Below are 72,089 nucleotides of genomic sequence, written 5' to 3'. Positions count from 1 at the left end.
GGGACTCCGAACAACATTCGGTAACCACATACAACTTTCCCTATAACCCTAGCATCATCGGACCTTAAGTGTGTAGACCCTACGGGTTCGGGAATCATGCATACATGACCGAGACAACTCTCCGGCCAATAACCAACAGCGGGATCTGGATACCCATGTTGGCTCCCACATGTTGCACGATGATCTCATCGGATGAACCACGATGTCGAGGATTCAAGCAATCCCATATACAATTCCCTTTGTCAATCGGTACGTTACTTGCCCGAGATTCGATCGTCGGTATCTCAATACCTCGTTCAATCTCGTTATCAGCAAGTCACTTTACTCGTTCCGTAATGCATGATCCTGTGACCAACTACTTAGTCACAATGAGCTCATTATGATGATGCATTACCGAGTGGGCCCAGAGATACCTCTTCGTCATACAGAGTGACAAATCCCAGTCTCGATTCGCGCCAACCCAACAGACACTTTCGGAGATACCTGTAGTGCACCTTTATAGCCACCCAGTTACGTTGTGTCGTTTGTTGCACCCAAAGCATTCCTACGGTATCCGGGAGTTGCACAATCTCATGGTCTAAGGAAATGATACTTGACATTAGAAAAGCTTTAGCAAACGAACTACACGATCTTGTGCTACGCTTAAGATTGGGTCTTGTCCATCACATCATTCTCCTAATGATGTGATCCCGTTATCAATGACATCCAATGTCCATGGTCAGGAAACCATGACCATCTATTGATCAACGAGCTAGTCAACTAGAGGCTTACTAGGGACATGTTATGGTCTATGTATTCACACATGTATTACGGTTTCCGGTTAATACAATTATAGCGTGAACAATAGACAATTATCATGAACAAGGAAATACAATAATAACCATTTTATTATTGCCTCTAGGGCATATTTCCAAGAGTCTCCCACTTGCACTAGAGTCAATAATCTAGTTCACATCACTACGTGATTGTAAGGAATCCAACACCCATGGGGTTTGTTCATATCTTGCTTGTGAGAGAGGTTTATTAGTCAATGGGTCTGAACCTTTCAGATCCATGTGTGCTTTGCAAATGTCTATGTCATCTTGTAGATGCAGCTACCACGCGCTATTTTGAGCTATTCCAAATAACTGCTCTACTATACGAATCCGGTTTACTACTCAGAGTCATCTGGATTAGTGTCAAAGTTTGCATCGACGTAACCCTTTACGACGAACTCTTTTACCACCTCCATAATTGAGAAAATTCCTTAGTCCACTAGTTACTAAGGATAAGTTCGACCGCTGTCATGTGATCCATTCTTGGATCACTCTTGTACCCCTTGACTGACTCATGGCAACGCAAACTTCAGGTGCCGTACACAACATAGCATACTGTAGAGCCTACATCTAAAGTATAGGGGACGACCTTTGTCCTTTCTCTCTCTTCTGCCGTGGTCAGGTCTTGAGTCCTACTCAATACTCACACCTTGTAACATAGCCAAGAAATCCTTCTTTGCTGATCTATTTTGAACTCCTTCAAAATCTTGTCACGGTATGTATTCATTTGAAAGTACTATTAAGCGTTTTTGATCTATCCTTATAGATCTTGATGCTCAATGTTCAAGTAGCTTAATCCAGGTTTTCCATTGAAAAACACTTTTCAAATAACCCTGCATGCTTTCCAGAAATTCTACATCATTTCTGATCAACAATATGTTAACAACATATACTCATCAAAAATTCTATAGTGCTCCCACTCACTTCTTTGGAAATACAAGTTTCTCATAAACTTTGTATAAACCCAAAATCTTTGATCTTCTCATCAAAGCATACATTCCAACTCCGAGATGCTTACTCCAGTCCTTAGAAGGATTGCTGGAGCTTTGCATACTTGTTAGCATCTTTCAGGATTGACAAAACCTTCTGGTTGTATCACATACAACCTTTCCTCAAGAAAATCATCGAGGAAACAATGATTTGACATCCTATCTGCAAGATTTCATAAATAATGCAGTAACTACTAACATAATTCCAACAGACTCTTAGCATTGCTACGAGTGAAAAAGTCTCATCGTAGTCAACTCCTTGAACTGGTTGGGAAACATCTTAACGACAGGTCCAGCTTTCTTAATGGTGACACTTACCATCATTGTCCGTCTTCCTTTTCAAATCCATCTGCACCCAACAGCCTTACGACCATCAAGTAGTTCTTTCAAAGTCTATACTTTGTTTTATACATGGATCCTCTCTCGGATTTTATGGCCTCGAGCCATTCATCGGAATCCGGGCCCACCATCGCTTCTCCATAGCTCGTAGGTTCATTGTTGTCTAGCAACATGACTTCCAAGACAGGATTACGTACCTCTCTGAAGTAGTACGCATCCTTGTCGACCTATGAGGTTTGGTAGTGACTTGATCCGAAGTTTCATGATCACTATCATAAGCTTCCACTTCAATTGGTGTAGGTGCCACAGGAACAACTTCCTGTGCCCTGCTACACACTATTTGAAGTGATGGTTCAATAACCTCATCAAGTCTCCACCACCCTCCCACTCAATTCTTTCAAGAGAAACTTTTCCTCGAGAAAGGACCCGTTTTTAGAAATAATCACTTTCGCTTTCGGATCTGAAATAGGAGGTACACCCAACTATTTTTGGGTATTCTATGAAGATGCATTTATCCGCTTCGGGTTCGAGCTTATCAGCCAGAAACTTTTTCACATAAGCATCGCAGCCCCAAACTTTTAAGAAACGACAGCTTATGTTTCTCTAAACCATAGTTCATACGGTGTCGTCTCAACGGAATTGCGTGGTGCCCTATTTAAAGTGAATGCGGTTGTCTCTAATGCCTAACCCATAACGATAGTGGTAACTCGATAAGAGACATCATGGTATGCACCATATCCAATAGGGTGCAGTTATGATGTTCGGACACACCATCACACTATGGTGGTCTAGGCGGTATTAGTTGTGAAACAATTTCCACAATGTCTTAATTGTGTGCCAAACTCGTAACTCAGATATTCATCTCTATGATCATATCATAGACATTTTATCATCTTGTCACGATGATCTTCAACTTCACTCTGAAATTACTTAAACCTTTCGATAATTCAGACTTGTGTTTCATCAAGTAAATATACTCAGCATCTACTCACATCATCTGTGAAGTAAGAACATAACGATATCCACTGCGTGCCTCAGCACTCATTGGACTGCACCCATCAAAATGTATTACTTCCAACAAGTTGCTTTCTTGTTCCATCTTACTGAAAACGAGGCCTTTCAGTCATCTTGCCCATGTGGTATGATTTGCATGTCTCAAGTGATTCAAAATCAAGTGAGTCCAAACGATCCATCTGCATGGAGTTTCTTCATGCATATCTACCAATAGACATGGTTCACATGTCTCAATCTTTTCAAAAATGAGTGAGTCCAAAGATCCATCAACATGGAGCTTCTTCATGCGTTTTATACCAACATGACTCAAATGGCAGTGCCACAAGTATGTGGTACTATCATTACTATCTTATATCTTTTGGCATGAACATGTGTATCACTATGATCGAGATTCAATAAACCATTCATTTTAGGTGCAAGACCATTGAAGGTATTATTCAAATAAACAGAGTAACCATTACTCTCCTTAAATGAATAATTGTATGGCGATCAACATAATCCAATCATGTCTATGCTCAACGCAAACACCAAATAACAATTATTTCGGTTTAACACCAATCCCGATGGTAGAGGGAGCGTGTGATGTTTGATCACATCAACCTTGGAAACACTTCCAACATATCGTCATCTCACCTTTAGCTAGTCTCCGTAGCCTTTTATTTCGAGTTACTAACACTTAGCAACCGAACCGGTATTTATTACCCTGGTGCTACTAGGAGTACTAGTAAAGTACACATTAATATAACATATATCCAAAATACTTCTGTCGATCTTGCCATCCTTCTCATCTACCAAGTATCTAGGGTAGTTCTGCTTCAGTGACCGTTCCCCTCATTATAGAAGCACTTCATCTCGGGTTTGGTTCAACCTTGGGTTTCTTCACTAGAGCATCAACTGATTTGCCATCTCATGAAGTATCCCTTCTTTCCCTTGCCCTTCTTGAAACTAGTGGTTTAACCATCAACAATTGATGCTCCTACTTGATTTCTACTTTCGCGGTGTCAAACATCGCGAGTTGCTCAAGGATCATCATGTCTATCCCTAATATGTTATAGTTCATCACGAAGCTCCAATAGCTTGGTGGCAGTGACTATGGAGAACCATCACTATCTCATCTGGAAGATTAACTCCCACTCGATTCAAGCGATTGTAGAACTCAGACAATCTGAGCACATGCTCAACGATTGAGCTTTTCTCCCTTAGTTTGCTGGCTTAAGGAACTTGTCAGAGGTCTCATACCTCTTGACGTGGGCACTAGTCTGAAATTTCAATTTCATTCTTTGGAACATCTCATATGTTCTGCGATGTTTCAAAAACGTCTTTGGTGCCACAATTCTAAACCGTTAGTATTACGCACTGAACTATCACGTAGTCATCAAAACGTGTATGTCAGATGTTTCCCAACATGTACAGACGATGCTCGAGGTTCAACACACTGAGCAGTGCATTAAGGACATAACCCTTCTGTGTAGCAATGAGGACAATCCTCAGTTCACGGACCCAGTCCGCATAATTGCTACTGTCAACTCTCAACTAAATTTTCTCTAGGAACATATCTAAAACAGTAGAACCAAAGCATGAGCTACGACATAATTTGCAAAGACCTTTTGACTATGTTCATGATAATTAAGTTCATCTAATCAAATTATTCAATGAACTCCCACTTAGATAGACATCCCTCTAGCTAGTCATCTAAGTGATACATGATCCGAGTCAACTAGGCCGTGTCCGATCATCATGTGAGACGGACTAGTCATCATCGGTGAACATCTTCATGTTGATCGTATCCACTATACAACTCATGTTCGACCTTTCGGTCTTCCGTGTTCCGAGGCCATGTCTGTACATGCTAGGCTCGTCAAGTTAACCTAAGTGTATTGGGTGTGTAAATCTGGCTTACACCCATTGTATGCGAACGTTAGAACCTATCACACCCGATCATCACGTGGTGCTTCGGAACAATGGACCTTAGCAACGGTGCACAGTTAGGGGGAACACAATTCTTGATATTTTAATGAGGGATCATCTTATTTATGCTACCGTCGTTCTAAGCAAATAAGATGTAAAAACATGACAAACATCACATGCAAATCATAAAGTGACATGATATGGCCAATATCATCTTGCGCCTTTGATCTCCATCTTCGAGGCGCGGCATGAACACCATCGTCACCGGCATGACACCATGATCTCCATCATCGTGTCTTCATGAAGTTGCCTCGCCAACTATTACTTCTACTACTATGGCTAACGGTTAGCAATAAAGTAAAGTAATTACATGGCATTTTCATTGACATGCAGGTCATAAATAAATTAAGACAACTCCTATGGCTCCTGCCGGTTGTCATACTCATCGACATGCAAGTCGTGATTCCTATTACAAGAACATGATCAATCTCATACATCACATATATCATTCATCACATCCTTTTGGCCATATCACATCACAAAGCAAACCCTGCAAAAACAAGTTAGGCGTCCTCTAATTGTTGTTGCATGTTTTACGTGGCTGCTATGGGTTTCTAGCAAGAACGTTTCTTACCTACGCAAAACCACAACGGTGATATGCCAATTGCTATTTACCCTTCATAAGGACCCTTTTCATCGAATCCGATCCGACTAAAGTGGGAGAGATAGACACCCGCCAGCCACCTTATGCATCAAGTGCATGTCAGTCGGTGGAACCAGTCTCACGTAAGCGTACGTGTAAGGTCGGTCCGGGCCGCTTCATCCCACAATGCCGCTAGATCAAGATAAGACTAGTAACGGTAAGCAAATTGAACAAATCATTGCCCACAACTGCTTTGTGTTCTACTCGTGCATAGAATCTACGCATAGACCTAGCTCATGATGCCACTGTTGGGGAACGTAGCAATAATTCAAAATTTCCTACGTGTCACCATGATCAATCTAGGAGATACTAGCAACGAGAGAGAGGGAGTGCATCTTCATACCCTTGAAGATTGCTAAGCAGAAGCGTTACAAGAACACGGTTGGTGGGGTCGTACACGCAGCGATTCAGATCGCGGTCGATTCCGATCTAAGCGCCAAACAACGACGCCTCCGCGTTCAACACACGTACAGCCCGGTGACGTCTCCCGCGCCTTGATCCAGCAAGGAGAGAGGGAGAGGTTGGGGAAGACTCCATTCAGCAGCAGCACGATGGCATGGTGATGGTGGAGGAGCGTGGCACGCCAGCAGGGCTTCGCCAAGCACTGCAAGAGACGAGGAGGGAGAGGGGTAGGGCTGCGCCAAGAGGGAGAGAGACTCGTGTGTTGGGCAGCCCCAAAACCCGAACTATTTATAGGAGGAGGGTGCGCCCCCTCTAGGGTTCCCACCCATAGGGGGGCGGCAGCCCTAGATGGGATGGAGGGGGCGGCCAAGAGGGGGAGAGGGGGGTGCGCCCTAGGGTGGGCCTTGGGCCCATCTGCGCCTAGGGTTTCCCCCCTTCTCCTCCTAGCTGCGCCTTGGGCCCTGGTGGGAGGCGCACCAGCCCACTCAGGGGCTGGTCCCTTCCCACTCTTGGCCCATGCAAGCCTCCGGGGCTGATGGCCCCTCCCGGTAGACCCCCGGAACCCTCCTGTGGTCCCGGTACATTACCGGTGACGCCCGAAACACTTCCGGTGGTCAAAACCTCACTTCCTATATATTATTCTTTACCTCCGGGCCATTACGGAACTCCTCGTGACGTCCGGGATCTCATCCAGGACTCCGAACAACATTCGGTAACCACGTACAAACTTTCCCTATAACCCTAGCATCATCGGACCTTAAGTGTGTAGACCCTACGGGTTCGGGAATCATGCAGACATGACCGAGACAACTCTCCGGCAAATAACCAATAGCGGGATCTGGATACCCATGTTGGCTCCCACATGTTCCATGATGATCTCATCGGATGAACCACGATGTCGAGGATTCAAGCAATCCCATATACAATTCCCTTTGTCAATCGGTACGTTACTTGCCCGAGATTCGATCATCGGTATCCCAATACCTCATTCAATCTCGTTATCAGCAAGTCACTTTACTCGTTCCGTAATGCATGATCCCGTGACCAACTACTTAGTCACAATGAGCTCATTATGATGATGCATTACCGAGTGGGCCCAGAGATACCTCTTCATCACACGGAGTGACAAATCCCAGTTTCGATTCGTGCCAACCCAACAGACACTTTCGGAGATACCTGTAGCGCACCTTTATAGCCACCTAGTTACGTTGTGACGTTTGGTGCACCCAAAGCATTCCTACGGTATCCGGGAGTTGCACAATCTCATGGTCTAAGGAAATGATACTTGACATTAGAAAAGCTTTAGCAAACGAACTACACGATCTTGTGCTACGCTTAAGATTGGGTCTTGTCCATCACATCATTCTCCTAATGATGTGATCCCGTTATCAATGACATCCAATGTCCATGGTCAGGAAACCATGACCATCTATTGATCAACGAGCTAGTCAACTAGAGGCTTACTAGGGACATGTTGTGGTCTATGTATTCACACATGTATTACGGTTTCCGGTTAATACAATTATAGCATGAACAATAGACAATTATCATGAACAAGGAAATACAATAATAACCATTTTATTTTTGCCTCTAGGGCATATTTCCAACACATGCGCGCCTCCTCCGCGTGGGCGGAGACGATAATGACACGCTAGTTCCTCCTTGTCGGCGTGCTGGAGCACGCGCTCGTCCTCTTCTTCGTACGCTGCGTGCATAGACGCGGCTCCACCAGCTGCTCACGTGCTTGGCAGCGCGGCGGCATCGCGAGGAGGGACTGCAGACGATGTGAGCGGGCGAGCCTTCGGCTTCATGGCACAGGGATGGCGGCGACACGACGGTGATGGGCGAGAAATTGTTGGCCGGAGCAGGCGGGCGCCGGCATGCGCAATGGCGGCGGCGAAATATTGATGAGTGCACGTGTGGGAGCTTACTTTAGTTTTGTATATAAGGTTTGTCAAACTTAAAAGAAAACTGTACTAGTACACATAAACATTAGACTTAGGCAGCGCTTTTATTAGTTAGTACCACAGCCACGATGCGGAATCCTGTGCAAGCGCATGAACCGCGGCTGCGCGGTCGATTGAACGGTGCGTCACCGTGTCGCGCTCGAAGGACATCCACCGAACCTTTTTTTTGTGTGTGAAAACAATCCTCGAATATTACTCAACTTTTTTTCCTGTGAAAGTTCTTGACGCTGCAATATTTCCATATATTTGAATTTAGCTCCAGTTCGTGTTTATTTGGATTTGGATGTTTTAGGTGCGTCCTAGTTTTTTAATACTGATTTTGTGTGTGTGTGTGACTGAGAGAGAACATGTGTATGTGTCCATATGTGTGTTGTGGCAGAAGGGCAATGTGGAGACGGTGTGCGTGTGATACAGACATAGAGAGGTGTGAATGTGCAAATGATCATGCATGAGTGAGACATAGACAGATGCCGATATGTTGTGTATACATGAGAGAACGGTCTTCTAGTTTACTTGTGTGTGAGAGAGAGAGAGAGAGGGAGGGAGAGAGAGAGAGACAGAGAGAGGAGCATCCGTAACACAACAACCATCCCTCTCGATTCGTCCGTCCCTCGCACGGTCGCATGGAACACATGCATCAACGCGCACATTTTGACACCCTCACCCGGCCCCTGCCCACCTCAAGGCCTGCACAATCTCTTCGTGAATACCCATTTCTCTCCTTAGGTTTGTTTTCTCTCAATATCTGACACACACACACACGTAGCACAACACACACACACACTCCCCCGAGCACACAATTCATCCCCATCCAAGGTTATACGGCGACCACTCTCGCTTGTGCTTCTTTGCACCCCAACATGCACAACACCTCAATCTTCAAAGAGGGCATTGAGCAGATCGAAGACAGCGACCACACCGTGCTAGAGAATGCGGGGTCATTTGGAAGCAGGGCGATGTGACGACGGCTGACTGACTCCTCCCCCACCCTCTCTCTCTCTCTTGCACAAAATTACCAATCCCTCTCTCCCCCGCACAAAATTGTCAATCCCTCAACCCACGAGATCCTTCCCCTCTTGTCCATGTTTTTCCAGCTCTCTCATCAAACATGTTGTCTCTTCTCCTTCCATGTATACAGAATCCAGATGCACACGCATCTCATGTATATTACATGTATCCATCTTTCTCACAGACCTAACTTCTTCCTCTCTCTTTCTCTCTCTCTATCTCTCTCTCTCTGTCTTGTTAGGTTTGTCTCCTACTCTCTCATCCACATACATACAATCTTTCCCGCCCTATCTGCTCCATCTTCAAAAGCTCTCTCTGCACGTTTCATTCACACATTGCGATATGTCAAAATGTTGCTTCTATAATGGCTGATGTAGAGTTATGGTTGTTTTTGTTGCATCCTACAAAGTAATAACTATGAAATGCATTTAGATTCTCATTTGACTAGGATTATGTGAGTTTGAGCATGTTGTGAAGTACTATAGACCTTGTATACATCTTGGGATTCGACAATGATTGTAACTATTGAATTGTATAGACCATTACATTCGAAGTCAATAGCCTAATATATTTATTTCACAATTTCAACAAATGATTAGTTCACTACAAACTAACACTACTAGGGAAAAGCCTATACACAGAATCTTACCAACAGCGCGCTTTAAAATCAGGCGCTGCTGCTAAGTAGCAGTAGCGCGGGCCATGGAAACTCGCTGCTGAAACAAGTTTATCAGTAGCGCGTGCACTCCAAGAAGCGCTACTGCTAAAATTCCCACGACGCCGCCGCGAGGCCAATTATAGCAGCAGGGCGTTAAAATAAACAGCGCTACTGCTACGTAACGTAGCAGCAGCGCATTCAGGCAATAATTGCTACTGCTAAATTAACTACTGATAGGTAGTTTAGCAGCAGCGTGTTTACCTATAGCGCGCTACTGCTATTCCATTCCATCTCCCCCCACTCCCTAGCCTCATCCACAGATCACACTCACACACACTCACGGTCTCCTCCTCACCCCCCGCGCCGCCGGTCCTCCCCTGTCGCCCCTCCCCCGATCCGCGCCGCTATCGCCTCATCCTCCTCGCTGGACTCGATACCGGCCTCCTCCTCCGTCCTCCCTCCACTCGCCGCTGGACGCCCCCTCCTCGCTCCGCCTTCCTCCTCGATATGTCCTCCCTCCACTCGCCGCCGGCCGGCCCCTCCTCGCTCCGCCTTCCTCATCCGTCCTACTATCTTCTCCCTCCTCGAGTCGCCCCTCCTTGTCCCTCCTCCCTGATACATTTTGATTTAGTAGGCTTTCATATGTAACATTTTGATTTAGTTGATATGATTCAGTTGATTTAGTAGGCTAGTTGATTTAGTTGATTTAGAACATTTTGATTTAGTTGATTTAGTATGCTAGTGGATTCAGTATGCTAGTTGATTTAGTTGATTTAGTTGATATGATTCAGTTGATTTAGTAGGCTAGTTGATTTAGTTGATTTAGAACATTTTGATTTAGTTTATTTAGTAGGCTAGTTGATTTAGTTGATTTAGTAGGCTAGTTGATTTAGAACATTTTGATTTAGTTGATTTAGTATGCTAGTGGATTTAGTATGCTAGTGGATTTAGTATGCTAGTTGATTTAGTTGATTTAGTATGCTCGATTTAGTTTTTTTGTAATAAGTTATTTTTTGGCAAAATGTAGGTTCCAATTTAGTTAAATTTGCCACTTGTTTCCTGTGAAGTGAATCGTTAATCTTTTGCTCATATTGCTTTAGGAAAATGGCGCCGCCACCAACACCACTATGTCGACTGTGCAAGTCAAGGTGCACCAGCAGCCTTGCAACTGGCAAGCTGTTCGGCATCTACTTCCATCCGAGTTTTCATCATGCGGTGGTAAGAAATTAGATGAAATGTAACAACTATTTTATTTTTAGTGTTGGCATTACTGCATTGTGTCATTTTGCTTTTCTTACACAGATCGTCCCATGCAATGTGAGGTTGAAATTCAACAAGCTGACAGGAGACACTGTGACATTTGAGGCTCCTGGGGGGCCGTACACTATGGAGGTCGAGAAAGGATGCAATATGTCGCAGATTGGAGGAGATGGATGGGCCCGTTTCCTCGCTCATGCGTCTTACTGGTGGTGAGTTGATCAGATTCTCCTTCAGAGCAGAAAGACCCAAGCTGGTTGTCATTTATATCAACCTGGTGGAAGATGATGAAGATGACGAAGATGACGAAGATAATGAGGACCCACTCAATGAAGATGATGAGAACCCACTTCATGAAGCCATCATAGCTCAAAGAATGAGGCTGAGCGAGGAGGAGGTGTGCAACCTATGGGACATAATTCCGCCATGTGATGACTTTGTCGGGGTGCCATTCGTGACCCGCCTGACAAGTACCATGGTCGATCGGCATGAAATGGTATGTTATACGTACTGCATGTAGTAATTTGATGATATATATATGTGCTTTATTGTTATACTTACAAATGCAAATTATCCAATTATATGCTTAGTGAATCCGATGATATGCTTAGTGTAGAGTCCAATGATATGCTTTGTGGAATCTAGTCGATGATATACTTTAGTGTAGAGTCTGATCACATGCTTATTAGTGTAGAATCCAAGGAACTATTAATAGTGTAGATAATCCATATATATACTTATTAGTAGAATTCATGATTAATTAGTACAAATGCATAGTACTGTGTCTTTTGGTAGTGTAGAAATCTAGACTTAATAGAAATATATTTGCAAGAGTATGTGTGAGGCTATTTATTAATTGATATGTTTTTCTTATTCAGAGATTGCCAAAGAACCTATCTGTGAGTTGTGGTATCGAGCCTGATGAAGAAGGCTCAGTTGGACTACGCCTTACCGCAAGGGGCTCCGTCACCACATGTACTTACCGCATGGGCACAGATGGTCGCACACACTTGAACTCGGTTGGGTGGAAGAGATTCCTCGTTGGCAAGAATCTTCGTGCTGGACAGGCCATCCTAATTACTATCAGGAACACCCACCGCCCAGGCTTGAGGATGATGATCGTCGTCGATATCATCTAGAACTACATATGTGTGTGTGGCTATATCATCTAGAACTACATATGATGATCGTCGTCGATATCATGTAGAACTACATATGATGATTGTCGTCAATATCATCTAGAACTAAATATGATGATTGTCGTCGATGTCACCTTGTACTGCTTGAGGATGCATGTTGAGTATATATGAAATTGTTATCTAGTACTCCCTCGGTTCCAAATTACTCGTCATGGTTTGAGTTCAAATTTGAACTAAAACCACGACGAGTAATTTCGAACCGAGGGAGTACTACCTAGTACCTATAATGCTTTATGAAATTGATATCTAGTAGTACCTAGTATCTGGAAATTGCAGTTTATCGAAGCTGGAATGGGAAATGGTGAAAGATATAACAGTAGCGCTGGACCAGGAAATCGCTACAGCTAAATAATAGCAGCGCGTTCCTGAAAAGCGCTGCTGCTATAGTCAATAGTGGTAGCGCGGGTACAGGCAGCGCTACTACTAAGAGTTAGTTGTAGCGCCTTATTGGTAGCGCAGGCACCCGCGCTGCTGATAGGCCTAAAACCCGCGCTGCTGCTAGCCTTTTCCCTAGTAGTGTAAGAAAACAAATGTGTAGTCCCTCGGTTTTTATTTAAGTCCGCGTATTAGCATTGGTCAAAGTCAAGTTTTGTAAACTCTCAGAAAGCTTATAACAAAAAATATTAACATATACAATAACAAATAAATACCATTAGATTCATTATTGAATGTACTTTCACATCATACATATTTGTTATGGTAAATGTTTATATTTTTCTATAAACTTGGTCAAACTTTAGGAAGTTTGACTTCGGTCAAACCTAATATGCAGAGTTTACTACTACTACTCGCTAGTTGCTTAGCCGAATCACTCAACACGCCACGGGGAGTCCAGTGTCACAAAATTTTGAGGTCGGCGGGAAAATCTCCCACGACCCTGATTCGAGAAGTGGGAAGTTACCATCATAGCCTTCGAAACAGGCCTACGGTTGACGCTTGGTAGGGGGCTGTTTTCGTAACTTTAGGTTCACCCTACCCAGCCAACCCCACCCCGGCACCCAGAGTAGTACACCTGAATACTCCCCATTTTCTATCCCCACCGCAAAATAGACTTCTCCACGGCACCGTAGCCTTCGTGCTCCTCCCCTTTACATCGGTGCACTCGTCCACCGCAGTGCATCTGCCTCATCGACGACCTCGTACACCGCACTGGAGCCGGTCCACCGTCGTCGTCGTACACGGAGCCTCTTCCCCGGCATCATCTTCCACGGTCTTGAATCTGCTTCCCGGAAGCCGACGCCAAGCGCAGAAGTACCACCGTCGTGGACAATGAACTAACTCCCATTGCCGACCATGACTCACAGAGGCCGCCGCGACCATTGTTCTCCTCCTTGATTGGTAGTGTGTGTATTGAATCACTTAGCAGTACATGTGCAGTTCCAATTTTGTTCATACCTACCCTTCAAAATTCCTGGGTGCTATTGTTCCCGTAAAAGTAATTGGTTATAGCCTCCATTGTCCAACAGAATATCAGCTTGTAATTGTGCGTCGCTCCTGTATCGCACTGCGCTTGGGTAGGTTTTTCATCTGCAACCAGTAGTGTGGCAAATGATGGAAAGGTTTTTAGAACTAGCAAGATGCCCATGCGATGCACGCACCAAGATGCATTTGTATGAGTAGTTTATCTTGTGGGAGAAAAGGATGAACGAGGGAAGGCCTTATTTGCAAATCTAGAGAGGGGTATGGGTATCTTTTTGCAAAATTCCCATTTGTTTCCTTCCTATCTGATAGATATAAATCGGACGGCCTATATTGCAAGAAAAAAGTATAGAGAAAAAAAGTAGACAGTAAAGGAAGTAGAGATAAATATTAAATATTAAATAAATATAACAGTAGAGAAGAGAGTAGAGATAGCAGAGACGTCGGGAAAGGATCGCGCGCGCGGGAAAAAGCGGTCGGGCGTGCGCTAGTTTTGGCGCGTGGCGTCTGGCGCGCTTTATAAAATCCAACGCCCTCCCACCGCTCTGTGCCTTGCCACCGCTCTCTCCCCGCTCTGTGCCTCGCCACCGCTCTCTTCCCGCTCTTTTTCGCCTCGCCGCCGCTGCGCCACCATGCCGCCGCGTCACTGGGAAACTTGGGGATACCGCGGCGTCCGCGCGCACCCCTCCGGCAGCTTCTCCGCCGTGATCCGGTTCCGCGGGATGCGCCTCGGCCTCGGCAATTTCGACACCACCAACGAGGCCGCCCGCGCGTACGACGCAGCAGTGTGGCGCCTCCGGTGGCCTCATAGAACATTGAACTTCCCCAACGTGCCGACGTGGGAGCGGGCGCAGGAGCTCGCGCCTCTGCCGCGGCTTAGCATCGATGAGGATCATCGCGACAACCGGAGGCGGGAGTACCGTATCGGCATCGCCGAGATGGACATGGAAGCCATGGTGCTGTGGCGCCAACACTTCCTGCAGGACATCATCAACGAGCGCGAGTTCTACGTGCAAAGGAGGGCGGAGAGGGATAAGAGGAGGGCGGAGCGAGCCGCCTATCGCGAGGACAAGCGTAGGCAAAAAGCGGACGCTCAATTCAACATGAGGCTAGGAGCAGTGTCGCCCTGGGAATCCGACGACGATCGGTATCTTCACGCCTACAGTCAGACGTCGGAGGAGGACATCACCGAGGAGGAGTCGGGTGACGAGGAGTAGTTGAATTATCTTTTTTATCTATCTATGTTGAGAACTATCCTCTACTCTCTAGTATCTACTTCTCGATCTCAGCACTGTAAACACTTTTTTAAAGCGCCGCGCGTTGCGATTCTGTTGGAGATGCTCTAACATGGCAGACGAGTGCTTTAATGTTGCCCACAAGATGCGACGGGTATTACTAGTAGTATATTTTTCTTGCCATGTTGAGATTTTAAAACCACGAGTGCGAACATGCAGAGGAGCAAGGAAGACCAAACATGGGATATTCGGGACATCTTCAAGGAGTGTGGCAAGTTAAAGAGGAGCTGCACCGAACCTGTAAAACGAGCTTTGGTAAGTAACACCCTTTCAATTACTTTCGTGTAGCCTCGTGTTCTTCGATGTGTATATGTTGTAGTTTCTGTTTCTCTTAAGCGTGGTGTTCTTCGATGTGTAATAAGAAGAGTCTTAATTGTCTTAATGCTTTCATTTTTAGCTTGATGTAGGAAGTGGGTGTTCTCACCTTGTAGTCTGTTTTTATATTTTTTTCCTTTTGAATTCACTTCTCCAACTTCTGTTTATCTGGCTTCTACTAAATGGATCTAGGTTGCTCTGAGTATTGATCTAAAAAAGAAGTAACTTCATGTCAGGATGCAGTTCTTGCGAGGAGGGAAGTATGGTCAACCTCGAGATCATGTTTCCAAAATGAGGCTGGATTACACACAAGGTGCCAGTTCCCTAATGATGTTGGATTAGACACAAGGTGCAAATTCCCAGATGATGCTGGATTACACACAAGCCAGGTGGAGTCGTCAGTTGTTCGTGTCCTCGTGGCATTAGTAAAGGCTGAAAGAAAGCGTGCAGCAGCCCTTGAGAATGTAGCTGAGTTCCTGAAGAAGCAAAAAAAGCAATCAGATGCTCTCTTCACCCAAGCCAAAGAAGAGATGGAAGAAGCCAGAAATAAGCTAGCAGAGGCAGAGCAGGCTAGGCGTCTCCTGCTATCTAAAACTGTTGTCAATACAAAATTTCCTTCATAATAGCTAGGTTCAAATGTTTATCTAGTCAGCATGCCTGTTGTGATGTCCGTGCATCTACTGATGTGGCACAAAATGTTTTTTTCGGGTCATGTAATAACAGCAATTAATTTCCAAACAATAACAGACGAAGCATTGGACATGGTATAGTTCACGCGCAAGCCCGACATTCCAAGTTCAACTTTCACATCAAACTCATGTTCACAGATATCTGCACATTCATACATAATGTCCACAACCATGATTCACTTCAAAGACAAAAAAATGTGAGGAGAGTTATAAATAAAGAAAATCCTCTACTAGTTCTTGCTACCAGTGCGAGCACAACAAGTCAAGACCATGCGTAAATTAATTATATTTTAGTCATTTTTTGTGTTCTAAAATGCCTGCCGGCTCGCGGAAGGACGTGTTGCCGGCACACATGCGGATTCAATGAAGGCAGGCGGGGCAGTCTTAAGCTGGTTGCACGCGGCGAGGAGGCGTGCTCAGCCGGGCCTGCAGCGAGTGCGGCCCTCTTGGCCGGCGCGCCGGTTCAATGCCTGCGCTATGAGAGGTCGCGTCCGTGTTAGAGCAATCACTCCCTCCAGTCCTTTTTTGTTTGGGTATAACAAAATCTTGTTTTCCATTCACATTTTACAAGTAAAATTCATGGACAAACTTTGACCCAAAGTACGATGGGGACTAGTAAACCAGAATGGAGGTAGTAGTTTTTTTTAATCAAAGAAGGGTTTCCCCTTCCGATTTTCATTACTGAAAACCAGCATCTAAATCTAAACAATAGTATTTGCCCTAGAACTACCAGGTTCAACATCTCGCAACATAAACCCATACAACCTCCATCGCAAAAAAAACCATACAACCATACGCCAAGGAGGTACGTAGTACTATGAATTCCCATTTTCGCTCCATACCAATCATTCTAAAAACTACTTACTACTTATAACGCGCCATTGAAAATCGGAACTCTTAACCCTGCTTAAAAAACGATATTTTAAACATGGCTACTCGATCTGTGGCAACTGGCGAGCCACCGCGCTCCAAGTCGTTCACCTGTGGTCCCGACCATCAACTCCTATGGATCAAATTATCACGCGAGCTGACTATTCCTACAAAGGTGCTCCACCACGTACCCGGTACCCGCGAATGCAGCAATCGTGCACCTAGGGTTTTAGGGTTTATTTGTTAACGTCGCCTTTATGTAACACTCATGTGTGCGAGACAGTGAGAGGCCGACTGCGTGCGTGCGCCTCTTCTCTTCGTACATGTACTCCACCATTTGTCTGGTGTCCAAAAAATTATAATAACTACTAGCAATGTGCCAATGCATTGCCACACGATCAAAGTATATTAATACATATTCACCGATTTGATAGAAAAAAGTCTAGTTTTGAAATACATATATCACTAAAAATATGTTATGTTTCACTCAAAATATATTCCTTTGGCGGTTTTGATGAGATAAGGGAGGAATGTTGTTGGTTTCAAGGTTCGAGAAGTGGTATATGTCTAATTTCTACTCTTACTAGCAAGATGCCCGTGCGTTGCACGGAACATCAAGATCTTGTGGGAGAAAAGGATGAACGAGGGAAGGCCTTATCTGCAAATGTGGTGAAGAGTGCGGGTAAATTGCCATATTTTCCTTCCTACCTGTCATATATAAATCGGATGACCTACATTGCAGGATGGCAGGTCCACCATCATCACCAACTCTATTTTTTATCCCTAATCTTATAAAAAGCATTGTCGGTGATGATCGTGTGCCTACCATCCTGCAATATAGGCCGTCTGATCTATATCTGACGGATAGGAAGGAAACTATGGCAATTTTGCAAAAAGATACCCACACCCCTCTCCACATTTGCAAATAAGGCCTTCCCTCGTTCATCCTTTTCCCCCACAAGATAAACTACTCATACAAATGCATCTTGATGTTCCGTGCAACGCATGGGCATCTTGCTAGTTGTTGCAAAAAGCCCATGTGTGTGTGAGAGAGAGAGGGAGAGTGGAGGAGGACGGAGTGCATGTGTGACAAAGACACAAGGAGTGTGTGTGCGATAGGTATCAGCTTAAAATGAGGCGATAGTGTGTGTGTGCACGATCGAGAGGGCATGTCTCAAGAAGGGAAGAAAAATCTACATAGATACAAGGAGCGGGAGAGAGACATGTATGCGATGGTGGAAGCACGAGTGTGCGGGTGTATAAACCTATCTAGAGGCTAGCTAGTCGATAAATGTTTGTGAGAGAAATACGAGTTGGGGTGCAAAAGCGAGAGTTTTGTGTGTGTGAGAGAGACGGTAGTCGGGAAGGGGAGTGGAAGCAGGAGTTGTGTGTGTGTCTGTGAGAGAGAGAGAGGAGACGGTAGTCGGGGTTGTCTGATCGGTAAACAAATGAATAATGTCAGTCTGGGATGGAGACGAAAAGGAGACCGCAACAAATGTTGTGTCTACAGGAGAGAGAGAGAGTAATTTTAGTGGTATGAGTCATATGTAGAGACATATAGGGTGTGTGAGAGAATCCCATAGAGAGAAAGACAAAGTGAAAGACGAGTGGAGACTGTGTGTGTGGTGATGAAAAAGAAATCTTAGGTACCGAGTGATACCAGGGAACAGTAGAGACGTGAGAGATAATGAAAACCGTGTAATGTATAATGATAGGGAGAGTGTGACACTTCTCAAGGGAGACGTCGAGAGACCATGTTTGCGAGGATAGGAGAAAACATGAAGTGAGCGTGCGGGTGAGATGGAGAAAAGAGAGTGATAGCTACCTGAAGGAGCATGCATGCGAGAGAGATGGGCGTGAAAGGAGTGAACAAAAAAGGGATTCAAATATTTGAATTCGAGATGATGATACATGTAATCCATACTCGAACCAAAATTGATCTATCAAACATGCATACTCATATGAATTCACGCACATCTATGTTATTTAATATGTAGATTTTACTGATCCATACATTTTAGTAGAACATAATTTGGTTAAATTTTTTTGAATTCAACCTTAAGATTTCGAGATCGTTGTATTTGTAAATCATATTATACATATAAAGGAGCAGAATTCTTTGTTGTGCTTTTGAAAGTATATATATATAATGATGTATATAGAATGTAATTCCAATTGAAAATGGATCCCGCCCGGAAAAAAAAGAATACAAACGGGATTCGAATTGAGTTGGCACGGTAAACGTGCACTCTGCAAAATTGGAACGAAGCGGGGAAAGTCGCAGTAACCGCCCGAAACCAAAATCTGCGAGATGGAAATCACTACTGCCTATCCCTGCCAAGCAAAGCCTATCTGCTGGATTTCTATAGGTTTCGATAGGGGTAGGTTTGTAATTTCACCCAAACGTGACGTAACCGCCTCTCACCCGGATTCATACACGGTGGGCGCCAAAACACAGTGTGTCCTCGGCCGAAATCGACTCCCTCCCCGATTCATATTCATACACGGTGGGCGCCAAAAACAAACTCTTGTCGGCAAATATTCGGTGTATGCGAGATTACCGTCCTATCCCCAACCGACTAATATTGCTGTGATGTAGTAGAAATTTGAAACAGGGGCTAAGTTTGTAAATTTCCTCGCATTTGACACAAGCGCGCCCTGAATACATGGTTCCCCCCTTCCTCTCTACCTCCCTTTTCCCCATTCATACTCCGTGGGCGCCAAAACACCCTCTCCACCCCACCCTCCTCCATCCGCCGCCGTCCGCCACCCCATCCACCGCCGTCCTCCTCCACCATGCCGGAGCTGATACCCCGACGCCGCCATCCATTACAAGAGATCAACCTCTCTCATCCATGGCTTCGGGCCGGGATCCTTGCATCCCGTCCTCTCGCTTCATCCCCGCCGTCATCCACCTTGTCGGCGCCGCTCCTACGACCGTCTCGTCCACCGCGCCCCGCCGCCACCGTCTACCCTCCTAGATCTGCTTCCACACCGCCGACAACCATCGCTACCGCAGCACCGTCAAATTCTCAGCAGATGCGTACACGGCGCCGCACCAGAGGCAGTACTCTTTCGTATCTGCTCAACTTATTTATCGCAGCAAGAAAATAGATCGCCACTGCTTTACTCTGATTTCTTGTCTTGGTTGCGAAGTTTCCTTTGTCCGGTTTGCACCTTTAGATCCACCATGGCACGCTCAACACTATACTCCCAATGCTTATGGTTTTCCCCTTTTATATTCCACACTAGTTAAATCACAGTAGACTAAATTTCAAAATTGGGTCAGTCGATTTTTTAGAACTCGCCGGAGTTCGCCGGTGCGATCGAAGGGGCTCGGGTGGTTGTGGGGCCTCGCCGAACGAAGAAAACTCGATGCGGGTGGGGGTTGGGGCGGGGGTGGGGGTGGGGTGGTGGAGGAACACAGGCGGTGGGGGTTGGTGGTCCGGCCGACGGCCCGTGCGGTGTTCTGAATGGGAATAATCAGAGACGGGGAAGAAGAAGGGTTAGGAGACATAGGATCTTCATCTAACCGCCTGAAATGGTCGAGAGACAGCTGGGAGTTGCATTCTTAATGCGCTCTGGTTCATCATGTGTGGGCACTGCGCAACCAACATTTTATTGTCCAAAATCTGCTTGCTCTTCTTTACCATGTTCCTCTTCCGTTCTTCTTTAATATGTACTCTCTCCGTTCCTAAATACAAGTCTTTGTATATATTCCACCATGGACTACATATGGAGCAAAATGAGTGAATCTGCACTCTAAAATGTATCTGGATACATCTATATGTGATCCATAGTGGAAATCTCTACCAAGACTTATATTTTGGAACGGAGGGAGTATGATAGTAGTACAGTATGTTCCTTGTACTGAAGATGAGCAGGGACATTTGCAGTGTAGAGGTCTATACGGTCGGTTGTGATGGACACTTTGAGCCTCTTTGATTCGTAGGATCTTGTAAACATAGGAATAGGATTTGTAGTGGCCTGCCCACTTGAATCCTATAAGAATAGCAAGGAAATACGGGGAGCTATGTCGCCTTTGAGAGTTACACTGATATTAACAGTACCGCACCTTCACTTGAAGAGAGCTGGTATCCGAAGCCTTTCTAGCCGTACCGGCAATACTAGCACATACATTCCAGCAAGTTCCACTTTGCTGATTTTACTCTGATGCTTAAGGTTTTCTCGTTATATCTACACTATGATCTGTGTAGCTGCTTTGTGTCGCACTAGCAGCAGTCCACTCTTGAAGCTAAACACTACAATGACTTACAAAATTGGCACCAAGGCATTGAGTGCCATTCTGGATGCAATGAAACTCATACGCTCCCCACCTGTTGATTCTTGTTCAGAATATGATCCTAATGACTATTCTAACCTCGAGGAGTCAAAGGCAGATGGCCTGTCCTGTTCACCCATCAAGGTGACTGTTCTAATTTGGCAATGTTTTATTGATTGCGGGTATCTTGCGTATGTTGTCTTGCATTTCTTCTACTTTGTTGCACCGCCATCTGCTTAGTTTACTCATCATATATGTCGAGATGCCATGCCCATCCATTATCAATACATATTCCATCTGTCATCATACCATGTTTTTCCACTCAAATGTTGTTCTTGTGCATCAGACATCAAAAAGGAACAGGGTGATTGCCGAACCTGAAGGAGCACCAGCAAAGTCCTTGAAAAATGTGGTGGTGCCGGAGAAATCAGACAGCACCCCACTTATATTGGCTGTACAACCAGTGACACAAAATGTAGGACCGACTCCAGCAGACTGTACCCATACTTCACTGGCCACACCACTAGCCCCACCACACAGGACCTGCACTCCAGCAAAAGGTATACCGATTTCATTTGCCATAGCACCAGTTGTACCACAGAAAAATCCCACTCCAGCAAAAAGTACAGCAAGTCCACCGGCCGAAGACCTATCCCAACTGCAGAGACGGCCAATTCCTGCAGATTGGAACCCCATTCCATTTATTCCCAGTTTAAAAGACAATGCTTTCAATGTTGTTAGGGACTATGTGCATATATTCCCATCATGGGAAGATTATTGTGAAGACAAACACCATTTTTAGATCTTCCTGTCCAACTTACGTGTAAGTGCTATTATTCATGGTTATTATTTTCCTATTTTCTACTGATTGAACACATCAATGATTTATATTACATTATTGTAACTAGGCGAAGGTCAATCTGGATAGTCATGATGAGCAAAGCTTGCTTGTGCTTTTCAAGGAAGCATTGCAGCAGTGTCGGTGTTACCTGAGGAAATCACACTTTGATGGCAAGTCTATAAACGAATTTCCGGTGAAGTCTCCTGTGCTAAATTTAGAAGACATTGAATGGAAAAACCTTGTTATGCACTGGTCTCGTTCCCAGGATGAGGTATTGTCTATGAAATCACATGACAATTTGAACTTCTACTTTTCCGCATGTGCCTGACGGATCTTTTTTGCAGGAAATCAGCTCGAAGAAGAATTCCGGTTTGACAAGAACGACAGGATATCGCAAATATGTTGCCCGCTGCTTTGCTCTTGTTAGTACCTATTGTCTTGTATCACTGTACTTGCATACATACCTGGTTCATTATGTGACAGCAGTATGCATGATAGCTTGCTTATCAATTGTTCGCTCCAAATTATCTGATCTGTATGAATGGTTACATTAGTGTAGAATATATCCAATGCCAATGTTTTTTTAGCTCTGCATTGTTCTTGTAAGTACATGTTGTCCTTTATCAGTGTACTTATAATGACAGGTAGTTGTTCATGTACCATCACTCTGCAACTTATTTTCCTTTTCCCTCCATTTTCTACACATCAAATCAATATTTACTCTTACCATAAGGGTACTGAAGAAGTTTAGCTGTGCATTGCTCTTGGTTGTACCTTTTGCTTGTATCGCTGCACTTACATTTATAGCTACTTGGTTATGTAGCATCACTCTTCATCTTATCTTAAATATTCTCCATTTTTCGTATATTATCACATCTATATTTACTCTTAACAAAATGTAGAATAAAGGCAATGCTTTTGAAGAAGATTCTGTGGTAAACTTCTTGAATTGCCCCCCCCCATCAGCATGGACAAGGCCTTTATAGAGCCTGTCTTCACCAATAATGTAAGTTTGTCCATCTCAAGCCTTCAAACTTTGTTGTATATATTTGGTTAGGCATGACTGCAACAGCTGTTTATTTTTGGTGTTTGCATCAAATTGCTTGTTCAAAGTTTATTATGTAGTTCATAAACAAAAGTTTGTCCTTTCTCAATTTAAGTTTCAGTTGCACAACCAAGTTCCTTCTTCATACCATGTAAATTAAACTATACAGAGCAAGTGATCTTCTTTTGCACTGCATGTATGCTTCTGTTCTTCATCCGTAATCCAGTGGTGTGGTGAACCTACCCACTACAGCACAATGTCATATTCTGCAATGTCTTAACTATGAACAATGTCATATCATTCTACTATTATTTAAACCGTCTCTTTATTTGCCAATCTGAAATGGTATAAATTGACAGCACACTAACCATTGATACTTATGAGTTCTTGATCTGTAATTCAGTGGTGTCATGAAGCTACCAACTCCTTCACAATGTCATTTCCTGCCATGTCTTGACCTGAACAATACCATATTGTGTTAATGCAATTTTAAACTATGTCATTGTATTCGTCAGTAAGAAATGTGATGAATTGTCAGCACTGATACTTTTATGTGCAAAACCTGTCATCTATCTGCTTGTTTATCTTTCAGAGTGAGGAAGATATAAGTGTTGAACAAGCATAGTCTCATCATCTTGCTCAGCTGCTTGCACTGCAGCTCCCCAGCAGGGCTAACCTTTCTTGAACTCTATTGAAGTGTTGTCGGTTTTGTATATTATTTTGTCGGCGTGTTTATTTGCACTGGTGGTGATCTTTGATGCCCAGTGTATGTAATCTGCTGTCTTCTTGTGCTTTATTATCATAGTGGCGAACTTTGATGCCCAGTGGATGTAATATGCCGTAATTTCTTTATTGTATAGTCTAGGTTTTTTCTTATTCACGATGCTGCAGTTATTTTACTGTATATATATCCTGTCTTCGCAGTAAACCGGCCAAACCGTAAAATTACGGTACATGATCGGGTCGTCATGCAATCATGATGTAGGTTGGGCCTGAAACATGTCGAATAGCTCACGGGCTGGCAGCAGCCCGAAATGAACCCCGGCCCATGATTGTGCGAATCAAATCACAGGCTTTTAATAGGCCAAAATTGTCTCGGTCCTTGTTTGGCCCAATCAGATATCGGCTGCGAGCAGGCCGGATGCAAACCGGGCCGTAGTTAGGCCCAACTATATGACGGGCTTTTAACAGGCTAAAATTAATATAGGGCCGAAATGTTAAACGGGCCCTTAACAGGCCAAAACTAATATCAGGTCGAATTACTAACTGGGCCTTTAGCAAGTGGGCCCAAAAGCATAGTGTCCAGTTGACAGGCCGAATCTGATATGGGCCATAATTGAGCCCAAAGCCTCTTAAAGGGCCGGACCTGATCTGGGCCGTAATTTGGCCCAGAACGTGGTAGGCTTTTAACGGGTCGGATCTCATATGGGCCACTATTAGGCTCGGAGCGTGGCAGGCCACTAATGGACCAGATCAAATATGGGCCGGCATTTGGCCCAAAACATGGCAGCCAGTTAATGGGCCGACCTACTAGGGTCCTCAAAATCTTGTGGGCCTACAGCTGGGTCGGCCCATTAATGTCGGTGGAATCTCGTGGGCCTTTAGCTGGGCCGGCCCATTATGATCCGCAAGAATCTTGTGGGCCTTTACCTGGGCCGGCCCATTATGGCACACAAAAATATTGTGGGCCTTTACCTGGGCCGGCCCATTATGGCCCGCAAAATCTTGTGGGCCTTTAGCTGGGCCAGCCCATTATGGTCCGCAAAATCTCGTGGGCCTTTAGCTGGGCCAGCCCATTATGGTCCGCAAAATCTTGTGGGCCTTCAGTTGGGCCGGCCCATTTAAACTTGATGGGCCGGTCCACGTGTCAACATATCATAGGCGCGTCTCGCCCATTGGATGAGTGACACCTGTGCCAACACGGACTTGACACGTGTCTCCTCCAGCCAATGATGCTTTTACATGTGGAAAATCCCCATTGGCCGGGGCTGTTAACGGGTTATTGGATCTAAAACCCGACCCGATAGCTTAACGGTGTTCCGTTACGGTGGATGCCACGTGTCGGTCACCCTTGACGAAAGCACTTCTGTGACGCGCGATTTATCGTCATGGAAGTGGACACTTCCGTGATGATAATTTTGGTAATGTCATGGAACACTTCTACGACATCACATGTATGACTATCTTGATTCTGTCATAAAATCGTGATGGATGTACATGCATGATAGAAAATGCGAGCTACTATGACAAACACGTATCATCACGGAAGTGTATTTTTTTGTAGTGTCTCCGGTACTCCGAAAAATACCCGAATCACTCGGAACCTTTTCGATGTCCGAATATAGCATTCCAATATATCAATCTTTACATCCCGACCATTTTGAGACTCCTCGTCATGTACGTGATCTCATCCGGGACTCCAAACAACCTTCGGTACATCAAATCACATAACTCATAATACAAATCGTCATCGAACGTTAAGCGTGCGGACCCTACGGGTTCGAGAACTATGTAGACATGACCGAGACACATCTCTGATCAATAACCAATAGCGGAACCTGGATGCTCATATTGGCTCCTACATATTCTACGAAGATCTTTATCGGTCAAACCGCATAACAACTTATGTTGTTCCCTTTGTCATCAGTATGTTACTTGCCCGAGATTCGATCGTCGGTATCCTCATACCTAGTTCAATCTCGTTACCGGTCTTTACTCGTTCTGTAATGCATCATCACGTAACTAACTCTTTAGTAAGAATGCTTGCAAGGCGTATAGTGATGAGCATTACCGAGAGGCCTCAGAGATACATCTCCGACAATCGGAGTGACAAATCCTAATCTCGATCTATGCCAACTCAACAAACACCATCGGAGACACCTGTAGAGCATCTTTATAATCACCCAGTTACGTTGTGACATTTGATAGCACACTAAGTGTTCCTCCGGTATTCGGGAGTTGCATAATCTCATAGTCATAGGAACATGTATAAGTCATGAAGAAAACAATAGCAACAAACTAAACGATCATAGTGCCAAGCTAACGGATGGGTCTTGTCCATCACATCATTCTCTAATGATGTGATGCCATTCATCAAATGACAACACATGTCTATGGCTAGGAAACTTAACCATCTCTGATTAACGAGCTAGTGAAGTAGAGGCATACTAGGGACACTCTGTTTGTCTATGTATTCACACATGTATCAAGTTTCCGGTTAATAAAATTCTAGAATGAATAATAAAAATTTATCATGATATAAGGAAATATAAATAACGACTTTATTAATGCCTCTAGGGCATATTTCCTTCAAGAGCAAAACCCGATCTACCTTCCACCCAATCGATTTGTGTTCTCCGCTCAATTTCTCTTCATCAACATTGTTACTCTTGAAGCTTGAGGCGGTAGAGGTCATATTCGGAAACTTCTTTGCTTGGTGTGCTCCGATAAGTTTGTAAAGGTGTGGTAGTCACCTTCAAGACCATGTTGTGTGATTTGGGGCTCATAATTGGGGATGACTCGAAGTCTCAGACAAAGAATATGGTGAGTCACTTGGTGACACCCTGGAGCTTTGCCTTCAGCATTGCTCCAAGAAAGAACTCCCCAAGGAGCTTGAACTTCGGATAAAATTTGCGTCCTTGACTCACCTATGGTTAGTCCTTGGTCGCACTTTACTTGCCTTGTATGCATGCTTATTGGATCGCTAATAAGATTATTGCCTAGAATACTCCGCTTTGAGCTTTCTTGCCATATAAATTGTGTTCACCTAGTTGCATATCTAAGTAATCTACTTTTTTCCATGTTGCTGAAGTTAAGCTTAAAATTTATAGTTCCCTACTCACTCTCATGTAGTCGATTGTATCGATCCTTTCAGCTTCCACGTATCCACAACTACATTGTAGATATCACAAGGCTTGACTCGATCGTATTGTGATGACAAACTAAGGCCTCCTCTGGTTTGTAGGATTTCTATATGAAAATAAACATTAACCTAGACTCAATGAAAAAAAATCCTATGATGTGAACTAAAGGGCATCTCCTTTCCTTTTTCTATTCATGGAATCTCAAATACATGTTATCTCATTTCCTATGACTTTCATATGCCTTTTTTGGCACTGCTAGGCGCCGGCTCACCGGCCAAAATTTTGGCTGATCGGCTGCCTAGTGTTCGATCGAGCACGCTTTAAGGGCCCCGATTAGCGCACAGGCTAGGCGTGCCGTCTTCCTCCCTCCCCACACACTCTTGAAAAAAAGGACGGCCCACGGTGTTCGCCGGCCACCTCGCGCTCGCCCTGTGCTCTTCATACGTAGCTTTGTCGCCTGCCAGACGCAGCTACGTACGCCCTTGCCCCCTTCCTCCCCCTACCCGCTTGCCCCTCCCCTCGCCCCTCTTGCCCCTCCCTCGCCCCGCTTGCAACTTCGGCATGGATGTTGGTACCTCCGTCGATTGATGATTGCAACACCCTGTCCCCTAGCTCACCCATCGACGTCATAGCACCTCCATGCCGTCGCCTACGGCTCGCACCATCGTCAACATGTTGCGTCGGTTGAAGCTTTTTTCACGCTGGTTGAAACTTTTCCCACCGTTTGAAGCTTTTTTCCACATCGATTGAAGCTTTTTCCATGGTTGAAGCTTCCTCCCTCGCCGATCGAAGCTTTTTCACGCCGGTTGTAGCTTTCCCTATTATTGAAGATTTTTTTCCACACCCATTGAAGCTTTTTCCATGAGTTTGAAGCTTTCTCCTTCGCTGGTTGAAGCTACTTTACACAACGGTTGAAGCTTTTGCCGCACTAATAGTTGGTGAGTTCCAGCAAAAAATTGCATCTCAAATCAACCAACCCTTGCAGCTCTCCCAAACACCGGTTGCAGCTCCAATGTGCACAGTTACAACTTTGTCATCGAAGAGCGTGGCTGAGTGCTACATGATCGCAGCTCACCGCCGGGCGGCATTGCTGGATGCAGCTTGACCAACTTCTGGTTAAAGCTCCGCCAACCGTTGGTTGCAACTCCCGTGGCCCTTGATTTGTCGCTGAGTGTGGCGCCTCAAGCTGGAAGGAAATCACGGCAGCTTGTCCATAGCCATAGCATTGGGTGCTTTTCCCAGGTGAGTTGCGTTTCGGGAGAAAGAAGAAGGCGGTGGAGCAGAGAGATAAAAAGGGCAAGAGGATAGGAAGCAAAATGGGACGACTCAGCTGGACAGGTCGCATGGTACGTGTGGCCCCACAGTGCTCGCGTCGCTAGTGAGGCGACCGGCCCAAGTTTGGACCGACGTGTAGACGTGAACCATTTTCCTATTATTTTTGTATCCTATGAACTGAAGGAGGCCTAAACATGTACGAATAGACTTCCTCACCAAACACCATGCAAAGTTTTTTTAGTTTTGAGGGGACCTTAAAATTCACAACCGCCTCCACTATGTCCTACTTGTTTTGGTGTTTGGATTCTCCACTCTATGCTGCAACCAACCTTTCCTAAGGATTTTTATTTTTGAGAATGTAAGTTTTTCTATATTTTTGGTTAGGGGAGCCATTTTACCCTTCTGCCGTTCATACATTCAGCCTGGATTTTTTTGAGGGAAATAGCCTTTATTCATTCAAAAACCACATTCAGTGGGATACAAGATTGGTCATGAGGCTGGCTAAGCCAAACATGACGACCAAAAGCTAAACTTAAAGCAAATCTAGCTAACTTATGAGCTTATGACATGACGACCTTCAAAAGAAAAATTACATTGGAACGATAATGATCTGGACTTTATTTCAGAGATGATCGAACCATAGGAGCCTTTGTATCCTCTTGTTATGTCACCAATGACCTGCTTGCAATCTGAAGCCACAACCATTCGCTGAATATGAAGATCTTCCGCTAGGGTAATAGCCTCCCGGCATGCAATAGCCTCAAGTGTGTTTGGGTCCCAAATCCCCGCGATGACCAAAGCTGAGCTCCCCAAGAAAATACCACTGCTGTCCCTGCAAATAGCTACCATCGTTCCCCCTCTATGTGTCCGTACAGTTGCATCAACATGGATCTTGGCATAATTTGCTGGAGGAGCCTTCGGTCTTTGCCTGACCGTATTAGTGTTTGTTGTCCTTTGGCGGACAGGCTTTGGAACTCTCACTGCTTCCAGGTCGGATATGAAGCAGGTAATGAATGTGTGTGTTGCATGGGGGGGGGTTGAAAGATTGCCTCGTGTATGGCCTTTCTTCTCGACATCCAAATTGCCCAAAGTGTTACTAAGAGGAGAACAAACTTTTCATGTGAAAGCGCAACAAGAAGGCTAAACAACCAGCTCTTCGCCCTCATTTCTGTCGTAGCAACCAGTGTACTCCCTAGTTCCTCATCCACCAGGGCCCATGTGCATGTCGAAACGGTGCACTCCAAAAGTGAATGCCGCCATGAATCCACTGTGCCGTAGAAGCTGTAGGTGCTTGAGTTTGTCATATGGCGGTGCGCTCTGACATCCTCCGTAGGTAGCGACTGTTTCGACAGTCTCCACAAGAACACACATACTTTTGCCGAGACCTCCGTCTTCCATAACAATTTCCATGACCCCTCCTCGGCTCGAGCTGATGAAGATCCAGTCGAACCCTCCAACCATGCTTCCCGTCGGTTCCTCGTCGTGATGAGCATGTTGTAGGCCGACCGAACTGTAAATTGGCCACTCCTGTCGTGAGCCCAGCTCCAGAAGTCCGGCATGTTCATAGTGCATATTGGTATGTTTGATATCACACTGACGTCAAAAGGCATGAAGGTGGCATCTAGCAGTTGTTTATTCCATGTGGCATTAGTGATGTCGATAAGATCGGAGACCCTCAAAGGCGGGTTAGCTGAGATACACCCGTATGGTCTCATCATTTCCTCGCGGGGTAACCAATTGTCCTCCCATATGTATGTACTCTCTCCATTTCCTATACGTTTGATCAAACCTTGTTTCAAGGTGTCCCGACCCTCAATAATGGCCCTCCATATCTGACTAGGCTGACTCCCCAACGTTGCATGCAGGATCGAAGTATGGGGGTAGTAGATGCTCTTAAGCACACGGGCACTCAGAGACTCTGGGTCCTGTAGCAAGCGCTACGCTTGTCTTGCCAGCATCGCGAGGTTAAACAACTCAAAGTCTTTGAACCCCAGTCCTCTAATACTCTTAGGCTGCGTCATTGCTTTCCATGATACCCAATGAGGCTTTCGCTGCCCATTAGTGCTTCCCCACCAGAACTTCCTGATCAACATGTTTAAGTGCTCGCAAAGTCCTCTTGGAAGCTTAAAACAAGACATTGAGAAGACAGGTATTGCTTGCGCAACTGCTTTGACTAACACTTCCATCCCTGCCATTGACATTGTCCGCTCCATCCAGCCTTGAATTTTGCTCCACAACCTATCTTTGAGGTATTTGAAAGCACCATTTTTCGAGGTCCCGACATCTGACGGCATACCCAAATATTTCTCGTTCAGCGTTTCATTTGGGACGTTTAGAAGTCCTTTAATCTCATTTCGGACACTTTCCGGAACCCCCTTGCTAAAAAATATTGATGATTTAGCGTAATTTACTCTCTGACCTGTTGCTTGACAGTAGGTTTCCAGCACTTGGTTCACCTCGGTAGCACCCACATCATTTGCCTTGAAGAACAGTAGGTTGTCATCAGCGAATAGAAGATGGTTAACTCGTGGTGCCGTAGCTGCCACCTGCACCCCTCTCAAATTCGATGACTCCCCTCTTGACTTTAAAAGGCACGACAGGCCCTCTGCTGCTATCAAAAACAAATATGGAGATATCGGGTCACCTTGCCGGATCCCTCTTGACGGTTTGAACTCCTCAAGCTTCTTCCCATTAAACATGACCGAGAAGTTTACTGAAGTAACAAGACTCATAAAAAACTCAACCCAATTGCTTGTGAATCCCAGCTTGAGCATTATGGCACGTAGATAGTCCCATTCTACCCTGTCATATGCCTTCATCATGTCCAGCTTCAGAGAACAAGACTGGTTTTTCTTTGCCTTATTCCTCTTCATGAAATGCAAGCATTCATAGGTAGTTATTGTATTATTAGTGATTAACCTGCCTGGAATAAATGCTGATTGCTCATCAGAAATTATATCTGGAAGGATTTGCTTGAGCATGTTGGAAATAACCTTGGAAGCGATCTTGTACAACACGTTATAGAGGCTAATTAGGCGAAACTGTGATAGTAAGGTGGGGTTTTTTACCTTTGGTATGAGGACCAACACAGTATCATTAATGCATGCTGCCGATTCGGTTCCCTCAACAATCTTTAGCACTACTTTCGTCACATCATCCCCACAGACCTCTCAGTGCCGCTGAAAGAAATGTGCCGGGAACCCATCAGGGCCCGGTGCCTTGATGGGAACATTTGGAACAGTGCTTGTTTGACCTCCTGTTGAGTATATGGTGCATTAAGGATCTCATTAACAGCTGGAGTGACCTTTGTTGGGACTGTATCAAGTACTCGGTCCATGTTTTGTACCCCTTCTGAAGTGTACAAGTTTTTGTAAAACTCAGTGGTCAACGCTTCCATCTCTGCCCTGTCCTCTTTGATCGTCAGCACGTTGAAGTGATTTTATCTGTTTTTTCCGGCACCGTCGGTTCGCCCTCAAATGGAAAAAATAAGTGTTTTATCCCCATGAGTTAACCAATCAAGACGTGCCCTCTGGCGCCACAACATTTCCTCACGATAGAATAGTTCAATCAATCTATCTACAACCTTTGTTTCCTCATGCGTCGGACCGGATCTTCCTTGGGTAGAGCGCAGGTACTCCAGGCGGGCCTTTAATTGGTTGATCTCTTTTTTAACCGAGCCAAAGTGGGTGCGATCCCAGGCCGACAGGTCCCCTGCAAGATTCCTGAGCTTCTCGTGCAGCGAGACCGCAGTTTCCGTTGGTTGCATGTTCCATCGGTGGCTGAAAGTGGTGAATAAAGAATCCTCCCTCTCCCACATCATTTCATATTTAAAAGGTCTGGGACCCGCAGTGCATGCATGCAACTCACATAACATGAGAAGGATTGGTGAATGATCTGATCCGGCTGCGTTTTAATGGGTTAGGGACGTAGATGATAAGGCCAAGAGCCACTCAGGGTTTACAAGACACCTATCCAGCCTCACCCTTGTATACGTGCCTCCCGCAACCTTTTTTTCGAACATCCAATCCGTTCCAGTGTATTCAATATCTGTCAGGCCGCATGAGTCAACCACTTCTCTGAACGCTTCAACTTGAGCTTGACTCCGGGTTCTAACTCCGTCATGTTCACGGATATGTAAAACTTCATTAAAGTCACCTATTACCGACCATGGCCTATTCCGTATTTCATCTATCCCCCGTAGGGTATTCCACGTATGATATCTTTCCGGTACTTGAGCTTCACCATACACAAAGGTCACCCTGACCTGCAAATCCGCCAAACCATCAACAAGAGTATCAATATGGTACTTTGAGTAACCAGTAATTTCAACTTTTATTTCATCATTCCAGAAAATTCCAAGACCACCACTTCGTCCAGAACTACTAACAACAAAACTTTTATTGTAACCTAAAGTGTCTGCTAAGTTTTCAACTCTCGATCCCTCTATTTGTGTTTCTACACTACATAGGATAGAGGGGGCAAATTGCCTCGCTAATTCGCGAAGCTCACGAACTGTTGCGGCTTTGCCAATTCCGCGGCAGTTCCAACTTAGCAGACTCATTGCGCTGGGCGCGACCCCACTGGGAGGCCCGCCAATCACGCATCGGTGGTTTTGTTGAGGGCTAGAGCCTTACTCGCAGCAACTTCACTGGTAGATGTACTAGGCTTGTTCCTCTTCGGTTCCTGTTTGGACGAGGGACTGGCTGGAACAGTTGGTGCAGGGAGCGAGAGCATCGTTTTAGCCAGTACCGCTTGGCTTGGGGAATGTTGATCAATCATAAGAGCAGCCCCAGAAGCTACCCTTTTCCTATTCTTATCTTCCTCCTCCATAGCAACATCTTTCTCTGAATCATACTCTGAGCTTTCACGATCCTGGTTGTACATGGGATTATTTTGCATGGTCGAGCGACCTCCACCTCTACCAGTGCGGCCTCTGCCACGGCCTCCCCTAGATCCACTGCCTTCTCCCGGTCCATTGCCCGGTCCCCTGAACCAGCTCGCCTTGAGATCCTTGAACACCAACGCCTTCGCAGGGTGAATCCCGTCACCACATTTCTTAAACAGATGCCCCAAATTGCCGCACACAACACACCAACCAGGCAATCTCTCATAGTTTACCCTGAAGATGACTCGCTCTAGGGAGTCCTTCTTTCTGATCACAAGTGAAACAACGTTTTTGAGGGGCTTTGTGACGTCAATTCTCACCCGGACACGCATGAAGTTACCTTCAAAGTCGTGCGATTTAGGTTCAGTAAATATGAATTCGCCCACTGTCGATGAAAGAGCCTTTACTTTGGGGAAGTATCCGTCTGGTAGGACGTGGATCTGGATCCATATGTCAATTTGTTCAGTTCAATCAATGAAGGCTTCGTGAACCCATCACACGGTGCAAGGACCACCGCCTTTCCCTTAAAATTCCACGGTCCTTCTTCCATCACTCTTTCCCAATCACCCAGACAAGAGAATTGCAATGTATAGAGATTACCCTCAAGCGGCCTGATCTACACTTCTTGCGCCAGATCCCAGGCCACCCTCATGTTCTCATAGAACCAATATTGGTTGTAGGATTTGTCGGAGTGTACCCTGGCGATCGCCATCCAGCGGGTCGCCTCCGCCGGCAGCTCGCCTTACTCCACCACCACATCCTGCAGTTCATCCTCCTTAAGCCCAAGCTCCGCCATCATTGCTTCGAGATCGGATTTGGCTGTTCCCGAACTTGACGCAGAAGAACCCATGATGCCCTAGCCCGAGGTTGTTTAGATCCGCGGGCGGTATGAACCCTAGCGCCGTCGCCAATCCCCCGTCGACTCCGAGGCCCCAAGACACCAAAGATCACCGGAGGGGGTAGAACGGTAGGGGAGAGAAGTCTCTACGGGAGGCCAGCCGCCATCGCCGAGAGTAGGAAAAACCCTAACGAGAGGGGAGAAGTTTCTTGATTGTTTTCATTCAGCCCAGATGAAAAGAAAAAAACAACCCACAACTGACCTAACAGGCCTTGTAGTCTAGTCATATGGGCCGAACACCGTTTCATTCCAAACAATAATTCCGAGCACCGGTCCAGCCCTAAAATAAAGGGGAGCGTCCAGCCCCATTAAAGAAACTGAAAAAAATCGCCGGGGCGCGTGCTCGGTAGGGCAGGGTGGGGGGTCCCCGATTTCAAATGCCTCCCCATTCCACGCCCAAAAGGGGGAGAAGAGACGAGCACCCGCACCCCGTGAGGTTTCCGTTTGTCCACTCCTGCTGCCGCTGCTGCTCGCGCCCGCCGCCACCGCCGCCGCCGCCGACTCGAGGAGGGAGGCCGTGGATGGAGATCGCGCGGTCCGCCGCCGCCGTGGGCTGCTCCAAGGAGCACCAGAGGATCTACGCCGACTGGTTCGCCATCGCCGACCCAGGTGCGTGTTCTCGCAACCTTCGCCGTTCCCACCACCAGCGCCCCCAAATCGAAGGATTGGGAGGGGATGGCCGACGCTTTGCTGATTCTCCGGTGGCCGCGTCCCCGGCTGTCCCTGCAGATGGAGACGGGCGCGTCACGGGCGCCGACGCCACCAAGTTCTTCGCCATGTCCGGCCTCTCCCGCGCCGACCTCAAGCAGGTGAGTGAACCGGCCGCCGATACCCCGAGTTTTGCCGCTGGTGGATGGGAGTCTAACTAGTCCGTTGTCGGTCGATTCAAGGTCTGGGCGATTGCTGACTCCAAGCGTCAGGGGTACCTCGGCTTCGGCGAGTTCGCGGCTGCGATGCAGGTTTGCCCACTTTTGCCCTCACCGTTTAGTCGCGTCTGTGCTGCTGGTAGTAGGAGATGTGAGATGTGACTGTGCGGTGTTGACGGTTTCGTCTGTTGCAATCTGCAGCTCGTTTCTCTCGCTCAAGCGGGCAATGAGATCACCCAGGACAGTCTCAAGCGTGAAGGTTGGTGACACCTTGTTATGATGTGGGCTGTGAACTGCGCCTCATCTGTTTTTATTTCCGCTGAGTTCAGCTGTGTGTGATGTTTGAGCTGGATGGCTTGTGGCTGTGTTTGCAGATCTGAGTAGCTTCGATCCTCCTGTGATGAAAGGTCTTGATGAACTGCTTGCTGTAAGTTTACAAAATGTATAGATTACCCTGTGGCATTCAAGTAAATTTACCGCCTCTCACACTAACATGGTATTTTGTAATGGGTATTTCTTTTTTAGAGATCAATGGCTATTGTGAATGTAGTTCGCCCACAAGAAAATGGTAATCAGTCTGCCCCCTTTTCCCACGGTAAATCATGATAATAAAGTCCTCTATGATGCTAATCATTTCTGTTCTGTTCAGGCACCCCTCAGGTGCAAGCACCTTCTACAAACAGCTGGTTCAGTTCCAAATCAGCAAAGAAGGTACTCTACTTATGTGCAATCTTTCCATTTTCAGTAACTTTGTCATTGCAGCACATATTATTTTTCTCTCTTTGTTGTTAACTAAACCACTGTAACTTATTGAATCATCGAAGCTGTCTTTGCCAATTAGAGCATGTATTCACAGCAGTCTCTTTCTTTGGTGCTTTGTAGATTCAAACGCCTCTGACTGCTGTTACTTCTGTAATTGATGGCTTGAAAAGACTCTACATCGAAAAACTGAAGCCTTTAGAAGTTGCATACCGGTTCAATGATTTTGCCTCCCCATTGCTGGTATAGACTTCTGTTTAAACCATTGTTTTCCTATGATTTACAGATCACAATGTTCTCAACCTCATCTTCTTTCATCCTGATTGTGTTATTGAGTCATTACTTTCATGTCATTGCATTTATTCTTCCATATTTCAGACGAACAGTGACTTCGATGCGAAGCCAATGGTTATGCTCTTGGGTCAATATTCTACAGGGAAAACAACATTCATTAAGCACCTGTTGAAATCAAACTTCCCAGGTTTGGGGCTTTATTTAATACAGAAAACCTGAGTTTCATTTTTAGCCACACCATCTATTTTGGTGGTACGTTTCTCTATAACATCAGACTGCAACTTTAATTGGCCTTTCGAAATGCAGGAGCTCATATCGGACCAGAGCCCACTACTGACAGATTTGTGGTTGTGATGGTAAGTGTTGCATGAATATTTATGTACATGCAGCAAGGATAAGAGATTTTTCAGATGATTACTGCTTGAGCATATTTACTCGGAATGCTTGCTTTTCAGTGTTAACTGAATTGTTTATGTTGATTGGAAAACATCAGCTCTTTCTTTTGTAAGAAACAAAGATGGCATACAGATATGGACCAATGACAGTAGAGTCTGTTCTGCCCAGCTTCATCAATTTTGTAGCATGATGTGAGGATTTAATACTCCCTCCGTCCCATAATATAAGAGCGTTTTTTATACTAGTGTAGTGTCAAAAACGTTCTTATATTATGGGACGGAGGAAGTAGTTGCTTTTGTTTCTATGTCAGCAAAAGCATGAATTGATGAGAGCTGTTAATAAACACATAACTTGGTAATAACCCAGGAGTTTGAGAAGTTTTTTTATCACGACGGTGTTGTGCTCGTAGTTTGCTGAAATACAATGGGACACAGAAGACAACTGCTGTTTTGTTTATCCCACTTTTCATTAAAAAATTCCTTTAGTGGCTAGAGTTTTAATACACACGTGTAAAATATTTATGCACTTTCTTTTGAGACAGGATTTGTGGCTGACATTTGACATAAAAATCTTATCAATTTGCATTCCCTATTTGCTTATATTGTTAATGTACTCGTATTTATCCCATTGATCTCTCATATTTTCCCCCCACATCAGTCAGGATCTGATGAAAGGACTGTCCCTGGCAATACAATTGCAGTCCAAGCTGATATGCCTTTCAATGGTCTTACAACATTTGGGGGCGCATTCCTATCAAAGTTTGAATGCTCTCAGATGCCACATCCTGTAAGCATTAATTGAGATACTAATACATGTGAAACAATCATTTCAGACACTGATAGCTGCCTTGTTTTTTGAAGCTACTGGATCATATCACCTTTGTCGACACTCCTGGTGTTCTCTCTGGTGAAAAGCAAAGGACCCAACGTAGTTATGATTTCACTGGTGTAACTTCATGGTTTGCTGCAAAGTGCGATGTTATTCTTCTATTGTTTGATCCTCACAAGCTCGATATCAGTGATGAATTCAAGCGTGTCATTTCTTCTTTACGTGGGAATGAAGACAAAATACGTGTGGTGCTGAACAAGGCAGACCAAGTTGACACTCAGCAGGTATATGTTTTTCTTGCAATCTACTTGTAAGTTCCTGCTATTTTTTTCCCTATGTATAACCCGGCACACATGATTATATGAAACCAAAATTTTCCCTTATGTGTGCTGCAGCTTATGAGAGTGTACGGTGCACTGATGTGGTCTCTTGGGAAAGTTCTAAACACCCCTGAGGTTATGCGTGTCTACATTGGGTAATAGTCCTCTTCTCTATAATGCTTTAAGTCTTTAGTAATATTACTTCTGGAGACTGAAGGTTGTACCAAAATGTATATTCTTGAAGACCAAAATGCAGTGTGAAACTGTGAATCCAGCACCAGGTGTAGGACTGACTGTGTGTTCATATTTTTGCATCGTAACCTGAAACTCACGTCGAAGTTAATATTTGCAGGTCGTTTAATGACAAACCTGTGAATGAATCAGCTGTTGGGCCAATTGGAAAGGAATTGTTTGAGAAAGAGCAAGAGGATCTCCTTGCTGACCTGAAAGACATACCTAAGAAGGCTTGTGATCGCCGGGTAAGTAATGTGTCATGTGTATGCAATTCTTATATGGACTGCAGAATTTCAATTTGACTGGCCCACCATTTCCATGCGTAGGTCAATGAGTTTGTGAAGCGTGCTAGAGCTGCGAAGATCCATGCTTACATAATTGGCCAGCTGAAGAAGGAAATGCCTGCAATGATGGGGAAAGCCAAGGCTCAACATCGACTCATTGACAACTTACAAGATGAGTTTGCAAAGGTACTTTCATACAAAACAGCGTCCCAAGATGAAACCAAATGAATTTCAGTTACGCCTGCATCTTGATTCATAAATTGCCTCCTTTCTGCACAATGTGCTTGCTCCATTGACGCCTGAGATGTATTGGAAACAGGTCCAGAGGGAGTACCACCTTCCGGCGGGCGACTTCCCTGACTTGGAGCACTTCAAGCAGGTGCTGGCCGGGTACAGCATCGACAAGTTCGAGAAGATGAAGCCCAAGATGGTGCAGGCCGTGGACGACATGCTCGCGCACGACATCCCGGACCTCCTCAAGAACTTCAGCAACCCTTACCAGTGAACTTGCTGCTGACCTCTCGTCAGTCACAACTTATTCCTCAAGTGTTGTTCGTCTGCCATGACTCATGATGGAAGTAGGCAAGCGTGAGAGACCCATCGCATGTGCAAGGTTATGCCTGCCCTTTGTGCGGGAAAAGCGATAAACGTGTAACACAACGTTCAGAGACGCGTTGGCTCTTTCCTTTTGTCTTCAGTGCTGTACTGCCGTAGCCTATGCACCTTTGACAACTGTTCGGAATAGATACTTGGTGGGAGAATTCAAGATGAATGGGCACTATAGAAGGACTTGTGTTTTTTCGGGCAATTTTGGCAGAAACATACATGGATTCAAAATTGCAGAAATGAAGTTTAGAAGGAAGAAACATTTCCTGAAGAATTCCATGTGTGGCAGCAGAGCAGACGCAACCCGCCTGCTTACCATGTGTCGCTGTGTCGGCTCCCAGCAATCTCATCCACCAATCGTGCGCTTAAAATCCCGTCCCGTAGATATATAAATAAAATAAACGGCGCAACCAAGATCGACCGCACGGCACGCACCGGCAGGGCAGGCGGCAGCGTCGGCGAATATGCCCCGCTAGTGGCCGACGGCGCTACTGCCGACCGTGGCCACCACCGCGATTCCGCACCCATCCATCCATCACAGAAAGGGGCAAAAAAAATCCGTCCACCAGACAGACAGACGGTCAGTCTACCAGCGGCCGGGAGAGGGGGTACGCGTCGCGCTGACGCCGGGCGGGAACGCGGTGCGGGGAGGGGGAGGTGACGACCCGACCCCAACCCCAACCTCACCCGACCCGAGGAGGACGGGGACGTGGACGCGGTCGATTGGAATTGGAATGGAATAATAATCATAAACAAACCGACGCGACGCCCGGTCGTGGGCGGGCCCGCCGCGTCAGCCGGCCAGCCCGCTGCCGACCAAACACACAAACAAGGCGCGCACGGTGGAGTCGCCGAGGGAAGGAGGCCGAGCGAGCGCGAGACGAGAGAGACCACACCAGACGAGGCGAGCGAGACCACACCAGGCTCCGCCGAGGGAGGGGAGGCGAGGCGAGGCGGCGCGATGCGGCGCGCGAGGCCGCCGCCGGGGCCGGGGCTGGAGGGCGAGGAGGTGCGGTACCGCGGGGTGCGGCGGCGCCCGTCGGGCCGGTACGCGGCCGAGATCCGCGACCCGGCCAAGAAGACCCCGATCTGGCTCGGCACCTTCGACTCCGCCGAGGCCGCCGCGCGCGCCTACGACGCCGCCGCCCGGAACCTCCGCGGCGCCGCCGCGCGCACCAACTTCCCCGCCTCCCCCGCCGCGGCGCCGCCGCGCGCGCCGCCCCCCGCCCCCGTCGCCGCGCCGGCGACGATGGCCGCGGCGGCCACGTCCAGCCACAGCAGCACGATCGAGTCCTGGAGCGGCGGGAACGTCCCGCCCACCAGCGTCCTCTTCCGCGCCGCCGCGATCGGCGCCCCGGCCATCGAGGAGGACTGCCGCAGCTACTGCGGCTCCTCCTCGTCCGCGGTGTGCGAGGACGGCGCGTCGGGGGGCGCCGCCGCGGCCGCAGACGAGGCCGCCGCGCCGCCGCGCCCCTCCTCGTCCTCGCTGCCCTTCGATCTGAACCTGCCGGACCCCGCGGCCGCCGCCGACGAGATGGACTGGCGCTGCGACACGCTGCTCCGCCTCTGATCGGCCTCCCGCCTGCTGCTTCGGATGCGTCACCTCCCTCCCCCTTCCCGCTCCCGGACTAACGCGGCGGCGCGGCTGCCTACTGCGAAGTGCTTCTTCTACTATCTCGATAGAATTGGATTTTTGGTCTCCGTTTTACTACCACTCAAGTTCTGAATATCTGATACTCTGCCTTATGTGATAATGTGAATAAGCTCATCATCATCATATCATCATGTAATCCACGGGAAATAGACTGATAATTTTTGCCATCTTTCTGTCTTCTTACTTGTGTATCATCCACGAGTTGCTGCCTCTGCTATTTTGCTATAGTATCGATTAATTAGATGCCTAATGGAAGAAAGCAAGAGGAAATTTACATGAACTTGTGTGAACTGGGTCATTTGCTTTCCGAGATTGTTGGCTGCTTATCGAGAGGTTTGGCACCTGAAACAGTGTATGATTTTGCTGTTCTGTATCTGTGCATTATGCAGCATGGCCGGAAAGCTTTTGGCCTGTGGCCTTCCTGCCGACACGATAAGCCATCGATGTGCACCACAAGATTTTCAAGGAGTTTGGATCATAGCGCTACTCTGATGCGTGTATGCTCTTGAGCAAATCATCACACTAGAAGAAGAACCCAAAATCGAGCAGCAGATGCAGGGCTCGGCTCTGGATCTCTGTGTGTGGTTTCCCATTCTGTTGTTGCTCCTGTCTCTCGAGGTCCATATTTATCCATGGTGCTAATCTCTGCTAAGTGTTGAGGTCAGATGTACTCTACTACTGTTCTTTGGGCAAGGATTAGCACAAGGGCAGGATGTCGTCAAAGTGGTGCCGCACGGTAGAAATGGCTTTGATGATCTTCATTTCTGAGTTCCAGACCTGTCGAACATGGGTGGACGCCCGGTTTGGAGAGAAAAATTAACGGCGATCATAGCCCTAATTAAGGCGATCTCCTAAGTTCCAGACCTGTCGAACAGAAGTACAACTACAACGTCCCTACTTCTTCGTTCACATTTGTTTTGAGGGTTTGCTTGTTTTGACAAAATAAAAATGTTCAAGCTTAGAAAGTAGAGCTCCTATCCTGTAGTATAAGGCGTGGGATAGCGAGTAAACGCGGATGCGGCGCTGTGCTGGGCTAGCCAAAATCCCAGGTACCGCTCACCGTGGACCAAAGATTGCCCGGGGCCATTTTTATTTCAGTCTATTGGAATTTTTTATTTCAGATAAAAAATTGTTATATTCGGTTTAGATAAATGAAATAAAATACTAAAATATAGTTTTATCATTAAATTTTAAAATAATTTGTAAAGTTTCAAAATATTCAAAAATTTAAAGGTGGTCAAATTTTTACTAATGTTCGACTTCAATAAAATATTTTCTTGTTTAAAAAATCTTTATATTCTCAAAATTCATGAACCTTTAAATTATGGCGTAGATTTTAAAAATAACATATTTCTGATAATGTTGTGCATTTAAAGAATGTTGATAATTTTTTTAAAAGCTTTCATTAATAAAAATATATTAAAAAATCACAAAATCACAAAATATTGACGGATATTTAAAAAGTTGAATAATTAAAAAAAATCTTCTTGTGCTTTGAAAAAGTTCAACAATTTTAAAGAAATGTTTTCAAATTTATAAGTTTTGACTTTTCCAACGAAAGTGCAGGAAAATAAAAAATAGTAAAATCCAAAATGGGGAGGAAAAAGAAAGAAGAAAAAAGAGGCAACAAAAAAAGGGAAACGCGAACACCAAAAAACACGAATGTGAACACCGAAAAACCTGCAAAAGCAAACAGAGAAACTGGGCCGACCCACTATAGAGTGTGGGACTTTGAAATATTGCAGGGGCATTTTTTATTGAGCAACTATTGCAGAGGATATACGTCGCCAGTACTGATTTTTATTATAGCTCGCCTGCAGCCGACTATTTTGGGCCAGCGCAATAATTTAGCGCCCACAAGGTTTGTCCCTGTGGTTTTCAAATAGGTGTTTTCACTGATATTGCATTGGCTTTTTTCTTAGGTTTTCTCTTTATTTTATATTTTTGCACACTCATATCCTGTAAAAATGTTCAAGCTTAGAAAGTAGAGCTCCTATCCTGTAACATAAGGCGCGGTATAGCGAGTAAACGCGGATGCGGCGCTGTGCTGGGCTGGCCAAAATCCCAGGATCGGTCACCGTGGAGTAAAAATGGTCCGGACCCATTTTTATTCCAGAATCTATTGTAATTTTTTATTTTAGATGCAAAAATGTTATATTCGGTTTAGATAAATGAAATAAAATATGAAAAAGTAGATTTTTATAATTAATTTTTTTTAATAAATTTTAAAAATATTCAACAAATTTGAAAGGCGGTCAATTTTTTATAAATGTTTGATTTAAATGTATATATTCTTGTTTTAAAAGTAGTATATTCTAAAAATTCATTAACTTATAAATTATGGTGTAGAATTTCAGAAAACATATCTTTTAAAAGGGAAATCTAAGTGGCACACCACATCTTCTTGGTGGAAGTACCGAACCCATGCAACTCCGTCCGATCCGCATCTGGCGGCTGTGGTTATCCGCACCTAATGCTCCCATCTGTCCACAGCAGAGGATAAAAATGATGAAAAATAGCATAGTGGGTGTCGAACACCGGTAGCTAGGAAGCGAGCTCAACCCTGCAACTAACTCACCGGCGTTTGGGCTTTTGTTGGAGTTAGAAAACCAAACTATTGATCTCTTAGTCATATTAGTACACAGGAATGTCACCGTGCGTTTGATCGTTTTTGTTGGTAAAAGTTTCGGCCAATCTGGTAATTGTTTTACAACAGCCATCTACCATTTTGGGACGATGCTTCGATGCCTTAAGGCACCTACCTTTGTGTCTATGACATGTGGGCCTAATAGGTGGCTGGCCCACATGTCAGTGACCCAAAGGCAGGTGCCTTTAAGGCACCAAAGCTGCGTTCACCATTTTGGGCTCAAGTTTCTACTGACGTCTTTTTATGCACGTGGGAAGGCTAGATGAGGGCCCTTGCTTCAGCCAAACAACCATACTATAAACAAACAACTACCCTGCAAAAGAAACTAAACAAACAATAAGGGTTTCTTGTGTCGCCGTTGTTGCCATGTGAGAAATTTAGGTCCCCTCGCCTCCGGCTGCCATCTTGGTGCTGAGAGGTGGGGGACCTCGTATCTTCAAGATCTCTATGTTCTTCGTCATCATCTAGTGATTATCATAGTTTTGTGAGAATAAATTTTCACTCGTTGATCTGATTTGCTTATGTTGTTGTGTCAAGCCTTTTTGTTGGTTTGATTCTTTGTGAAATTGAAATCTTTCATCGACAACATGGTGAAAATATAGTGATTTGATGGCCTACACATCTAGGGGATCATCCCCGACCCAAGTACGTTCATCGATCAAGGCTTTCCATCTCTTTGGATGGGCAACTCAAGGTGCTTTTAAAAATCATTATTTGTAAAGTTCGTGCAGGTGAAAGAGTGACAACATCATTGCTCCAGTTCAATTGGAGCCTCTTTACTGAAGTCTTTGGAGTATTTCTTCGACCAGTGATTGACGCCGCGAAGAAGGCATTTTCAAGAGATTTGTTGTAATTTTTAGGCATATGAGTTACTTTGTATTTTATTGGATCTTAGGTCCATTTCAGTGTAGTTGCAATGTTATGAGTACGAATAAAGTTATAAATGTTTCTAAAAAACAAAGCAAACAATTATTTTATTGCTAGTTTTATGATCTTGAGTCTTTGTACCTAAGAACTTTGACCCGGAAAAAATAGTTGTAGAAAAAACCCACTAGAAATATGTGAAAATATCATAACTTATATATAAGTACGGCGGTAATATTGACCAAGGGAATTTTTTTTCAAACATACCCTGGTAATATCTATGCAAATAACATGGTAATCTAAGCACCGCACAACCACTAACTTACATACAAACACCATGTTAATTTTTATAAGAAAAAAGTTGTTGAAAAACTTACCCGAGGTAATATGTGAATATTTCACGGTAACATACAAATCGCATACCCAATAACTTACATACAAACACGGCGATAACTTTGACCAAGGACGGAAAAATTGTTCAAACATATACCACCGATAATTTATGTGAAAATAACACAATAATATACGAACCGCATACACGATAACTTACCTACAAACACTACGGTAACCTTGACCAAGGAGGCAATTTTTTTTTGAAAAATATACCCCAGTAACTTATGTGAAAATAACACTGTAATATACAAACCGCATAACCGATAAATTTTATACAAACTGAAAGGATCGATATGGTTGACTAGAGGGGGGGTGAATAGGCAACTAACAATTTTTAGCTTTTCTTTACCAAATTAAACTTTGCATCAAAGTAGGTTGTCTAGATGTGCAACTAGGTGAGCAACCTATATGATGCAACAACAACGAACACACAAGCAAGCAAGAGAAGTAACACTAATAAGTTTGCACAAGTAAAGGTAAGAGATAACCAAGAGTGGACCCGGTGAAGACGAGGATGTGTTACCGAAGTTCCTTCCTTTTGAGGGAAAGTACGTCTCTGTTAGAGCGGTGTGGAAGCACAATGCTCCCCAAGAAGCCACTAGGGCCACCGTATTCTCCTCACGCCCCCACACAATGCGAGATGCCGTGATTCCACTATTGGTGCCCTTGGAGGCGGCGACCGGACCTTTACAAACAAGGTTGGGGCAAACTCCACAACTCAATCGGAGGCTCCCAACAACACCATGAAGCTTCACCACAATGGACTATGGCTCCGTGGTGACCTCAACCGTCTAGGGTGCTCAAACACCCAAGAGTAACAAGATCCGCTAGGGATTGGTGGTGGAATCAAATTTCTCTTGGTGGAAGTGTAGATCGGGGCCTTCTCAACCACTCCTGAGCAAATCAACAAGTATGATTGGCTAGGGAGGGAGATCGGGCAAAAATGGAGCTTGCAACATTAATGGAGCTTATGGGGGAAGAGGTGAGTCAACGAGGAAGAAGGGGACCCCCTTTTATACAAAAGGACCCATCCAACCGTTACCCCCAAAATAGCCCCGTAGAGGGCGGTACTACCGCAGGGGGCAGCGGTACTACCGCTGGACCCAGCGGTACTACCGCTCCCCCTTGCGGTACTACCGCCCAGCCTGGGAGGGCTTGAAGAAAGAGGAGGGACTGGCCCAGCGCGGTACTGCCGCGGTGGTAGGGCGGTACTACCGGACCTACTACCGCTGCAAGTGCCGCTCAACCCGACACGAGAAGCGCCCCCTCGAGTCGAGGCGGTAGTGGCCCAGTACCGCAGCGGTACTGCCGCTGAGGACCCTCAAGTGGCACTACCGCTGGGGCCAAAGACTGCCCAAACAACAGGGAATCAAACCTCCAACGACGCGGGGAGGCCCAGAGGGTGTGAAACGGAAGTGTATGTGATGATTCCACTCTAGCCTTACCAAAGCGGACCCCCTCTTGATAGTACGGTGACTCCTATGAAACTAGTCCACCAACAAGAAACGAAAGAGCTACACCGTCTTGAAAAACACTCCGAGGGGAAAGAAATCGTCTCGAGCCAAAGGATGAATCTCTGAAATGCTCAGAGCACATGGTTAGTCCGCAAATATGTTGTCATCAATCACCAAAACTACATCGAGAGATATATGCCTTAACAATCTCCCCCTTTTTGGTGGATTGATGACAACCAGGGATTTGCACAGGGAAAAGACATGAAAGTAAATATACTTAGAACTACACAATATAGACGGGCTCCCCCTGAATGTGTGCACCTAGTTAGTAGTGCCTTTGGAATGCAAGACACACACATTAGGATCAAGACACCCCCTATATTTTATAGTCCAACAATTCTAAGCATACGATACATGAGAGCAGGGTATAAAACAGGATAAGCATGCAACTCATAAGATACTACAGTACTGGATAGACATAGATAATAAAGGTAAAGATAAGGTAGCATATGTCTCACACCATATGTCTAGAATTTAGGTCTCACTGGCACCAAAACAAACCAAGCAAAACGACGAGAAAACACAAAGACACCACAAACCACAAAGACACACTCGCAACACGGCAACAACACAAATCCCTAAACTCTCTCCCCCTTTGGCAGCGAGACACCAAAAGGGCAAAGCGCGTTGCTACGGCTCCAGGTGATAGCAAGCTGAGGATCTCGAACATCACATCTCAGCGGGATCGTCTGCACCGCCGTCGTTGGTCGGAAACTGCTCGGCGTCTGAATCGGTCCATGGGCAATGCTGCTGAACCCACTCCTCCTCATCAGTGATCCTCTCCTCAGATCCGCTGTTAACAGTGGCACCCAACTGGCGCATGAGCTCCTTGTGATGTCTGCGGGCCTTCTTCTCAGAGACATGAGACATGCACTGACCATGAGACTCCATGCAGAAAAGCTTCTTCATCTTGCGCCTAATCCTCTTAGCCCATGAGGGCTCCACACCGGAGGGCTCATAGTCCTCATCCATGTCGGCCTCAGCATCGTCCTCGGACTCCATGGCAGCCACAGAAGGTGGATCATCAGATCGAGGGGCCTGGGTGCCCCAGTTGTCCTTCTTCCTCAGACGTTTGATATCATGAGAAATCAACTCTCCAGTTTCCAGCGCAGCCCTGGGATAGTGATGTGCCCAGGCCTTCTCAATGAGCAGCATGATGAAAGGACCATAGATCGGGCACTTGCGCTCAGAAATGGCAGACAGAAGTTCAGACCACATAACATGAGAAATGTCCAGGGTCTCTCCAGTGGTTTCTTCCTTCTCATGCTGGCAGAAGAGAAGCATGTCCACAAGATATGAGCGGACCATATCCAGATTCCCAATGCCCAGGAAAAGAGTCTCGCGGAAGACATGGTGAAGGATGTCCAGATAGGTAGACAGCTCATAGATTACCTTCTTTGTCTTGGGGTTAACCTTCTGAGAGCAGTAGGGCCAGAGAGCTTGCTTGTGAGTGGAGGTGACATTGCGGTGAGGACGGAAGCCGACTGGATGCTCAAGCCTGTGATCTTCCACACCAAGTAACTCCATGGAGGCCTTCCACGTGACAGAGAGCAACTTGCCATTTGTCATCCAAGTCAAAGTCCTTTCTGCATCAGTTCCAAGATGGACAGTGGCATAGAATTGGCATATGATGTCGGCATCAAAGTCCTTGTTGAACTGCATGATTCTGAGAATGTTCAACTGAGTGCACATCTGAAGGGCTTCGCCAAAGTACTCAGGGTCCTTTTCCATTGGATCGGTGTCGAGGGAACGGACATCAACAAAGTGATTCTTCTCAGCCTTGATCACATCAAAGAAGATGACGAACTGAAAGCGGTTCCAGAACGGGCGGTTGACCAAAGTGGGATCCTGGTCTTCCTCATAGGGGTTGCGGCGACGCTTTGCCCAAAATTCCTTGGCAGTCATCTCAGTCACAGTCTTTCCCTTTGGCTTGCTTGCAGATCTCTTCGTGTGCTGAGGTGGCGGTGGAGCACTTGAGGTTGCGCCTGCTGGCGGCGGTTGAGCACTAGATGAACCACCGGCTGACTCAGAAGTGCTGTAGCACTTTGACGTGGCACGACCTGGGTTGACATGGCGGGCCTGCTGCTCAGGATGATCACCACCTGGAACCAAACACACGAGAAGAAGAAACACACGAAAGAAAAGAGCATAAGCCACCAAAGAACACAACACGGATCAAAGCTTGGTAGGAAAAGATGGAATTAGGCATCTAGCTTGCGCGGTAGTACCGCTCGAAGAGGGCGGTAGTACCGCGCCAGATGGGGAACAGTAGTACCGCAACCCATAAGCAGCAGTACCGCTCGAGGAGGGCGGTAGTACCGCGCCAGATGGGGAACGGTGATTCCCTACTGCCGTGGATGGATCCGGCACTACCGGAGATGCCAAATTCAAAAATAAACCTACCAAACTTCAATCCACGGGGCCTAGAAGCCATCTCCATCCTACTCAAGCCTCGCCTTAGCCAAAAGATGAGAAGAACAATGGCTATTGCCCCTAAAAACTAGATGCAAGATCTAGGCAAAGAGAGAACGGTAACGGGGGAAATACCGGCATCCATGGCTAGAGGACGTGGTGGGGATCGATTCTACTGGAGGAAATGGAGAGGGACGACACGAAACCGGCGGCCGGCTGGGCCCCTCCTGCGGCGAGAGGTCGCTGGAGCGACGAGGAAGACGAGTGGGGGCGAAAGGGTATGGGGGAGAAACAACTCCCCCTGCCCCGACATAACCCCCCATTGCCTGCTCCGCAGCGGTAGTACCGCTCGGGTGGGCAGCAGTACCGCTTGACCCTTGTCAGCGGTAGTACCGCGCACACATCGGTAGTACCGCCCTGCCGCAAAAAGGATTGGCCAAAAAGAAAGGGCTATGCTCAAGGAAAAAACCCGAGACAAACACGAGAACACACACACACACACAGAACCGACAAAAGGAACGAAGACACACACCTCTCCAAGAGAGGGCGGTGGCCGAGGCCACTATGTTTGAGTTTAGAGGTATGGCACCGCGAAGATTTTAACCTTGGGCCCATGACTAACACTCATCTTTGAAGCACAAGTACAATAAAAATGGCTAAAGTGAAAGAGTTTGATTAGTTTATGCATTATGGGGGGAGAGAAAGTTCATTGAGAGAACAACACTCTCCCTATGTCCATGCCTACACCTAAACTAGACAACAAGTTGAGTGTGGTGGGGTGTGCAAGGGTTCAAGTCACATTGCTTGAATCAGTGATATTTAGCTCATGCCTTAACTCGCGAAATCTTGCTTCATCCAAAGGCTTCGTGAAGATATCTGCAAGGTTATCACGAGTGCTGACATAGTTGAGCTCGATCTCCCCTCGCCTAATGTGATCCCAGATGAAGTGACACCTAATCTCAATATGATTTGTCTTGAAGTGTTGCACCGGGTTGAGAGAAATCTTGATGGCACTTTCATTGTCACACCAAAGAGGCACTTTGTCACAAGTGACACTCTAATGCTTTAAAGTTTGCCTCATCCATAAAAGCTGCGCACAACAACTACCGGCAGCCACATACTCCGCTTCCGTGGACGAGAGAGACACACAACTTTGCTTCTTGGAAGACCAACTTACCAAAGAGCAACCAAGAAATTTGCACCCTCCGGAAGTGGACTTCCTATCCACTTTGTCTCCCGCCCAATCCGAGTCCGAATAACCTACAAGCTTGAAGTTTGCTCCTCTTGGGTACCATAAGCCAAAGTTTGGGGTATGAGCCAAATATCGAAAGATTCGCTTGACCGCCAAAAGTGACTTTCCTTAGGTGCGGCTTGAAACCGTGCACAAATTCCCACACTTGACATGATATCCGGTCTTGATGGACAAAGGTAAAGCAGGGAGTCAATCATGGAGCGATATACCTTTTGATCCACTGCTTTACCATTGGGATCAATGTCAAGTTGGCACTTGGTGGGCATGGGAGTGGACGCCGTCTTGACATCACTTAGCTTGAATCTCTTAAGCATGTCTTGAGTGTATTTGGCTTGGTTGATGAAGGTTCCTTCTCTCCTTTGCTTCACTTCAAACCCGAGAAAGAACTTCAACTCTCCCATGGAAGACATCTCGAACTTTGAGGTCATGAGAGCGGCAAATTCCTCATTGAAAGCTTTGTTAGGGGAACCAAAGATAATATCATCAACATATAATTGGCACACAAACAACTCCCCTTTGACCTTCTTAGTAAAAAGAGTGGGGTCGATTAGCCCAACTTCAAAACCACGGTCTTGTAACAACTCGGTAAGGTGGTCATACCACGCACATGGGGCTTGTTTAAGACCATAGAGTGCCTTATCGAGTTGATACACATGATCGGGAAAGTAGGGATCCTCGAACCCCGGGGGTTGCTTGACATAAACCAATTCATTAATAGGACCATTAAGAAAAGCACTCTTCACATCCATTTGTTGTAACTTAAAGTTATGATGAGAAGCATATGCAATCAACATGCGAATAGATTCAAGACGAGCAACGGGAGCAAAGGTTTCACCGTAGTCGATACCCTCAACTTGGGAGTAGCCTTGTGCTACCAAACGAGCCTTGTTGTGAATGATAATCCCATGAGCATCTTGCTTGTTCTTGAATATCCACTTGGTTCCAATGACATTGTGGTTCACCGTTGGCCTTGGCACCAATCTCCACACTTTGTTGCGCTCGAAGTTGTTGAGTTCTTCATGCATGGCATTGAGCCAATCCGGATCTTCGAGCTCCTCATAGACCTTTTGGGGTTCAACACAAGAGTCAAACGCGTGATGTTCACAATAGTTTGCTAATTGTCTACGAGTGCTTACCCCCTTTCTTAAGCTTCCAAGCACATTTGTCATGAGATGATCCTTGGTGGAGAGCTTGGAAGCAACCTTGGCGGCACGACGCTCCAATTCCTCCTCGGGGGTGAGATGAGGAGTGGTCACTTGATCATCTTGAGTGTCTGTCAGATTTCGGGTTCCGGCAGACCCTTAAGGTTCGAACTCTGGGGTGCGCACGGAGATCTTTCCCCTACCAACTTGCGCTTCTATGGCTCGCAAGAAATCTAGGCTGGAAAGAAGAACACACAAAGGACACGAGGTTTATACTGGTTCGGGCCACCGATGTGGTGTAATACCCTACTCCAGTGTGTGGTGTGGTGGATTGCCTCAGGGGCTGATGATGAACAATACAGGGGGAAGAACGGCCTCGTGAGAGGTGTTCTTGAGCTGGTGCAGTGTGTTCTACTTGGTCCGGATCTCTCTCTCTCTCTCTCTCTTTCTCTTCTCTCTTCTTTTTTCCTCTTTCTTTCTTCCTTCAGGGGCTAGTCCTATTTATAGAGTCCCTGGTCCTCTTCCCAAATAATGAGCGGGAAGGGCGCCAACAATTGGCCATTTTGAAGGGGAACATCTAGTACAAGTTATCCTGACCAAAGGTGGTCTTTGGCTGCCAAAAGTACTGGTGATGACGCCGTCTTGGGCTCCACGGTGACCTCCATCCTGCCGCTCTGCTGGTCTTGGTCTCGTTGCACCGGAATGGTAACCTTTGCCTGATGCCTTGGCCTGTGCTTGCTCCCTTTGCATCGAAGGGGAAACAAGGACATTGCGCAGGCCGACGCCCGCCTAATCTTGATCTTCATGGCTTGCGTCACGGGCTCCTCGCGAGGCACCCCTGCCTTGATCTCTCCACCTCCTCGCGAGCCTTCCTGATGAGGCTACTCTTGAGGAAGCCTCCTGTCGTCCACCCCGCAAGGCTTGGCCCCTTGCGAGGGTCTTGAGCTTGAGCTGATGAAGCTGGGCCGCATTGGGCCCCCACTCGAGCCACGCCACAGGCCGCAGGCAGGCAAGTCTGGGGACCCCCGTTTCCAGAACGCCGACAGTAGCCCCCTGGCCCAAGGCACGCCCGGGCTTGGCTTAGCAGAGAAGCGAAGGGGAAAGCGCGAAGCGCCGCGGGCCCCAATAGCCTGCGGCCTTGGGCGCCGCGTGGCGATTGATTGGACGTGGGCGTCTGCGCTTCCCCACGACGCCTCGGCAACCGCTCGACTTGACAAGTCCCTGCATGCAGAGAAATGGGTCATGATTACCTGCGATCGTGGTGGCCAGTGGTTGGCCTTCTCCGGCTATAAGTACGGGGCCGCATGAGCCTCGTTAGCTTATCCCTTCCTGCTACTCCTTTCCTTCCGCTTCCTCGTCCTTGCTTCTCCTTACACCAATGGCACCAATCCACCGGTTTTCTGCAGAAGAGAAGGGAAAGGCCCCCCGAGAAGGTCCCGACCCTCTTCCGCCAAAGAAACGGCTAGTCCCCTGCCGCCGAGATGAGGGTGCTTGGCAGGAGGCGTCGAGGCCCTGGTACGAGCGGCCGCCGCTTGGGTTTCCACTGCCCTTGTACGCCCGAATCGAGGGCCCTGGGGAAGAGGGCGTCGAGCGACACCGACGGTGCCGCCGCCGACGCCGACGCCGGAGAGTCATGGCGGTGCGCGTCATTCCTCCTGGAGTCCACGCCGAGGGCTCCTCCTCTGAGCTCGTTCTTCACGCCGCCATGCCCCCAAGCTCTTGGATCCACCTTCCTCCCTCCTTCGCCTTTGAGATGCCGCCGAGTGGGTCTTTGGAGCTCTGGCTGCAGCACACCGACTGCAGCACCCTCGCGACCGGAGCGGAGGTCGCGATCGTCGCCCCGGGCAAGGTCTACATGACCCGGGGCTGGGGTGAGATCGCCCGGGTCTGCCGGACGGAGGGTGCCCTCGTAATTCATCTTGAATACAACGGTGCCTCCCTGATGTTCTTCAAGGTCTTCGATGCTGAAGGACGCCGGTTGGAGTGCTACCCCAAGGAAAGCGGCAGGGGCATCAGACTGGCGAGGACCTGGCCTGCCCATCGGCCCTCCAGCAGCTCTTCAGGCGGCAGCGGAGGAGCTGGGGAATCCAGCGGCTCCCCCGAGCTTCTCGTGACTCCGGAGATGAGCAACGATAGCTACGAGCCTCCGAGCTCACGCCGTGCTTGGAGTAGGGCAACTGCATCGGGCTGCCGACACCACTGATCTGGGTGGGGTTGGCGCCGGCGCCGGGCAGTCCACTGTTGATGATGGCGTCGCTTGCGGAGGCGCGGGCAATTAGCATTCCTTAGGATTAGCACCTTTTGTTCCTTGCGAGGAATCGAAGCAACACCCCGCGGGGGTATGTAAGGCGCCTGCCATGTCTTTTGCGAACATTATATCCCTAATATGAATCGATGCGAGATGTTTGTCCTGTCCCGGCTCGGCTCCCCCTTTCTATCCTCACGAGGACTTAGCGCTCTACGCTGACAGGTCCCAGCCCCCAGGCGGGCCTCAGCCGTCGCTGGTATGCCAGGTCACGATGTCGTGGTCAAGGCCAGGAGGTGAGCGGCCCGAGGTCCGGTAAGAGCCGCCGAGTTGCGATGCTCGGGAGGTCCCCTTTAGCGCTCGAGCAGCCCTCGCTGGGCGAGAAAGGAAGGCAACATCGTCGTGACAGAGCTGCACTAGGCGAGGGTTTGGTGCTGCGTTGGTCTAGCTCCTGTAAGGGCGTGACTTATCTTTTGAGTTTGGGGTAGTTCTTTGACAGGGCGCCCGGCCCGAGTGGCGGTAGCTGAGGTGCTGCTGGGTTAGGTCCTCGCGAGCTTCTTCCCACTTCCCCACACTTTCCTTAATGCTCTACGTCCTCAGGTCCCGGCCCTCGAGCGAGCTCAGCCGCCGCTGGTATGACAGGTCGCGATGCCGTGGGTCAAGGCCAGGGGGTGAGGGCTGGAGAGCCAGTAGGAGCCCATGAGTCACGATGCTCAGGCGCCCCCCTTTTAACGTGCAAGCGGTCCATGCTGGAGAGAGGGAGAGATAGCCGCGATGTCCCCAACGTTGCTCCTGGAGTGGGTCCTACATACCAATCACAAGGAGAGACAAGACTTGTCGCTACGGTTGCCAGCCAACCATTGGTCGCTCCAAGGGAGTGATTGGGGCACTGAGGGCCTGGTGAGGTGGCGCCTTGCGGGGCTGCCGCGGCCAGAGCTCGATCACTCAGATTTATCGGCGTTGTAGGGACGGACCCGTACGCAAACGTCCTGCCAGAGCGAGCGGCTCCATGGGTAGGTGTCAATCGAGCAAGCGATTAGGTCAGGTATGTTAAGTACGAAGGAGCAAATCCGTTTCAAGTAGATGCGGGAAAAGCAAACGACGCTGGACCAGGCCCGAGCATCTTGGGGATGATGCAGCCCGAGGGGCGCCCCCAACAAGGTAGGTAAAGAGCGTAAGCAAAACGGATACGCGCCGCAGGGACGGACCCACGCGACCTGGGAACGACGCGGCCCTGTGGCCTCTCCCAGCTAAAAATGGAACTTGAAAGATGTCACCTGATGCCGTTGAAGATGAAGTGATGTCGAAGAAGTGGGCGACGCGCGGTGAAGACGTCGACCCTCACGAGCCCCCAGGCCCAGGAGTCTCAGGAGGCTCCGGGGGCACGGGTAGGTCTTCGAGGGCCATCTCCACCTCCGCCAGGACCGCACAATGCCTGACCTCCTGAGCCTCCAGAATGCTCCTCAGCAGGCGCTGATGAGCGGCGACCGCGTTCGGCAGGCCGAAAGGCATGCGAACGTAGCTTTGAGGTGGACCCTCGCAATGCCCCACGCGCGAAGGCCAGAGGCGCTCCTGAGATGCGGCTCGATTGAGCCCTGGCACGTCGATGCAGATGCGCAACCCACCATCCTCGCCTAGATGTGGGGCCACAGCGGGCAAGCGGCGGCTGCCGTGCATGACTCTCGACTCCTGTAGCTCCTGGGTGTTTCCTGCGATGAACTCCTGAGGGATTGGTCTTCCTTGACTCGTACCTTCCTGAGGGAAACGTGCCTGGAAGCACCCCTCCAAGTGGTGCCCGAGCGCCTCCCTCGTGACCTTGGCAAAGTCGGTGGCTCTCCAAGAAAGAGCCCCCGAGCCCTGCCTGAGGAGGGCGCCGGGCGCGCTTTCCTATGCGACAGAGGGTGGCGCTCCCTGAACGGGCGCGAATCCTGACGCAACGCCTCCGGAGGTGCCTGCCTCCTTATGGCTTGGGCTAGGCGAATCCTTCTTCTTCTTAAGGTTCGCCTCGGGAAGTCTCCCGTTCCTGTGATCTGGGTCTTCGGTTGCTGCGGCTTGGGACGCACGCTCAAGTGAACACACCGCGTCCCTTTCCTCACAGGGTACGGTGATGACTCCACCGCTTCCTGGCATCTTGAGGACATTGTAGCCATGGTGAGTCACTGCCATGAACTTGGCTAGGGCTGGGTACCCGAGGATGGTGTTGTATGGCAGGCGAATGTGGGCGACGTCGAAGTCGATGAGCTCGGTGTGGTAGTTGTTGCGCTGCCCGAAGGTGACTGGCAGGCGAACTTGCCCTATCGGAACGGTGGAACCATCAGTGACTCCTGAGAAAGGCTTGGTCGGCTGGAGCTGATCATACGGCACTTGGAGATTGTCGAACGTCTCGACGGACAGGATGTTGAGTCCTGCTCCGCCATCAACGAGGGTCCTGGTGACCTACACATTGCTGATGACTGGGGAGCAAAGCATCGGGAGAACTCCGGCCGTTGCCGCACACTTGAGCTGATCCGCTGAGCTGGACGTGATGGCGCATGCAGACCACCTGAGAGGGCGCGTGGCCTCAAGCTCGGGGAGGACTGCATTCACCTCGCGAGCAAACTGCTTGAAGATGCGCTGTGATGCTGGGGCCTGGGCGTCACCCAAGATGCAAGCGATTGCGCGCGGTTCCTGGAAGCCCCAACCCCCCTCGTCTTGATGTTGGTCTTCGTTCCTTCTTGGTGGTGGTGGTAGAGGAGGGAGGCCTGCGTTGCCGTGCGGGCGATCCTCACGAGGCTGATCCCTCCAGCCTCCCTTGCGAGGCTGGTCCTGCCAGCGATCCTCGCGAGGTCGGTCACGCCACCCTTGGCGAGGGCCACGGTCTTCCCATCGTCCTCCACCTCTCCTCCTCGGCCATAGCCCCTGTCGTTGCGCTCGGGGTGTCGGCCGATACGCCCATCTCGCACGGCCCTAAGCTCTTGGCATTCGTTGGTGTTGTGGGTGTGGAGGTCGTGGTACACGCAGTATCGGCTGCCCTTGGATGACTCAGGCTGATCCCTGCCTCGCTTGGTGTCTGGTTCCGCTGCGAGCACGGTAGCTCCCTTACGCTTCACGTCCTTGGCCTTGGGCTTTTTCTCTTCTGGGTTGGCAGCTGGGAGCTCGAGGAGGGAGAGGCGTCCTTCCTCAGCCCTGGCGCACTTGGTCGCCAAGTTGAACAGCTCTAGGGATGTGCACAGGTCTTCATGGATTGCCAGCTCCTCCTTCATCTTGATGTCACGCACGCCGTCGGAGAAGGCTGAGATAATGGCTTCCTCAGTCACCCTGGGGATCTTGAGGTGAGAGTTTTTGAAGCGCTGGATGTATTTCTGCAGGGTTTCCCCTGGCTGTTGCTTGATGCGGAGTAGGTCGCTTATGGTCGGGGGCCGGTCGCGAGTGCCCTGGAAGTTGGCGATGAAGTGAGTGCGCATCTCATCCCAGGAGGAGATCGTGCTGGGAGCCAGGTTCAGGAGCCAGGTGCGGGCACCGTCCTTGAGCGCCATGGGAAACCAGTTCACCATGACCTTTTCGTCTCCGTTGGCGGCTTCGATGCCCAGCTCGTAGAGCTGCAGGAATTCCGCGGGGTCCGCCGTGCCATCGTAGCGAGGGGGCAGATCAGGCTTGAACTCGCTTGGCCATGTGATGCCGCGTAGCTCGGGGGTGAAGGCGCGGCAGCCTGCTGTGGCCGCCGGCACCCTTTGCCGGTGCTGGGCCTGCTCCTGGTGATTACCATGCGCCGCCGCTTGGAGCAGCGCGGGGTCTCGGCATGGAGGCGCAGGGACACGATCTTGGCGCGCCGGTGCTGGGAGCGTGCGAGCACCTTCTTGGGGACAAGGGATCTCTTGGCAGCTCCCTTCTTGCCGCGCAGGCGCCGGACGTGGAGGGTCTCACCCTGAGGCGGCGCGCCTTGGAGCCAGGGCGCCTTCTTGGGGAGGAGGTGGCGGAGGCGCCTCCTGATCCTCGCCCCCTGCGCGGAATGAAGGGCGAGGCAGCGAGAGGGACGGCAAAGGGGAGCCCCCTGCGGAGCTAACGAGCTCGGTGATGCGGGCGAGCCAGTCCTCGTAGAGGTCGTTGATGTGGCGGTAGTGCAGGAGCTCTCTTGCCAGGAGCAGCACGGCGTGCACGTCCGTGGGGGCGCGACGGGCGTGGGACGACGAAACGGCTGGAGTCAGTGACGGGGTTGCGGTGCGGCCCTCCTGCCGCACCGAAGGATGTTGGGACGAGGCCTGCTGCTCGTTCCCCACTGGGCTGGTGGTGGCGTTGGCGGCAGGCGATGGGGAACGACGAGGGTGTCCGTCGACGGGCGCCGTCTAGGCGACGCGGGTGGCGAGAGCAGCCCGACACTCGGCACGAGCCCAACGAGCGTCAGCCATGGACATGACGGAAGATCACATGCGAACAACGGAAGAAAGATTCCGGCGCACCCCTACCTGGCGCGCCAAATGTCGGATTTCGGGTTCCGGCAGACCCTTAAGGTTCAAACTCTGGGGTGCGCACAGAGATCTTTCCCCTACCGACTCGCGCTTCTATGGCTCGCAAGAAATCTAGGCTGGAAAGAAGAACACACAAAGGACACGAGGTTTATACTGGTTCGGGCCACCGATGTGGTGTAATACCCTACTCCAGTGTGTGGTGTGGTGGATTGCCTCAGGGGCTGATGATGAACAATACAGGGGGAAGAACGGCCTCGCGAGAGGTGTTCTTGAGCTGGTGCAGTGTGTTCTACTTGGTCCGAATCTCTCTCTTTCTTTCTCTTCTCTCTTTCTTTCTCTTTCTTTCTCTCTTCTTTTTTCCTCTTTCTTTCTTCCTTCCTTCGGGGGCTAGTCCTATTTAAAGAGGCCCTGGTCCTCTTCCCAAATAATGAGCAGGAAGGGCGCCAACAATTGGTCATTTTGAAGGGGAACATCTAGTACAAGTTATCCTGACCAAAGGTGGTCTTCGGCTGCCAAAAGCACTGGTGATGATGCCGTCTTGGGCTCCATGGTGACCTCCGTCTTGCCGCTCTGCTTGTCTTGGTCTCGTTGCACCAGAATGGTAACCTTTGCCCAATGCCTTGGCCTGTGCTTGCTCCCTTTTCACCGAAGGGGAAACAAGGACACTGCGCAGGCCAGCACCCGCCTGGCGCCCGCCTAATCTCGATTGTCATGGCTTGCGTCACAGGCTCCTCGCGAGGCACCCCTGCCTTGATCTCTCCGCCTCCTCGCGAGCCTGCCTGATGAGGCTGGTCCTGAGGAAGCCTCCTGTCGTCCGCCCCGCAAGGCTTGGCCCCTTGCGAGGGTCTTGAGCTTGAGCTGATGAAGCTGGGCCGCACTGGGCCCCCACTCGAGCCATGCCGCAGGCAGGCAAGTCTGGGGACCCCCGTTCCCAGAACGCCGACAGTGTCATCTTGAGTTTGTTCTTGATCTCGTGGAAGCTCTTGATCTTGAACTTGCTCGGAGGGAGCTTGACCTTGGGCATCACTTGATTTTACAACACCATCTTGAGATTGATCTTGCCCTTGGTCTTGTTCTTGAGGTTGAGGGCCCTCACTTTGTTCTTCGGAAGCGTGTGGGTCTTGGGTTGGTGAAGGTTCCAGTTGAGTAGAACATTGTCCTTCTCCTTCGGCCACAAGGGGTTCCTCAATGGGTAGGATATGACCAACACCCATTCTTCTTATGGCTTGGGGAGGAATTTCATCACCTACATCACAAGTACCACTTTGCTCCACTTGGGAGCCGTTATTCTAATCAAACTCCACGTTACATGTTTCCTCAATAAGTCCCATGGACTTATTGAGAACTCGGTAAGCATGAGAGTTTGTAGCATAACCAACAAATATGCCCTCATAAGCTCTAGCCTCAAATTTAGACAAACAAACACCTTTCTTGAGAATGAAACACTTACACCCGAACACCTGGAAGTACTTGAGGTTGGGCTTGTTACCGGTGAGTATCTCATATGGAGTCTTGTTCAAGCCTTTGCGGAGGTAGAGCCGATTAGATGCATGGCACGCGGTGTTGATGGCTTCGGCCCAAAAGTTGTAGGGAGACTTGAACTCCACCATCATGGTCCTTGCCGCATCCATCAACGTCCGGTTCTTCCTCTCCGCTACACCATTTTGTTGAGGGGTATAAGGTGCGGAATATTGATGCTTGGTTCCCTCATCACTCAAAAACTCATCCAAGGTGTAGTTCTTGAACTCGGAGCCGTTGTCACTTCTTATTGTCAAGATCTTTGCATTGTGTTGTCGTTGAGCTTCATTTGCAAAGTTGATGACGGTTTGTTGGGTCTCGCTCTTCCTCTTGACGAAATATACCCAAGTTTATCTTTGAATAGTCATCTACAATCACCAAGCAATACTTTCTACACCCAAGACTATCAAAGGATGGAGGTCCAAAGAGATCGAAATGAAGGAGCTCCAAAGGCCTCCTCGAGTAGATGATAGTCGTGGGAGGGTGAGCCTTCTCATGTAGCTTTCCTTCGATGCAAGCACTGCAAGCACGATCTTTGGCAAAACTAACATTTGTTAGTCCACGAACATGGTCCCCCTTGAGAAGACTTTGCAAAGATCTCATATTGACGTGGGCGAGACGGCGATGCCAAAGCCATCCCACGTCAACTTTAGCCATTAGCCATGTCGCGGTCTTAGTGGGTTGCTCCGGAAAGTTAATCACACAGAGACCGTTCTCGACATGCCCAACAAAGGCTACTTTAAGAGTCTTGCTCCACAAGAGGGCCACGGTATCAATATCAAAGAAAGTGGCAAAGCCCATGAGTGCTAGTTGACGAACGGAAAGTAAATTGTATGCAAGGGACTCAACAAGCATGACCTTCTCGATCGTAAGATCATGAGAAATGACAACTTTGCTGAGTCCCAATACCTTAGAAGACGATGTGTCACCCCACTCGATGTTGGTGGGGATGTATGGAATCTTTTGCACGTCCACCACCAAGTCCTTTCTTCCGGTCATATGATTAGTAGCCCCACTATCGAGCAACCATGATCCCCCACCGGAAGCAAATACCTACAAGAGATCAATGCTTGGTTTTAGGTACCCATTTTGTAATGGGTCCTTTGATGTTAGTAACAAGGGTCTTAGGAACCCAAATAGACCATTCAATGTACTCATAAGGAGAGCCAACAAATTTGGCATAAACATGCCCATCTCTAGCACGACACAACACATAAGAAGGGTTAAAGTTGCCGGCTTTGTTAGGAAGGGAAGCGTTTCCCTTCTTGGCATCACTACCCCTCACGGAGTTATTCTCCTTCTCCTTAGTAGCTCCCTCTCCCTCCTTCACAAAGGTTTGCTTGAGAGGAGGATGTCATTTAGCCTTGTCATTCTTGTTCTTGTTCTTGTTCTTGGACTTGGGCACGTACCCAATCCCTTCCTTGGCACAACTCCCTTTTGGTTGGTCAAAAGGTCGTTGAGGTTCTTCTTGCCTTGTATGCAAGACACAAGACCTTTCTCAATTTGCACCTTTAGCTTAGCGTTCTCCTCAACAATATGCACATTGCTACCTCTTGAGCACTGCGTTGGTTTTCCCCGAACAGGAAGGGATGATGCAGCAAAGTAGCGTAAGTATTTCCCTCAGTTTTTGAGAACCAAGGTATCAATCCAGTAGGAGGCTACGCGCCGGTCCCTCATACCTGCACAAAACAAATAAATCCTCGCAACCAACACGATAAGGGGTTGTCAATGCCTACACGACCACTTACGAGAGTGAGATCTGATAGATATGATAAGATACTATTTTTGGTATTTTCGTGATAAAGATGCAAAGTAAAATAAAAGTAAAGTAAAAAATCAAAGGAAATAACTAAGTATTGGGAGATTAATATGATGAAGATAGACCCGCGGGCCATAGGTTTCACTAGTGGCTTCTCTCGAGAGCATAAGTATTCTATGGTGGGTGAACAAATTACTGTTGAGCAATTGACAGAATTGAGCATAGTTATGAGAATATATAGGTATGATCATGTATATAGGCATCACGTCCAAGACAAGTAGACCGACTCCTGCCTGCATCTACTACTATTACTCCGCTCATCGACCGCTATCCAGCATGCATCTAGAGTATTAAGTTAATGAAAACAGAGTAACGCCTTAAGCAAGATGACATGATGTAGAGGGATAAACTCATGCAATATGATGAAAACCCCATCTTGTTATCCTCGATGGCAACAATACAATACGTGCCTTGCTGCCCCTACTGTCACTGGGAAAGGACACCGCAAGGTTGAACCCAAAGCTAAGCACTTCTCCCATTGCAAGAAAGATCAATCTAGTAGGCCAAACCAAACTGATAATTCGAAGAGACTTGCAAAGATAATCAATCATACATAAAAGAATTCAGAGAAGATTCAAATATTGTTCATAGATAGACTTGATCATAAACCCACAATTCATCGGTCTCAACAAACACACCGCAAAACGAAGATTACATCGAATAGTCTCCATAAGAGAGGGGGAGAACATTGTATTGAGATCCAAAAAGAGAGAAGAAGCCATCTAGCTACTAACTATGGACCCGTAGGTCTGAGGTAAACTACTCACACTTCATCGGAGGGGCTATGGTGATGATGTAGAAGCCCTCCGTGATCGATGCCCCCTCCGACAGAGCTTTGGAACAGGCCCCAAGATGGGATCTCATGGATACAGAAAGTTGCAGTGGTGGAATTAGGGTTTTGGCTCCGTATCTGATCATTTGGGGGTACGTAGGTATATATAGGAGGAAGGAGTACGTCGGTGGAGCAACAGGGGGCCCATGAGGGTGGAGGGCGCGCCTGGGGGGGGGGGGGTAGGCGCGCCCCCTACCTCGTGGCCTCCTCTGTTATTTCTTGACGTAGGGTCCAAGTCTCCTGGGTCTTGTTCATTGCTAAAATCATGTTCCCGAAGGTTTCATTCCGTTTGGACTCCGTTTGATATTCCTTTTCTTCTAAACCCTAAAATAGGCAAAAACAACAATTCTAGGCTGGGCCTCCGGTTAATAGGTTAGTCCCAAAAATAATATAAAAGTGGATAATAAAGCCCAATAATGTCCAAAACAGTAGATAATATAGTATGGAGCAATCAAAAATTATAGATATGTTGGAGACGTATCAAGCATCCCCAAGCTTAATTCCTGCTCGTCCTCGAGTAGGTAAATGATAAAAACAGAATTTTTGATGCGGAGTGCTCCTTGGCACAATTTGAATGTAATTCTTCTTAATTGTGGTATGAATATTCAGATCCGAAAGATTCAAGATAAAAGTTTAATATTGACATAAAAATAATAATACTTCAAGCATACTAACAAAGGAATCATGTCTTCTCAAAATAACATGGCCAAAGAAAGTTATCCCTACAAAATCATATAGTCTGGCTATGCTCCATCTTCACCACACAAAATATTTAAATCATGCACAACCCCGATGACAAGCCAAGCAATTGTTTCATACTTTTGGTGTTCTCAAACTTTTCAATCTTCACGCAATACATGAGCGTGAGCCATGGATATAGCACTATAAGTGGAATAGAATGGTGGTTGTGGAGAAGACAAAAAGGGAGAAGATAGTCTCACATCAACTAGGCGTATCAGCAGGCTATGGAGATGCCCATCAATAGATATCAATGTGAGTGAGTAGGGATTCCCTTGCAACAGATGCACTAGAGCTATAAGTATATGAAAGCTCAACAAAAGAAACTAAGTGGGTGTGCATCCAACTTGCTTGCTCATGAAGACCTAGGGCATTTTGAGGAAGCCCATCATTGGAATATACAAGCCAAGTTCTACAATGAAAAATTCCCACTAGTATTTGAAAGTGATAACATAGGAGACTCTCTATCATGAATATCATGGTGCTACTTTGAAGCACAAGTGTGGTAAAAGGATAGTAACAATGTCACTTCTCTCTTTTTCTCTCATTTTTTATTTGGGCCTTTTCTCTTTTTTTAATGGCCTCTTTTTTTGTCTGGAGTCTCATCCCGACTTGTGGGGGAATCATAGTCTCCATCATCCTTTCCTCACTGGGACAATGCTCTAATAATGATGATCATCACACTTTTATTTTTCTTACAACTCAACAATTACAACTTGATACTTAGAACAAAATATGACTCTATATGAATGCCTCCGGCGGTGTACCGGGATATGCAATGAATCAAGAGTGACTTTGCCACAAATACGATGTCAACTACATGATCATGTTAAGCAATATGACAATGATGGAGTGTGTCATAATAAACGGAACGGTAGAAAGTTGCATGGCAATATATATCTCGGAATGGCTATGGAAATGCCATAATAGGTAGGTATGGTGGCTGTTTTGAGGAAGGTATATGGTGGGTGTATGATACCGGCGAAAGGTGCGCGATATTAGAGAGGATAGCAAAGGTGGAAGGGTGAGAAAAGTGCGTATAATCCATGGACTCAACATTAGTCATAAAGAACTCATATACTTATTGCAAAAATCTACAAGTTATGAAAGCAAAGTATTACGCGCATGCTCCTAGGGGGATAGATTGGTAGGAAAAGACCATCGCTCGTCCCCGACCGCCACTCATAAGGAAGACAATCAAAAAATAAATCATGCTCCGACTTCATCACATAACGGTTCACCATACGTGCATGCTACGGGAATCACAAACTTTAACACAAGTATTTCTCGAATTCACAACTACTCAACTAGCATAACTCTAATATCACCATCTTCATATCTCAAAACAATCATCAAGCATCAAACTTCTCATAGCATTCAACACACTCATAAGAAAGTTCTTTTATTATTCTTGAATTCCAAGCATATTGGGATTATTTAAGCAAATTACCATGCTATTTAAGACTCTCAAAATAATCTAAGTGAATCATGAGAGATCAATAGTTTCTATAAAACAAATCCACCACCGTGCTCTAAAAGATATAAACGAAGTACTAGAGCAAAACTATATAACTCAAATGATATAAGTGAAGCACATAGAGTATTCTAACAAATTCCAAATCATGTATGGCTCTCTCAAAAGGTGTGTACAGAAATGATGATTGTGGTAAACTAAAAACAAAATACTCAAATCATACAAGACGCTCCAAGCAAAACACATATCATGTGGTGAATAAAAATATAGCTCCAAGTAAAGTTACCGATAGAAGTAGACGAAAGAGGGGATGCCTTTCGGGGAATCCCCAAGCTTTGGCTTTTAGGTTTCCTTAGATTATCTTGGGGGTGCCATGGGCATCCCCAAGCTTAGGCTCTTGCCACTCATTGTTCCATAATCCATCAAATCTTTACCCAAAACTTGAAAACTTCACAACACAAAACTCAAAGTAGAAAATCTTGTGAGCTCCGTTAGCGAAAGAAAACAAAAGACCACTTCAAGGTACTGTAATGAACTCATTCTTTATTTATATTGGTGTTAAACCTACTGTATTCCAACTTCTCTATGGTTTATAAACTATTTTACTAGCCATAGATTCATCAAAATAAGCAAAGAACACATGAAAAACAGAATCCGTCAAAAATAGAACAGTCTGTAGTAATCTGTGGCTAGCGCAAGATCTAGAACCCCAAAAATTATAAAATAAATTTCTGGACGTGAGTAATTTATCTATTAATCATCTTCAAAAAGAATTAACTAAATATCACTTTCCAAATAAAAATGGCAGCAGTTCTCGTGAGCGCTAAAGTTTCTGTTTTTTACAGCAAGTTTAACAAGACTTTCCCTAAGTCTTCCCAACGGTTCTACTTGGCACAAACACTAATTAAACACAAAAAACACAACATAAACAGAGTCTTGATAAATTATTTATTACTAAACAGGAGCAAAAAGCAAGGAATAAAAATAAAATTGGGTTGCCTCCCAACAAGAGCTATAAAAAGCAAAGATAGATCTAGGTATTGCCATCTTTGGTAGGCAATCCATAAGTGGCTCTCATAATAGATTCATAAGGTAATTTAATTTTATTTCTAGGGAAGTGTTCCATGCCTTTCCTTAATGGAAATTGGAATCTAATATTTACTTCCTTCATATCAATAATTGCACCAATCGTTCTAAGGAAAGGTCTACCAAGAATAATAGGACATGAAGGATTGCAATCTATGTCAAGAACAATAAAATCTACGGGCACATAATTCCTATTTGCAACAATAAGAACATCATTAATTCTTTCCATAGGTTTCTTAATAGTGGAATCCGCAAGGTGCAAGTTTAGAGAGCAATCATCAAAATCACGGAAACCTAACAAATCACACAAAGTCTTTGGAATCGTGGAAACACTAGCACCCAAATCACATAAAGCATAGCATTCATGATCTTTAATTTTAATTTTAATAGTTGGTTCCCACTCATCATAAAGTTTTCTAGGGATAGAAACTTCCAATTCAAGTTTTTCTTCATAAGATTGCATCAAGGCATCAACGATATGTTTAGTAAACGCTTTATTTTGACTATAAGCGTGAGGAGAATTTAGCACGCATTGCAACAAGGAAATACAATCAACCAAAGAGAAATTTTCATAGTTAAATTCCTTGAAATCCATAATAGTGGGTTTAGCAACATCTAGGGTTTTAATTTCTTCAATCCCACTTTTATCAATTTTAGCATCAAGATCAAAAAATTCCGAATTCTTGGAACGCCTTCTAGGTAAAGGTGGATCATATTCAGTCCCATAATTATCAAGATTAACATTGCAAAACAAAGATTTAATAGGGGACACATCAATAACTTTTAGATCTTCATCTTTATTTTCATAGGAACTAAAAGAACACGCTCTTATAAAGACATCTTTCTTAGCACGCATCTTAGCGGTTCTTTCTTTGCACTCATCAATGGAAATTCTCATGGATTTGAGAGACTCATTGATATCATGCTTAGGTGGAATAGATCTAAGTTTCAAAGAATCAACATCAAGAGAAATTCTATCAGTGTTCCTAGCCAACTCATCAATCTTAAGCAATTTTTCTTCCATCAAAGCATTGAAATTCTTTTATGAGGTAATAAATTCTTTAATATTAGATTCAAAATCAGAGGGAATCTTATTATAATTTCCATAAGAATTGTTGTAGGAATCACCATAATTATTAGAGGGATTACTAGGATAAGGCCTAGGATTAAAATTTCCTCTATACGCGTTGTTACCAAAATTGTTCCTACCAACAAAATTCACATCCATAGATTCATTATTATTCTCAATCAAAGTAGACAATGGCATATCATTAGGATCAGAAGAAACACTTTTACTAGCAAATAATTTCATAAGTTCATCCATCTTTCCACTCAAGACATCAATTTCTTCTAGCGCATGCACCTTTTTATTAGTGGATCTTTCAGTATGCCATTGAGAATAAGTAACCATAATATTATCTAGGAGTTTAGTAGCTTCTCCTAAAGTGATTTCCATAAAAGTGCCTCCCGTGGCTGAATCTAAAAGATTTCTAGAAGCAAAATTCAATCCGGCATAAAATTTTTGTATAATCATCCACAAATTCAAACCATGAGTAGGGCAATTACGTATCATTAATTTCATTCTCTCCCAAGCTTGTGCAACATGTTCATGATCAAGTTGCTTAAAATTCATAATATCGTTTCTAAGGGAGATGATCTTAGCGGGAGGAAAATACTTAGAGATAAAAGCATCTTTGCACTTATTCCATGAATCAATACTATTCTTAGGCAAAGACGAAAACCAAGCTTTAGCACGATCTCTAAGCAAAAAAGGAAATAGCTTCAATTTAACAATATCATTATCCACATATTTCTTCTTTTGCATATCACACAAATCAACGAAGCTATTTAGATGGGTAGCAGCATCTTCACTAGGAAGGCCGGAAAATGGATCTTTCATGACAAGATTCAACAAAGCAGTATTAATTTCACAAGATTCAGCATCGGTAAGAGGAGCAATCGGAGTGCTAATAAAATCATTATTGTTGGTATTTGTGAAGTCACACAATTTAGTGTTATCTTGAGCAATCGTGACAAGCAAGCAAACTAACACACAAGCAAACAAAAAGCAAGCGGGCAAAAAGAGGCAAACGGGAAAGATAAGGAGGATAGAGAGAGAGGGAGAATAAAACGGCAAGGGTGAAGTGGGGGAGAGGAAAACGAGAGGCAAATGGCAAATAATGTAATGCGGGAGATAAGGGTATGTGATGGGTACTTGGTATATTGACTTTAGCGTAGACCTCCCCGGCAACGGCGCCAGAAATCCTTCTTGCTACCTCTTGAGCACTGCGTTGGTTTTCCCCGAAGAGGAAGGGATGATGTAGCAAAGTAGCGTAAGTATTCCCCTCAATTTTTTAGAATCAAGGTATCAATCCAGTAGGAGGCTACGCGCCGGTCCCTCGTACCTGCACAAAACAAATAAATCCTCGCAACCAACGCGGTAAGGGGTTGTCAATCCCTACAGGCCACTTACGAGAGTGAGATCTGATAGATATAATAAGATAATATTTTTGGTATTTTTGTGATAAAGATGCAAAGTAAAATAAAAGTAAAGTAAAAAGCAAAGGAAATAACTAAGTATTCGGAGATTAATATGATGAAGATAGTGAAGGAAATATGCCCTAGAGGCAATAATAAAGTTATTATTTATTTCCTTATATCATGATAAATGTTTATTATTCATGCTAGAATTGTATTAACCGGAAACATAATACATGTGTGAATACATAGACAAACAGAGTGTCACTAGTATGCCTCTACTTGACTAGCTCGTTAATCAAAGATGGTTATGTTTCCTAACCATGAACAATGAGTTGTTATTTGATTAAACGAGATCACATCGTTAAGTGAATGATCTGATTGACATGACCCATTCCATTAGCTTAGCACCCGATCGTTTAGTATGTTGCTATTGCTTTCTTCATGACTTATACATGTTCCTATGACTATGAGATTATGCAACTCCCGTTTGCCAGAGGAACACTTTGTGTGCTACCAAACGTCACAACGTAACTGGGTGATTATAAAGGAGCTCTACAAGTGTCTCCAAAGGTACATGCTGGGTTGGCATATTTCGAGATTAGGATTTGTCACTCCGATTGTCGGAGAGGTATCTCTGGGCCCTCTCGGTAATGCACATCACATAAGCCTTGCAAGCATTACAACTAATATGTTAGTTGTGAGATGATGTATTACGGAACGAGTAAAGAGACTTGCCGGTAACGAGATTGAACTAGGTATTGGATACCGACGATCGAATCTCGGGCAAGTAACATACCGATGACAAAGGGAACAACGTATGTTGTTATGCGGTCTGACCGATAAAGATCTTCGTAGAATATGTAGGAGCCAATATGGGCATCCAGGTCCCGCTATTGGTTATTGACCGGAGACGTGTCTCGGTCATGTCTACATTGTTCTCGAACCGTAGGGTCCACACGCTTAACGTTACGATGACAGTTATTATGAGTTTATGCATTTTGATGTACCGAAGGTTGTTTGGAGTCCCGGATGTGATCACGGACACGACGAGGAGTCTTGAAATGGTCGAGACATAAAGATTGATATATTGGAAGCCTATGTTTGGATATCAGAAGTGTTCCGGGTGAAATCGGGATTTTACCGGAGTACCGGGAGGTTACCGGAATCCACCCGGGAGCTATATGGGCCTTAGTGGGCTTTAGTGGAAAGGAGAAAGGGGCAGCCCAAGGTGGCTGTGCGCCTCCCCCCTTCCCCTAGTCCTATTAGGACTAGGAGAGGTGGCCGGCCCCCTCTCTCTCTTTCCCCCCTCAAGGAATCCTATTCCAACTAGGATTGGGGGGGGGGGGGAATCCTACTCCCAGAGGGAGTAGGACTCTCCTAGCGCGCCCTCCCTTGGCCGGCCAGCCTCCCCCCTCTAGTCCTTTATATACAGAGGCAGGGGCACCCCAGAAAGACACAAGTTGATCCACGTGATCTATTCCTTAGCCGTGTGCAGCGCCCCCAGCCACCATAGTCCTCGATAATACAGTAGCGGAGTTAGGCGAAGCCCTGCTGCTGTAGTGCATCAAGATCGTCACCATGCCGTCGTGCTGACGGAACTCTTCCCCGACACTTTGCTGGATCGGAGTCCGGGGATCGTCATCGAGCTGTATGTGTGCTAAGAACTCGGAGGTGCCGGAGTAACGATGCTTGGATCGGTCGGATCGGGAAGACGTACGACTACTTCCTCTATGTTGTGTGATCGCTTCCGCAGTCGGTCTGCGTGGGTACGTAGACAACACTCTCCCCTCTCGTTGCTGTGCATCACCATGATCTTGCGTGTGTGTAGGAAAATTTTGAAATTACTACGTTCCCCAACAATGGCATCCGAGCCTAGGTTTTATGGTTTGATGTTATTTGCACGAGTAGAACACAAGTGAGTTGTGGGCGATATAAGTCATACTGCCTACCAGCATGTCATACTTTGGTTCGGCGGTATTGTTGGACGAGACGATCCGGACCAACATTACGCGTACGCTTACGCGAGACCGGTTCCCCCGACGTGCTTTGCACACAGGTGGCTTGCGGGCGACTGTCTCTCCAACTTTAGTTGAACCAAGTGTGGCTACGCCCGGTCCTTGCGAAGGTTAAAACGGAGTCTATTTGACAAACTATCGTTGTGATTTTGATGCGTAGGTGAGATTGGTTCTTGCTTAAGCCCGTAGCAGCCACGTAAAACTTGCAACAACAAAGTAGAAGACGTCTAACTTGTTTTTGCAGGGCATGTTGTGATGTGATATGTTCAAGACATGATGCTAAATTTTATTGTATGAGATGATCATGTTTTGTAACCGAGTTATCGGCAACTGGCAGGAGCCATATGGTTGTCGCTTTATTGTATGCAATGCAATCGCGATGTAATGCTTTACTTTATTACTAAACGGTAGTGATAGTCGTGGAAGCATAAGTTTGGCGAGACGACAACGATGCTACGATGGGGATCAAGGTGTCGCGCCGGTGACAATGGTGATCATGACGGTGCTTCGGAGATGGAGATCACAGGCACAAGATGATGATGGCCATATCATATCACTTATATTGATTGCATGTGATGTTTATCTTTTTATGCATCTTATCTTGCTTTGATTGACGGTAGCATTATAAGATGATCTCTCACTAAATTATCAAGAAGTGTTCTCCCTGAGTAGGCACCGTTGCGAAAGTTCTTCGTGCTGAGACACCACGTGATGATCGGGTGTGATAGGCTCTACGTTCAAATACAACGGGTGCAAAACAGTTGCACACGTAGAATACTCAGGTTATACTTGACGAGCCAAGCATATACAGATATGGCCTCGGAACACGGAGACCGAAAGGTCGAGCGTGAATCATATAATAGATATGATCAACATAACGATGTTCACCATTGAAAACTACTCCATCTCACGTGATGATCGGACATGGTTTAGTTGATTTGGATCACGTGATCACTTAGAGGATTAGAGAGATGTCTATCTAAGTGGGAGTTCTTAAATAATTTGATTAATTGAACTTAAATTTAATCATGAACTTAGTCCTGGTAGTATTTTGCAAATTATGTTGTTAATCAATAGCTCGCGTTGTTGCTTTCATATGTTTATTTTGATATGTTCCTAGAGAAAAATTGTGTTGAAAGATGTTAGTAGTAATGATGCGGATTGGATCCGTGATCTGAGGTTTATCCTCCTTGATGCACCACTAGGTGACAGACCTATTGCAGGAGCAGATGCAGACGTTATGAACATTTGGCTAGCTCAATATGATGACTACTTGATAGTTTAGTGCACCATGCTTAACGGCTTAGAATCGGGACTTCAAAAACGTTTTGAACGTCATGGACCATATGAGATGTTCCAGGAGTTGAAGTTAATATTTCAAGCAAATACCCGAGTTGAGAGATATGAAGTCTCCAACAAGTTCTATAGCCAAAAGATGGAGGAGAATCGCTCAACTAGTGAGCATGTGCTCAGATTGTCTGGGTACTACAATCACTTGAATCAAGCGGGAGTTAATCTTCCAGATAAGAAAGTGATTGACAGAATTCTCTAGTCACCATCACCAAGTTAGTAGAACTTTGTGATGAACTATGATATGCAAGGGATAACGGAAACGATTCCCAAGCTCTTCGTAATGCGGAGATTGACGAAGGTAGAAATCGAGAAAAACATCAAGTGTTGATGGTAGACAAGACCACTAGTTTCAAGAAAAGGGCAAAGGAAAGAAGGGGAACTTCAAGAAGAACAGCAAGCAAGTTGCTGCTCAAGTGAAGAAGCCCAAGTCTGGTCCTAAGCCTGAGACTAAGTGCTTCTACTATAAAGGGACTGGTCACTGGAAGCGGAACTACCCCAAGTGATTGGCGGATAAGAAGGATGGAAAAGTGAACATAAGTATATTTGATATACATGTTATTGATATGTACTTTACTAGTGTTTATAGCAACCCCTAAGTATTTGATACTAGTTCAGTTGCTAAGATTAGTAGCTCGAAACGGGAGTTGCAGAATAAACAGAGACTAGTTAAGGGTGAAGTGACGATGTGTGTTGGAAGTGGTTCCAAGATTGATATGATCATCATCACACACTCCCCTATACTTTTGGGATTAGTGTTGAACCTAAATAAGTGTTATTTGGTTTTTGCGTTGAGCATGAATATGATTTGATCATGTTTATTGCAATACGGTTATTCATTAAAGTCAGAGAATAATTGTTATTCTGTTTACATGAATAAAACCTTCGATGGTCATACACCCAATGAAACAAGTTCATTGGATCTCGATCGTAGTGATACACATATTCATAATATTGAAACCAAAAGATGCGAAGTTAATAATGATAGTGCAACTTATTTGTAGCACTGCCGTTTAGGTCATATTGGTGTAAAGCGCATGAAGAAACTCCATGCTGATGGGATTTTGGAATCACTTGATTATGAATCACTTGATGCTTGCGAACCATGCCTCATGGGCAAGATGACTAAGACTCCGTTCTCCGGAGCGAGCAACTGACTTATTGGAAATAATACATACTGATGTATGCGGTCCGATGAGTGTTAAGGCTCACGGCAAGTATTGTTATTTTCTGAACTTCACAGATGATTTGAGCAGATATGGGTATATCTACTTGATGAAACATAAGTCTGAAACATTTGAAAAGTTCAAAGAATTTCAGAGTGAAGTGGAAAATCATCGTGACAAGAAAAAAAAAGTTTCTACGATCTGATCGCGGAGACAAATATTTGAGTTATGAGTTTGGTCTTCAATTAAAACAATGTGGAATAGTTTCACAAACTCATGCCACATGGAACACCACAGCATAATGGTGTGTCCGAACGTCATAACCGTACTTTATTGGATATAGTGCAATCTATGATGTGTCTTACCGATCTACCATTATCGTTTTGGGGTTATGCATTAGAGACAGCTGCATTCACGTTAAATAGGGCACCATCTAAATCCGTTGAGAGGACACCATGTGAACTATGGTTTGGCAAGAAACCTAAGCTCTCGTTTCTTAAAGTTTGGGGTTGCGATGCT

The 72,089-nt window shown here is 46.4% G+C and overlaps 3 protein-coding genes across 3 annotated transcripts; all 3 read left to right on the top strand.

Annotated features, from left to right (window-relative positions):
* The first annotated feature begins 14,310 nt into the window (after positions 1–14,310).
* On the top strand, positions 14,311–15,380 carry LOC147964331 (uncharacterized). The gene is made up of 2 exons (XM_087529924.1): positions 14,311–14,825; positions 15,371–15,380. Exons 1-2 carry the CDS (start codon positions 14,311–14,313, stop codon positions 15,378–15,380), a joined length of 525 nt encoding a protein of 174 aa, XP_087386050.1.
* Positions 15,381–34,295: 18,915 nt separating this feature from the next.
* Positions 34,296–38,725, top strand: LOC125515879 (EH domain-containing protein 1-like). The gene is made up of 16 exons (XM_048681370.2): positions 34,296–34,545; positions 34,666–34,745; positions 34,827–34,895; positions 35,004–35,061; positions 35,177–35,229; positions 35,328–35,370; positions 35,452–35,513; positions 35,685–35,804; positions 35,940–36,042; positions 36,162–36,211; positions 36,909–37,037; positions 37,112–37,363; positions 37,475–37,554; positions 37,752–37,878; positions 37,960–38,103; positions 38,237–38,725. The coding sequence occupies exons 1-16, from the start codon at positions 34,314–34,316 to the stop codon at positions 38,420–38,422; spliced, it is 1,788 nt and encodes a 595-aa protein (XP_048537327.1). The 5' UTR covers positions 34,296–34,313; the 3' UTR covers positions 38,423–38,725.
* A 369-nt stretch (positions 38,726–39,094) lies between these two features.
* LOC125515880 (ethylene-responsive transcription factor 3-like) lies at positions 39,095–40,344 on the top strand. Its single transcript, XM_048681371.2, has one exon. The coding sequence runs from the start codon at positions 39,485–39,487 to the stop codon at positions 40,091–40,093; it is 609 nt and encodes a 202-aa protein (XP_048537328.1). The 5' UTR covers positions 39,095–39,484; the 3' UTR covers positions 40,094–40,344.
* The last annotated feature ends 31,745 nt before the right edge of the window (positions 40,345–72,089 follow it).

Source organism: Triticum urartu, chromosome 6A, assembly GCF_056163025.1.
Source record: "Triticum urartu cultivar PI428250 chromosome 6A, HENAU_Tu73, whole genome shotgun sequence".
NCBI classification, from domain to species: Eukaryota; Viridiplantae; Streptophyta; class Magnoliopsida; order Poales; family Poaceae; genus Triticum; species Triticum urartu.
Note: the sequence above shows the minus strand (reverse complement) of the source record. Positions and strands in the feature narration are given on the sequence as shown.

Bases quoted from the DNA above. Each gene is read 5' to 3' on its own strand.
- LOC147964331 (XM_087529924.1), top strand. From the start codon at position 14,311: ATGCCGCCGCGTCACTGGGAAACTTGGGGATACCGCGGCGTCCGCGCG.
- LOC125515879 (XM_048681370.2), top strand. From the start codon at position 34,314: ATGCCTCCCCATTCCACGCCCAAAAGGGGGAGAAGAGACGAGCACCCG. The intron at 34,896-35,003 runs GTTTGCCCACTT...TGCAATCTGCAG, and splicing joins AGTTCGCGGCTGCGATGCAG to CTCGTTTCTCTCGCTCAAGC. The intron at 35,062-35,176 runs GTTGGTGACACC...CTGTGTTTGCAG, and splicing joins GGACAGTCTCAAGCGTGAAG to ATCTGAGTAGCTTCGATCCT.
- LOC125515880 (XM_048681371.2), top strand. From the start codon at position 39,485: ATGCGGCGCGCGAGGCCGCCGCCGGGGCCGGGGCTGGAGGGCGAGGAG.